Source organism: Stegodyphus dumicola, chromosome 6 (assembly GCF_044657685.1).
Source record: "Stegodyphus dumicola isolate Sdum_Otavi_A_Nest chromosome 6, ASM4465768v1".
NCBI lineage: Eukaryota > Metazoa > Arthropoda > Arachnida > Araneae > Eresidae > Stegodyphus > Stegodyphus dumicola.
Window position 1 is genome coordinate 8,494,342 of NC_140773.1, and position 72,089 is coordinate 8,566,430.

The window sequence follows — 72,089 nt, forward strand, 5'->3', positions numbered from 1 at the left end:
TAGTATGCTCACGATCATCTCAGTTTGGACAGGCTTTAAAAATCGATTTCAACCGTCCTGTGACCTTTAAAATGTAAAAGGCTCTAGAAAAACCGCCCTTATTGCTCCAATTTATCTGTATTGGATTAAAAGAGTTTGCCAGATAGAATTAAGTTATACAATAATAAAACAGAGCTAATCGAGTCGAGTAAGGTTTCGTAATATGTATATACATATATATTGTTGAGTGCGTACGGGTTCGTTATGAAATGAATGCACAAGTCCGATGAAAAATGAACAAAAATTTATTATTATCACAACAAAAATGCTTAAATTTTCTCAAATTATCATGCAGTATTACAATATCTCACAGTAGTTATCTTTTAACTACTCAAATGTCCAATAGAACTTGATTCCAAAACAGCTAAAGAAAGCTCATCCGCGAATTCGCTACAATCAACAAGAGCAGTTTTCTAAACAACAACAAACTAAGTAATTACCACGAACTGAGAGGTTTTCCTCCTTTTATAAGATTTTAAAATCACGCGCGAGAATTTTCTAGTACTTTCTCGAAATCAAAAAGAGATATTTATTAAATGTTAAATGCATGCACTCTTGTATTTTCAATTTTACGGCTTAGCTTTCTTTTAATATTCGTCACGCGCTGCACTGCGCGGGAAATAAAACCATTTAATTTATAGTTGAACTAACATTAGCTTTTTAAATACCAAATTCGTAACACTATATATATATATATATGTGTGTGTGTGTAATAATAAAATTCCATAGTCAAGAATACACTTAAAATTCTAACTGAATGTTCTTTTCATTTTTTAATGGCGACGGTCTCTTATTTGAAAGTACGTGGAATTAAATCCACAGCCCTTAGTCAAGTTGTTTTTCCCGCCTTTTCTACAAGTACAGTTATAGAATGTTCTGGAAATATTTAAAGCGAACTGGATTGGCTGACGAGGCTGACGTCATTCTTGGAAGCTCCGCCTTTCCAGAGGCTATAAAAGGACACGCAAAGGAATATCGAGGTCTTTTCTTTAATGTAACGATGCAGTAAACTTCATACAAGAAGTTATTAGTCATTCTTTTTTATTTATTCCGGATATCTGATTCTGTAACTAATATTTCTCCTGACCAATAATAAATGGATCCTGTTTTTTAAACTTATCGTCTGATAATTTAAGCTACGACAAAAGCTGATGCATCATATATATATAAAAGTTAAAAGAAAATTCCTAGTTTGTACGCCAAAAAGTTGCTTAGATATTGTGGTTCCGTTGACAATATTAACATTAAAATAAAGTGCAATGAAATGTGCAAATATAAAAGATTAAATAAACAATATAAACACTTGAATATTTACAAATAAAATTCAATATTAATTGTAAGCAATATATGCTGATCAAAGTAAGACATATTTTAAAAATTAGAATTAAAGTGTGATAAAAGACGTAAGCAAAAATACAAAAACAGAGAAGCGGTAAATGGTAGATTAGCCCAAGTCGAATCTCATTCAAATCGCGAGGATCTTTTAATCTTTGAATCACCACCTTTTAATCTGGGCGCCACTCTAGCGTCATTACAGTTACACGATGAAGGCATGGTGGAAGGAGGGGAAAAATATCTTGTAATTTAATTTAAATATTTTAGTTACATAACTCATCAAATGAGACCCTTCTGCTTTTAACAAGCTTCAGATTCTCACCTTAACCTCAATTTAAGTATTAATAGGCATCATCGATTTTTTACTTTATTCCCATCAAGCAAGTGGGATATTTGACAGGTATTCCACATTTACCGTAATAAATAATGTTAAGCCTTAATGTAAAATTTTATTCAGAATGTGACACTATTTTACATTAGGTAGGCTATTCATGGTGATTGATTTATATAAGAGGTTCCTCAAATTAATCATAAGTTTTTCTTTTACTTTCTTTGATGCTAGACATAAAAGAAAGCTAGCGCAATTATAAGTAGGGAAGTACAGAAGGTTTTTACACATTTCTGTAACGATTTTGATTTTCTCCATGAGTTTGTGACTGGCATAAAATTGGAATAAGACTTAATTATCGTCTCCAGCATTAAAAATATTCTTTTCTTTAAAATGTTGTCGAAATATAAACAATGAAACGAAGGGTATATTTTTGCGCTGTCTGAAGAAAAATACTCTTATTCAATTATTAAGAAAAGCTGTGAAGAGCATGGTTTTAATATTTCGACACGTAAAATAACTGACATAATTAATATGAAAGGAAAGAAACGTCCATCTGACTAGGAAAAAGGCAAAAAATGCATATCCAACAAAGCTACAACGTACAGCACTTATTAAATCTAAAGTAGCATCTCATAAAGAAAAATGCATTCCCCCCCCCGAAAAAAAAACCTATTGCAAAATCTTTAAATATGTCTGTAGGAACTGTGAACAAAATTATAAAATCTGATTTAAAGCTAATTAAAAAAAAACATGATGTTTATCGCCTAACGCCGAAACATGTTTCTCAGGGTAAGACTACTGCTGTAACGATTTCATACTACTGTATTAAAATTATTTAGCAGGTGAAAAATGGAAATATACAGGTAAATTGGATAAGGCTTGGATATATTTATCTGATTGCAAAAGAGAAAGACCGATTTACTACCGAAAAAAAGGAGAGAAAGACTTAATATGTTGGTTCAGAGAAAACAAGGAAAGGTTTTTTTAAAGGTTTTATGGTTATTATTGGATTCTCTTATAACAGAAAACTCAAAATAAGAAAAGTAGGAAAAATGTCAAAATTAATTCATATTACTATCAGAAATATGATTTAACACCTAATTTAAAGAAGAAATTCCATCTCATTATCCAAACAATCTTCAAACTCCGGACCTCTCGTATACGAGAGTGCTTCCATCTCCGAAGGCATGCCGAAAGCAAGTAAAATATACTTTAAAAGTTATTTATCGTTCATGTCTGAAATTAAATACAGTAAAAATTCACTAAGAAGTTAATCCTCATTTCTGTAAAATTCTGGTTTTCTGAGTCCTCTTCGTTTTATGGACGATAGCAGCCATGCAAAATTTCACTCTGAATAAAATTTTTACGAGTGACTTCTTTATTTGAGATTGTTGACATACATTTTGAAAGTAAAACGCCGTGTGATTGCTGAAATATCAAAAGGCACATAATATAAAATCAAAATAATATAAAATAATATATAATCAAAAGGCAAACACGCGTTACTAAGGATTCCTAGCACATTCTATCGAAGTAAGTTGAACATTCCTTAAAAACGTCTTTTAACTCATTTGTATTCAACACGATTCTTAAAACTCATTCTTGTAGGGAGTTGGAGTTGTATGTAGAAACAAGAAATGATAGGAAAGGGATTCAAAATTAAAATAGCTGTTATAAAATTAAAATATACCTTACAAGATATTTAAACTTCAGGAAAGGAAATGGCATATATAATTACTAGTTTGGAAACTTTTACTTTGATATACTATATAATTTAATATTTTGTACACCACGTTTTGATTGCATTTAATCTCAAAAGAAAATTTAATGCGCTCCTATTAAAACACCTGGAAATGCCAGCAAACTGGATTTATAAACAAAATTGGTTCACCAAAAATTTGTCAATTTTATTCAGAGTAACTCTTGTTCAAAAACAGATGTTTTGAAACGTAAAATATTAATCAGTTTTATTAATGGCTGTAAATCAGAAATTAGTATTTATGTGCTTTGAAATTAGTATTATGTGCTTTATTATGAAATATTATTGACAATGGTATCAGGGCCGGATAAAAGGCGATTGGGCTCAATCAGACCCCGCATTTCGAAAGAGCCCTGCGTTACCATCAAAATGAACACAAAAAAAAAAAAAAAAAAAAAAAAATTCGAAATTTAAAGCAAATTGCTTTTGACGATAATGGATAAATTATAAATTTTTCAAATAATTAAAAATATATTTAAATTTAAGTTCGCATTGCTGGATGAGATTTATCAATATGTTTATTATTATATAATATATACTTCATAATATAATAATAATAAATAATAATAATAAAGTGAAGACGCAAAAAAATTAGATTTTCAAACAATTTTAGAATTTACAGAACAAAAACTTAGAAATATGTAAATTCATGTATTCATATTCGGTCATATAAACATATATTCAATAAATGTTTTTGTATTTTGAACATTTTTATTTTTTAATTTATGTAGAAGTTTACCTGTCTGATGATCCTTTACATTTGATATATTTATATATATATGTAATAATAAAATTCCATAGTCAAAAATACACTTAAAATTCTAACTGTATGTTCTTTTCATTTTTAATGGCGACGGTCTCTTATTTGAAAGTACGTGGAATTAAATGCACAGCCCCGTAGTCAAGTTGTTTTTCCCGCCTTTTCTACACGTACAGTTATAGAATGATCTGGAGATACTTAACGCGAACTGGAATAGCTGACGAGGCTGACGTCATTTCTTAGAAGCTCCGCCTTTCCAGAGACTATAAAAGGACTCACAAAGGAATATTGGGGTCTTTTTTTTAATGTAACGCAGTAAACTTCATACAAAAAGTTATTAGTAGTTCTTTTTTATTTACTCCGGAGATATGATTTTTTGTAACTGCTATTTCTCCTGAATAATAATAAATGGATCCTGTTTTTTAAACTTATCGTCTGATACGGTGAGCTTCGAATACATCTATGATTCTTCCCCAATCTTTTTTTTTTCGGTCAAAAGCTGGTACATGACATATATATATATATATATACTGAATTTGAATTTTATTTAAATATTAAATATATAGAGAGGGCCCCGCAAAAAAATTCCAATCGGGCCCCGCACCTATACGATCCGGGCCTGAATGGTATGGTATGTTACATGTTTCGTTACACTTGATATAGATCTGTAACGGAAATTATATGAAACGATGTAGTTCATTCAGAGTTAAATTTGAATAGGATGTACAAATTCTAATGAGAAACAGGACATGCATTTGTATATTAACGGAATAATATTATTTCATGCTGCAGTTATTGTAAAAAGTAAGACTGCTCCTTCAATATATTATGGAATACTATTGATGTACCTATTAACGTACAAATGTATTTGAATGCAGAGGTCCTGATTAAAGGAAATTAAGCTGATTTTGAAATTATGTTTAATAATCCCATAAATAGGGATTAAATTTTAAAACAGGTCCACGTGTCATTTCTAAGTGAAAACAAACGCTAATTATAATGGAGGATGCATGAGAAGCAAATACATACGCACATGAAATAAAATACTGTCTTTGTAAATGACACCGTTCTTTTGACCCTTTCTGTAAAAATTAAATGTAGCAAAAATTTTTTTCCTTACAACTTTTATTAGCCCAAAGGTGCTATTTGCCCAGAAGTACAATTAATTTCGTTTCGGCATTTTGCGTCGGTTCGCTATAATCAATTTTCAAATTGTTGTCATCAAATATTAGAGCCCTGCATTACGTTTAAAGAAATTAAGTAATGAAGAATCTGCATAAATGTATGTACTTTTCTCGCATATTGATAAAAGGACGGTACCTAGAGTTATCAAATTTTGAATAACGTGCGCTTCGCTCCGAATCTGGTCGTCTGGAAGCCCAAATTTGGAATTTGTTTTATTATCTATTTCATATCTTGTAAATAATTTAGAAGATTTTGATTAAAAAACTCAACAATTTCAAAACGAGCAATGGCAACACTGGGGAAAAAATGTGTGCAGCACGCGAGACTGTGTATCGGAGATGTTAAAGGTATGCCTTTTTAAGGGGTGTTGGAACCCCAAAAATCTTCAAAAAATTGTGATTTCGATTTTTGCATTTTCAAATTCTCTACCCTTTTATCTTTCTAAAAATACCATTCTTTAATCTCTATGAAAATTAGAACTGTAAAAAAAAATCTAGTTTTAATTTGTCATCTACTGCTTTGATCAATGAGGATTTTCACATAAAAACGCGTTTTCCTCTAAACGTGATTATTTATTACGTTCCCTAATATTTACTGAAATGAGCGTTTTGTAATAAACTTAGAAAAAAATTTTTTTAATTTTTTTTTGTGTGAGAAAGTGCTAAATTTTACTGTGCCTAAGAAAATGTTCTGTAATTTACTCTAAAATTCAAAATGCTTCAAAAGCTAATTTCAGTATAATCAAATAGGTATACTTTAACTATAGAAAAAAATTTCAAGCTTGTATCTACAGCAGATTTTGAGGAAAGGTACATCGAAAATGGCCAATTTAACATTGTCGGCATAGGGGTTTCTGATACCCCTTAAATATTTTGTGATATTTCTGTAGAATTTAATTTTACAGCAATTGTGGTTTAAGTGCGAAGTACATGATATTTAATAAGTAAAGGTAACAAACAAAACGTTAAAAGACGCCCCTTTGGTTGTAACATAAAATTTGAAAGCTTTCAGATTTATTTTCTCTAGTTTTGTTCTCGCCAAAACACTGAATAACTGTAAAAGAACATTTCAGCCGAGCATAACCAGATGGCAGATGGTAAGCGACGGCAACTCTTTTCAGCAAAGGATCAGGTAGCTAGCTCACAGTTATCTACTTAAAATTAGATTAGAGCAGCTTTTGATCGATTAGGTTGTAGTTCCGAAGGCAGTGTTAGGGACATCTAAAGAGCGTTTCTGTGTGAAGCTTCTTCGATGACATGATTTATGTAGTTTTTCTTTGGGACTTTTTTCATTAACATTTGTAAGGTTGATTGAACTATTACGGAAAAGAAGCGAACAAAAAATTTGGATATATTGTATCACTTCCCAGCTGCGCTTTGGTTTTAAGGATTTTCTCCCTTTTTACTTCCTTTTACGAAGTAAAAAGGAAGTATTGTAATCGCGAAAAGTCTCAGGCAGCATATTTCAACGAAAATATCCATTTTTTTGACCGCTATCGAATGCAGTACAGGACAGAATAAAAGACACCTTTCCTCCAAAAAATTATAAAACTGCTTTAAAATTAATTCTGAAGAGAATTTTTCGTGGCGTCTGTACGAACGTATGTACGTACATACGTACGTACGTATCTCGCATAACTCAAAAACGAGTAGCCTCAGAACGTTGAAATTTTGTATATAGGACTGCTACAACATGTAGATGTGCACCTCGTATTTTGGTTGCAATCGGCCGCACCAAACGTATATAAATATATTTATATATATATCCACTCTGTTACCCGGCTCAATGATCTCAGTTTCTTTACTCTTATATGTTTGTAAATTGTAAATGTTTTGCTTTAAAAATGATTGAATTATGTTGTTTTTATCTTCCGGTTAAGGTTTTTATGCCTTTAGTAAATCTGTATGCAATATTTTTAGAATTATCAACAATTTTAATATTTGTTTAAGTGCCGCTAAGACTTTTTTTTATGGCGGCCATTGATTATTTACATTTGAAACAGCAGACTAGTGGATTTGTTGCCAATCTAGAGAAACTTAGCTTCCCAACAACAAAGATAACCCCTTCAATTATTATTGCCAATTAAATCGTGCTTAATCCTTTCTGGAATTTTTTCGAGGAAATAAGTGTTTAAGATTTACTTCGTAATTTTTAATATAGATATTTTGAGTTTTTATATATTTTTCCTTCTCGCGAAGTGAGAACTGAATAAATTGAATGAGAAATACTCAATCGTCTGTGAAAAACTGTTTATTTTTTTGTTTTATTTGCTTAATTTCTTTTATACATCATTCTAGCTTTATTATTTATTATAGTATTTGAATAGAACATGTAGCAACGATTACGTAATTCTTTTCTTTAAATGATATACATTTTGTGCATTATGAGTTATAATATGAGCGAAATATAATACTGTTAAGTGAATCTAGCGCCAGAGTGTTTTTATGGTAAACAAAGTGAATTTTAAAGAATGCATTTATTCTATTGGGGTTTATGCGCTGTCGGCGAAGTTGGTTTAATTCAATCCAATAAGTTTAAATAAAATGCAAGAAAAAATGCGTATAATTTAATACTCCGTACAAGGAAGTCATGTGGTGTACACATCAGATTTTTTATTTTGAAATAAAGCTATTTCAAGTTCATAAAAATTTAGCTTCCGGTTTTCTTTGTTATTATTTATAACTAAATTTTACTTTAATTATCACTCAGTTGCTGTCGCTACATTTATGTTTTAAATACTGTTTATTAATTTCTATCTCCTCATTAAAATGGACTTAAGGACACGATTTTTATACATGTGGGAGGAAGGTAATCTTGAGTAAAGAAATGTATTCTTCATAAGTTTAATTTTTGATAATCCTTTGTTTATTAACTAATTTACATTTTTAAATAAAGGAAATGTTATTCTTGTTATCCCAGTGTCTTTCTTAATTTTTAAATACAGTAGAACTCGAGTTTCTTTTTTGTTTTGTTTGCTTAAGTGAATCTAGCGCCGGAGTGTTGCTATGGTAAACAAATACTAGAGTGAATTTTAAAGAATGCATTTATTCCATTGTGGTTTATGCTGTGTCGGCGAAGTAGGTTTAATTCAATCCAATAAACTTAAATGAAATGCAAGAAAAAATGCGTATAATTTAATATTCCGTACAAGGAAGTCATGTGGTGTACACATCAGATTTTTATCGTATGCCATGGTGGAATAATTGGCTATAATCGGAAGTTCAGGTGTTTGAAGCCCGGTAATCACTCATTTCTTTGGCTACCTGGTTACAAAAAAGTTAAATCGTTCTACAGTGGTGCCGGAACTAAAATGTAGTGAACAATAATTCGTCAACTACCAGGATCTGGTGATTGTGTCCCAGTCTCTTCAGTCACCTAAGGCAGGTGAATGTAAAGTATGTACTTTCTCCAAGCTAACCGCATGCTTTCGTAATGTAATTGGAAGCACTGCAGTTAGCAGTCGAGAAATGTGAAATTTGAGTCTTGTACTGCATACTTTAAGTTTCCTGCTACGACAATTCTAACCACTCTACAATGTTCAAGAACAAAAATTTTATAAAGGATGCCTCATATGTAAGAGGAATTTTTATACAGAAATGATGCTCTTTCATTCTCTTTTCCTATTATGCAGTAATTAACAAAAATAAAGGATTCAATAATTGTTATGAAGCTTTGGATAAAATTTAAAGTTTTATATTAATATAAGAATATAAAAAACCTGAAGTGGACATCACATGACTTGCTTGTATGGTTATTAAATTTTTCAGGTGTTTATCTTCATAACTCTTAAATTTATTACCTCGAATTTCATAAGACATATATTTTCCATTTAATTAACTCAGCTCTCAGCTCTGATTTTGCGAGAAGGCAAAAAAAAAAAAAAAAAAAAAAAAAAAAAAAAAAATAAACCCTCAGATTATCTTCATTAAAAATTGTAAAATACAGAAAAACATAAAATACAAAATACAGTTCGAAACAGTTAAAGAAAAGCAATTTTTACAATCAAAATTAGAGTTTTTACGCAAGAACAAGCAATTCGGCCAGCGGGCAGGAATACAACATTTTCGGTGCACAAAACTGAAAGTTAACCTTTTGTCACACTGGGCAAAAAGACAGTGAAGTTGGTGAACCCACTGATAAAACGATAAGCCTAACGAGACTGTAATTTATGTACGTTGGTCATTATTCTACCAATGTAAATAAATCAAAGTCTCGTTAGACTTAGCGCCACTTAAATTTTAAATTGTTGATAATTCTATAGCTATTCGAACGATTACATAAAGGCATAAAAAAGTTAATCGTAACATAAGAGTAACTTATTTTATAACTTATTTTGACTATATTTGTGGAAAAATAGATATAAATATGTAAATGATATTTGTGATATATGAAAGATATTTGTATAAAAATATTAAATAAAATTTGCAAAAGGGAAAATTTTCTGTGCTTAAGCAAGTGACTATCAATTTGAAAGCTGAAAATGTCTAACGACAGAGAACAAAAGCTCCTATTAAATTAACACTTAAGTGATTGCGACTGACCAGAATGAATATCTGCAGTGTATATCAAGTATTCCTCGGGACACTGAAGTTACATAAAATATTATATTCAGTAAAGAAGTTTCAAGTTAAAGAAAACATTTATGAGATTTAAATTAAATGCTATTGAATGTTTGAGCATTTATTTCTTCAGAATATTGTTTGCACACAGATTGTTCATATTAATTTCAATGTTAGAATAGGCTAATAGAAAGATTTAAACGTTTTGAAAGTTATCCATTTTAATATTTTACATATCACAGAGTAGAACTTTTCTTCCTACACCTTTAGAACAAAATATCCTCGCAATATCCTGAGACATATCGGAGATATCCTGAGTATACTGACTCTCAGTTGTCTTGAGGACATCGTAATTTAACATCCTGACGATTTCTTCTTAAGTCCCTATGAACTTCGCCAATTTCACGTTCTGAGGATATTCATACTGCATTTTTTGGAAGGCTTCCACTGCATTTTTTGAAGGACTTCCACTGCATTTTCTGGAGGATATTTCTCAGTTCTAGCAATTTTGATTTGTAGAATTTGCACATTTGGAAACACGCACACTCTTTAAGTTTCATATACATTTTGCTGATCAGTTTCTAAATATTGTACAATAAAAATATAGATATCCGGGTTAGACTTGTTTTTCGTTATTAATTTTAACGGCTATTTTTTTCTGGCATTCTTAATTTTTTTTTAGGCGCAGGAAAGATATTTTCAATGAATTTACTGTTTCTGGAACATTTACTAAATTCTAAATAAGATGTAATTTATGTAAAAAAATTCTTTAAATTATTTGTATAATTACTTGCAGATTACAAATATTGTTTTAAGTATAAGCAAAATTATAAAAGTTAAATATTCTTTTTTAAATTACATAACGGAAATTGCTTTCTAATCTTGCACACTGTATTGATTTACAGTCATGCGATAATTTCGCTGAACGAATTTTCTTTGATGACTATCCACGCATCCAGATATTTTTGGCTTCTGTAAACGTTATAAGGTATTTCTCTCAACTTCTTAGCATGCCTTTGTGGTGTAGTGGTCAGCACACTCGGCGCCTATTCGAGAGGTCCGCGGTTCGCGTCCCGGCGAGAGCATTGCTCATTTTTCAAGTCTCCTTCTCAAAAATATCCTAGTGTCTTTACAATCCTAATGTCGCTACAAGTCTTCTTATAGGTATATTGCTTAATAACAATCTTTATTTATATTCTCAGGAACACATTTCAGGCCTGTTTGGAAGTTGAAGGTCTATGCATTTATTTATTTATATTCTCGGAGATAAAAATTTATTTAGTATATCTTCAGAAATATTGGACAGAATGTCGTCGTCACAAATGTGTTCATTATGCCATATCGACAAAGCTTTATACTTTAATGTAAATTAATTCATCATTATCTAACTATTCACAATATCTTTAAAGCAAAAATTTGTTTGTAACGTTTCTGAAACATTTCTGGAATGTTTCTGGAAATAATGAATTCGTTCATAACGTTTCTGGAATCCATTTGATGACTGTGCAGTTCTTATCTTGACATAGTACCATTCCTTTCTCCTCAGGAAAAAAAAATCATTACTCTGGTGCAGTTATAATACATTGGGCAGGTATTACGTTGAGCAGCCACCAGCATGTGTTTGATAAAAGGCTCCCGACTGCTATGAGGTATAGAGAGGAGATCTTAAAGACATACGTTTGACTTTTCAGAGACGCAAACGATCCTAGGTTCCTGTTAACTGAAGATAACGCTTGTCCATATAAGACTCAGCTGATCGTCGATTATCTGGAAAGTGAGGATATTCGTTGCATGTATTGGCCAAGAAGATCTCCTGACCTTATAAAACATATCTGGAACGTTTCTGGGAGGGCAGTGCTATCTCGCCATCTCCCTCAAAGAGCGTTCCGGAATCGAAAACTGCCTTGATAAAGGAGCAGGATCGACTGCCACAAGGACTCGTAAATTTCCTCCTGTCCAGTACGTCGTCACGCTGCCTGAACCTGTGTGACTGTTAGAGGGAACCATACCTCATATTAGGCTCATTTGCAATTCGATATTTCAACATGGATTTCGGACATCCCTGCATAATGACCTCTGCTGAGAATCATAAGTAATTGACATAAAAGCCATAAAATGACTTTTGAATGTTACAGCTCTCTTTCTGTGTTATAAATGTATCTCATTTCAAATTTTATTTAATTATACCCATTAAGGTTTCAGAAGTTCGACATAATACCCAAATTTTCTTAATTTCGCACACAGTTGGATATATTCACTGAAACTGTTGTACCCAATAAATTGGTATATTCCAACTGAGTTTTCTCCGAAACTATTGAGCAATAGGGAGTCATATGAACCTAAAAATTTTATATGCTTACTGGAAGTCATCGTATGACAATCTGGTTATTATCTAATTAAAAACATGAATTTTTGCATAAAGTTAGTTCAGGCGCTTAACTATTTTCGAATTCTATTGAACAATTAGGAAAATTATGGGAAAATCTTTTTATTATTTTTCTTTATGCAATATCATGTTTTAACTTTGAAAATTAGTGAATTATTTCGAAAATGAAATATTCAAGTGAGTTCCCTTTCTTTACGTTTAGCAGTATCGATAAAATACTAATTTCGTATTATATTTTGAGAAAACAAGTAAAATATAATAATCATAAGAATGCTTCAGTCCTTAATTTATATTTTCTCCTCCAAATAAATTTATTCGATATTTTGATATGGTTGCTACCGAAATAGTAGGAAACCGATAAAAGGAAAGCAACATAAAGTATCGGAACGAAAGAATTTGTAGTATCACATCTCATTAATTATTTTGGGAAAACCTGAATTTTATTTCGTATAGAGTATTATTATTCAGATTATCAAGTAAACAATATAGCGCTTCTTTTCTTACAGTTTATTTCTTGTTGAAGATATTAAAGAGAATACTTCGAAAAAAGAATGTCTTCGGATTTTGTTTATTACTGAGAACCACGTAACAAAACTGGTATTTAAAAGAAATGATTGTACAATGAAACGATAACATTGTGCTATTTTAATTATTAACAATATGTGAGTGGGTGCGAAGGCTACTTGTAACTCATGTGCACAATTCCGGCTGTCTATACTTTCAGGAATTAAAATGAGCAAAACAAAAGTACGGTAGTTCAGCAGGTAGTTGCATATTAAGTTAACAGCTTCAACGCACTGTTTGTAGTTTGGAGTAATAAAATTAACATCATCAAATCATCAAAGAAAAATTAATGTTAATCTGGCTTATAGAGTCATTAGGTTATTTTAAAGCAGAATACATTTAAAATGTGCAATGCCGGATATCGAGCCTGGAATTGTCGAATATGCGCCGATTTTGCTGTCGTTATACCACGAAGCCATACAGAAAAGAAAGAAAAAATACCTTATAAAGCTTGAGTAAAAACTGTAAGGCCAGTAGAAATTTTTGAGAAAATGGAAACATTTAAACTGAGGAATTAAAATAGCATTTCATTGATAATTATTGAGCTTAAATAAAAGTAAAAAAAAAGTAGAAAAATTAATTTATAAATATTTTATTATTAGAAACTATTACAGAACACACAGATGAATATTTGAGCCTGAGTAAAACATTTAAGGCCAACATGAACATTTGTAATGTTTATATTATATGAAAATAACATATAATATAAACATTACAAATTCTTAGAAGGTTGCGTAGGAGCCATTTCTTCGAATTACTTCAAATATTCTTGTTTTCATGGATGAAACGAGTTTTTGACAAAGGGTGGGGTGGGTTTTATACCATTCATCTTCGATAGTAGATTTCAGCTCTGTTGTTGATGTAAAATGTCTCCCATTTGCATAAACTTTTCTTGCTAAGTCACCCCAAAGGTTCTCGATAGGGTTGAGGTCAGGTGATCTAGCTGGCCATTTCACAGTTTCAACATTGTTGACTTGGAACCAATTGTTTGTGCTGTTACTCGAATGGATCGATGCATTGTCTTGCTGATATTTCCAATTTTCTCCAGCAAGACATTCAGCATTTGGCAAAAGATGATTTGTTAGGACATTTTGGTATCCTTGTGAATTGCAAAACAGCCCCAAGTCCTGACAGGCCCTCCACCTAATTGCAGCTTGGAAAATATTTCTTTTCATTTCTTATATCATGCCAGTAGAAATTCCAGCCATGTGGTCCATCAAAATTATATTTTGTTTAGTCAGAAAAAATAATTTCTATCCAAAGATAATGACTTTCTGGCAAAAGTTCAAACGCTCTATTTTGTGTTTCTGCAGTAACTGAGGCTTAGTCAATTTTGCTGTATAAGTGAACATTCCAGACCTTCTAATTATGTTATAAATCGTTTTTTGACAAACTTTTAAACCATGAAACGGAATCAGTTTCCTGGTTGAGTACTTTAAAGTAGATACAAGGTGGCAAACTCTTCTTTCATCACACGAGGACAAAGCTTTAGGTTTTCTCCCAGTATTCTTTTTACCATAATTGTCTTTCAGTTTTAAAAAATTGTTGACTACAGTCTTTGATCTTCTTATCTTTATCGCAATAGCACGACTACTCATTCCTGTTGAAGACAAAGCTTCGATCTCTCCTCTTTCACGATCAGTTAATTTCTTACCCTTCGCCATCTTCACAAAGATCACCAATACTTCGAAGAAACGTACGACAAATATGAAAATTGCAGCGTTGTCACAAGCTAGTAGTTGCAAGGGCAAGTAACATGTTTCTCATAACTATGTATTTACAAATTATGTTTATAGCATTTATTTCTTATCAATGAACTTTAATAATTAATATTATTTGAATCCCTTTTATTTAATTTTAGATTTTCTCAAAAATTTTTACTGGCCTTAAAGTTTTTACTCTGGTTGTATACTCCCGCTTGGATTAGAGGACTCAATCTCCAAATCCTGGTGGTGAAGAATCATCCACAACCTTTGTTTTTAGTTAGGCAACATAGTAAGTTCATTAGGAATTTTTTATGCTGGAAACGAGAAAAATCATCAATGCCCTCGCCGCGACCCGAACCTGGTCTTCTCAATTACGCTTCGAGTGTGCTACCATTACACCATTAAGGCATGCAGAAAGGAGGGGCAAAATACATTACAAGCTTTTTTTCGAAACGTTTAATGAATCTTTTAATCCTCAGAAAAAGAATATATTTCTTTTTAACGTTGATTTAAATAAAAGTACTCTTTAAATAGTTCGTTGACTTCTTACTTCTTAAACTGAACTAAAAACGTTCCCTTTGTAGTTATTTCTCAGCAAGAGTACTCAACTTAAAGTAAGTTAGTTTCGAGAAATTCATTTTCAGAAAGAAATTAACGTTCCTTTTGTTACTCATTTAAGAATCATCCGCACTTCTTCTAATACAAAATATATTTAATTGATACTGACAGCATTCTTTTTTGATATTCAGTAATATATTTTTTAATCTAAAAATAATAGGTAATTGAAAGTACTTTTCTAATGTTTTTCTGTACTGCAAATTATGGACTTACAAATGAACCTCAGAATTTAGCCTTAGGTTCAGATTTGAACGGATAATTTCAACTGAGAAAATTATGATGCTGACGTTCTACTTAATTTCATCTTGGCTTTGAGGTATACTCTAAGTTAGAGTATACCTCAAAGAAGTTTTATATTTTATATTTTACTTAAAAAATCAAGTGGAATGTTTCAAGGAAAACAGGAATTACATTCATAAAAATATTTTATTAATTCAAATTTCAGTCTCTGAATTTCCATTTATATCAAATTATGACACTGAGCATTGTGAAATGCATAAATATTTCACGGTAATTTTCTCTCTTGGTATTACAAAACACCTTTGATTTCCACACCTATGTCCATATAACACACTTTAATTTTTCCTGTAACAAAACATAATAAAAGAATTAAAATATACTATATTGAAGAAATACATATAATATTAAGATCAGTTTTAAGAAATTATTAATTTCTCTTGAGTTTAAGATGCGAATTGTAGAACTGATAATGTTTAAGAAGAGTAACCTAGAATTTTATATTCGAAGAGTACTTTTGTAACTTTGAAATTCTTCTCATACTTTAATATAACAAAATGTAGGCAGTGGAAAATATATTAAAATTGTATATGCAAATGTAGAATTAAATTTGGATTATGTAAACTAAATACGATTAGTATTCGTGATACCCAATAAAAAGCAAAATTACAATGCAATGAAACAAGGACATTTTTGATATAATACCGTTTGCAATGCTTTATCCATAATTTACGCCTCAGTAACGTACGAAATTAGCTAAAATAAAGTTATAAAATGGTGAATTCTGTAATATTGTTGAATAATAATAACTCGTCCATAATTTATTTTATTTTTTTTATTTTCAAGATTTGTATCTGGTGTACCTATGTGTTTCTTGTACCTTGTCCTTATGTGTTATTAATTTAATTAATTGAAAATTAATAACACGCTATAAATTCATATGTTTCAACCATTAATTTTCCAACAGTTTGCTGTAAATGTATTCAGTATTCAGAAAGTGTAATTAATTCTTCGTGTATTGTATACATGAAACATTTTAGTTTATTTGAGTATGCCAAAGCCACTAGTACTATCTCCCTAATGATGGGTTGCCTTCGTGGAGAAACTTCGAATGGAAACTGTCTCATATTCACGTTGCACATGGAGAAACTACGAAAGCCACGCATACATCTAGTCCGTTCACATGGGCTTGAACCTGAAGCCTGGTCGAACTATCAGCATTCAGCAGTCTTAACAACTCAACCACTGGTAGGCCTTTTATAGGTAATTAAATATATTAGCTGTCCAAAGGTCGTTTTAGTTACATTGGGACAGAAGATCTGCAGGAAAACCTAAGTAAACTGTAAAAATGATGCAGCTAATAAAATGCAGACGCTGAATCACAGAAATTTATTTTTTGTATTAAAGACACATTTTATAGTCTTCAGTTATAGTACGTGTCCGACTAGGATATATGACAGAAAGAAGAAATACGAATATGTGAATTAAATATTGAAGTTTTCCATTTCCATTTAATAAATCTCCACCCGTTTTCAGGTATACAAATATGAAATGCGGATTTTGGACAACAGATGGCGCACCAATGCAGTTTGTACTAGAAAGATTTGACACGGGCCGTCTTGTTGTGTCGTCGACTAGTGTCAGAGGCGCACGAGCGATAAATTGGAAAAGTATGTGCATAGTGTTGTGTTGCGTTCAATATATAAAATTTATACCGAACAAAGAGCATTCGCGAACAGAATTAATTTTTATTTTCATTTGAAGAAAACGTCCTGCTGAATCATTCCAATTACTTCGAGAAGATTATGGTGAACATGGTCCATCGCAAGACAGGTGTGTGTGAACTATGGAGTTTCAAAAGTTGTGACTTCAATGTTGCAGACAAGGAACGTAGAAAACCGCCAAAAAAATATTTAGATGTGGAATTGCACCATTGTTGAGCGAAGATGAGTCGCAAATACAAAAACAGCTCGCTGAGCAATTGGGCGTTAGTTTGCAAGCTGTTTCCAATCTGCGACGAGAGATGGAAATGATTCAGAAGACTGGTAGATGGGTACCCCACCAGTTAAACGACAGGGAATTGAAAAGCTCAAAAACAAATGTCATACTTTGCTCACTCGGTACGAAAGGAAGTCGTTTTGCACCGTTATAAGGGATGAAAAGTGGTTTTTATTTTGATAATTCCAAGCTAAAGAAATCATGGTTATACCCAGGTGCACCATCCACAAGACCGAATCGCTTTGGCAGAAAGATGATGCTTTGTATCTGGTGGGACCAGAAAGCGTGGTCTACTATGAGCTGTTAAAACATGAGGAAACGGTTCATGCTAAACGTTACCAACAACAATTCGCCGATCTGAATCGTTCGCTGCTTGAAAATAGGCAGAGTTCCGAAATAGGTAACATAAAGTCATTTTTCTTCATGACAATGCTCCATCACATATGGCAACACTTGTTCGCGACACTTTGGTAGCACTCAGCTGGGACGTTCTACCCACGCGGCTTACTCACCAGACCTGGCTCCTTCCGATTGTCACTTATTTGCATTGATGGGTCACTCACTTCCTGCGCAGCGCTTTGGTTCGTACGAAAATGTGAAAGAATGGCTCGATGAATGGTTCGCAGCAGAAGGGGAAGCATTTTATCGACGTGGTATTCATGCATTGCCCGAAAGAGAGAAAAATCTATAAAAAGCAATAGAATTTTTTTTTTTTTTTTGAATAAAGCACTTTTTATCACCCTTCCGAATTTAACATGTTCTTCGAAAAAAAAAATCCGTATTTCATACTTGCACACGGTATATTTTATATACTATGATCTCAAATGCACATTTTGTATTAAAACTGTTAGATAAAAATACAACATTTGAATGAATGAAATCGTATTAGTATTTGTTTACTGTATATCAGTATCACTTCGTAGTTTCGGAAATGTTACTTCAGCTGTTAAATTTACAATATGAAACTCCGGTAATTATGTACAGAAATGCTAAAAAAAATAATCGAAGACATTCCAGCGTTTCACAGATTAAATTGAACGCGTTCTACCAACCAACGAATTTTCTCAAGAAAGTTATCTTTCTACTATATTTCCAGAACACTTTCTGTGGCAGAGAGGAACGGAGAAAGTGTTTTTACACTTAGAATTTAAAACGTTATGTATTCTCAATGATACGTAAAAACACTTCATTAATAATTTTCAACCATATTACCCATAAAATTGCATTAAATCATGTTTAATTATTTCAAAATTTCATTAATTAATTTTGTAACTATTTTTTCTACAAACATCAGCGTAATTTTAGGTCGTTTGTTAGATATGTAGATTTAGGTAATATGTTTTTCAATGTAAAATTCCATCATTTAGGTAGCGAAAGCTTTAGTGGCATAAGTAAAGTTCCTGGAATCAGAGTCCTGTTGCAGAACCACTTAAACGTATCCAGGTAACAGCTATTATTTACGGTTTTTCTAAGAGAAGAATAAACAGTATAATCTCTGAACCTCATGAAAAACATTTATTTCCTATGCATTCCTTAGAAAAAACATAATTGTGGAAGTTTTTTCTATGGTTCATAAGTTTACGCTTTGACGATCAATCTTTTCCAATAAATAGAACGGTACTTTGTTACTGAACAAAACTTTGGTGGCAAAATTTTCCTTCTTTGATAAATCCGAAATTTTAATCACCAATTATTTTCTTCCTATTTATTTCCTACAAGTGGTTCAAATACAAACGTTTTCGCTGCCATTCTAGTATTTTTCCCACGGTTTGTTGGAGAGTTCCATAACTGGACTCGTAATGAATGTCTGGTTTCAATCGAAGGTAGGTGTATACGAGCCAGTTTCCCTTAGAAAGTCCTCCCCGAAGGCATCCCTCCCCTTAGGCAGATAGCCCTAGTGTGCTTTGCCATAATTAAATATACCAACTTAATCAATAGTACGCACGTTTGCCTCTTGATCGCTTCATTAAATATATTTCGTTAACTTGTGCTTTTACTTTGCACAGAAAATTAGTTTACTTATACTGCCTAAACCAGTGTTAAATGCTCTGGTCAGCTAGAGATTCCTTTAAGGTATGTGCCTACTCTAAATTCGTCGTTTTGGTGAAAAGTTTCGAATTTTTTTTATTTATTCATTTTATAGGCCATATATTTAGGTTTCTAAAAATGCTTTATTTTTATGTTTACGATAAATAGAAGCAAAGTTATAGTATAAAAAGTAAACCGGAAGTGAATTTTTGGATGCCGGAAGTTGGCATTTAAATGGTTGTAAAAATGTAAACAATAAGTTTAAACAACTATTTTCTAATTATTAAACAATATAAAAGCTGTAAAAACAACACATCTTTCACTGTGTGACACTTTGCTGATAAAATGCCTACATGGGAAGACTCAAAACAATAATGAGTACTTTAATAACCTTTTGAGGTATATTTTACCTAAAAAAACTTTTGTCCAACTGAAAACATTGCTTTTAGGTGCATACATTGCTGTATTATTATTTAATTAAAGATATTTAGGACTTATTACCTATTTTCAGGTACATAGAAATAGAAATTAATCCCATTATGCTTCAAAGCTACATGGGAATAGACAAACAGCGAATTCAGAAATAGAAACGCCAATCTCTACAAGCAGGAAACTTAACCAGTAAAACGCTAAAAGAAAGTCAAAATTAGTTAGGAATGAACTAAAAGAGGGCCTAACATACAAATACGGCTAGTTTTAAAGGTCTAAAGTGAATACAAAATTTTTTGTGCTGTATTAAAATCTTTAAATGCATTTTCTGAGAAATTGTGTTTTTCGTTACTTTTGATTGCGATTACATTAATTTCTCAAAATGTATTTAGTATATTGAAATGAAATTTTTCCAAAATGTTTTATTCATCTTTATCTGTGTTCTGTAGCAAAATCTGACCTCTTTGTATTTATTGATTTTATTGACAGTATTTGAAAGAAAAGAGGATTTTTTTGTTTAAATTTTGAGCTTTTGCACCAAATTTTGAATATTTCAAAAGATTTTATAAGTACTGCAAATCTTTTGCTACAGAACATAGGTAAGTATGTTATTTATATACTGTGTAAAGATTAATGAAATATATTCATTAGAATTTATTATAGGAAATCTAGCGTAAATGAAAATTGTCACTATAATTTTACTAAATATTGCCTATATTTGAAAAATTAATGAAACGTTCTAAAAAATTCCACTTAAATTCATAGTTTTATATCCCATCTTATTAAAAAACATGTGTGTTTAATTAAAACTTTATGTATTTAAAAAAAAGGGCTCCGTATGTAGGCACATACCTTAAACTGGCTCAATAGACTCTGCGTTGAAAGAATAAATTAATAATTTGATGCATAAAAAGTATTTTCTTGTTTTCTCGCTATTTTGCATTTGCACTGCGAACTCATTGTGTCTAACATGTAAACTTGGTAATTTTGGCGTTTTTCTTTACATTATTATAATTTTATATGTAACACTTTGAAAAACACAGTATTTAAACTCAATTGAATTATTCATAAGATCTCCGTATATTCAACAAAGCATTCCTATGACGTCAAAGTTTTTTTGAAAATTCAGTACAACTAAGTGATTTTTAATTTAAATCTCACATGATACTAAGATTAAGGTTTCGAAATTTTGAATGTGGGACCGTCGAAAGTAGTCCTGAGAATTGATGAAAATTACTGCTAAAAACTTTTGCTTTATCATCTCCAATAATTGTTATTCGGAGTCTTGTCTTTACTTTGATTAATATTTGAATGATAATTCCAAAATTTATTCTAAAGTAGAGTAAAAGATAAAAAAAATATCATCTCCAATAATTGTTATTCGGCGTCATGTCTATACTTTGATTAATATTTGAATGATAATTCCAAAAATTATTCTAAAGTAGAGTAAAAGATAAAAAAAATTATCATCTCCAATAATTGTTATTCGGCGTCATGTCTATACTTTGATTAACATTTGAATGATAATTCCAAAAATTATTCTAAAGTAGAGTAAAAGAGAAAAAAATTATCATCTTCAATAATTGTTATTCGGCGTCATGTCTATACTTTGATTAACATTTGAATGATAATTCCAAAAATTATTCTAAAGTAGAGTAAAAGATGAAAAAATTATCATCTCCAATAATTGTTATTCGGCGTCATGTCTATACTTTGATTAATATTTGAATGATAATTTCAAAAATTATTTTAAAGTAGAGTAAAAGATCAAAAAATTGTACCTGAATGGCGAACAGAAAAAGAAAAAAAAAATGCTGTTCTTAATTTTAAAATTTTTATTAATTACGCTATATCAGGCTTGCGGCTGATATTACTTTTGTTTGCATTTCGAAACAATCTGATTAATTTTTTTAACCAAATGAATTCAATTCATGTTGAAAAGGATGTTATAAACCATTCTTTATGAATAAAGAATTCAAAATATATGGATTAAAAAGTACAGAAACTTATTTTACTTACTTTTCTACTTTAAATGACCTAGTATAGTTCCTGCAAAAATAATAATAATAATAAAAAAAACATACATTGAGCAAATCAAAAAAAAAAGATAATAATAATTTATAAACTTAAAAATTATTTTGAATTTCACTGAGATGTTTTAATGATGTGATATTTAGCTAAATCGCTAGAATAGGGTAAAATATTTATATATATTAATATAAAATTCGTAAAGTAAAATATCGTTAGAGTCTTTGTATATATATATATATAAATGATTTTTGTGAAATTATATGTTAAAATTGTAGCAATTTTTGTTAAATGTAACATGAAATGCTTGAAAGAAACGAATCTCTGCCGAAAAAAATTAGATTGAAGGGACGAGTTCATTTAATACTGAGGTAAACGGTGACATTTTGGCGGGATATCCGTTTACCATACCATTGCCAATAAATTAAAATAATAATGGTATTCACAACTAATCGTTGTAAACAAATTTAGCTACAACTTGCAAATTGTAGCCAAATGAACACCAAGCTAGGCGATCCTGGGTAGACAGGTATCTCGATAATTTGATGAGATATCGTCAAGTTGGCGCTGGTATTGCCGATTAATTTTTGTAGCCAACTTTGGCTAGAAATTGTCAATTCGGCGCCAAATGAACGAGAACTTGAACATATGGCGAAATTTGGGAACGGTCCCTCTATACCTCCAATTGGTATTTCAAATGAATAACTGTGAAAGATCCCTATATGTAACTGTAACCGTATTTGACCCTAATATGTAACTTTAACCGCATATGTCTTCAAGCAATTTTGAAAGTGGAAAGTACTACAGATTTATCCGTGGTCGAGGAAGTCTGTGTAAGATCGAGAAGATCATCAGTTCTCAGTTGCTAAATCAGAGTATTGAGATATACGTGAGAACTTCGCTCTTTTAGATCCACTTTGCTTTACGCTGTTTTTAATGTTCTTAGTAAATTGAAGTATTGAGATCTGTGATACTGAGGAAAACTGCACGAGTATTTCTGTGGAAAACATCCAGAACTGCAGAGTGTTTCCTTTTTGTAAAATAAAATGTATGAAACTATCATCGGTTCTGTGTGCGTTCAATCCATTACGAAACGCAGCAGTGTTCTTTTGCGTAAAATAAAAATTTCCCTTTATTACGAATAAAAAGTAGTGCTTAAAAACATTATTCATATTTTTTTACTGCTTTTTAATGAGCAAAATTACAGCAAATAAATAAAGAAATTATTATTTAAACGCCACAGCACAAGGATATAAAGACATGACGAGCTCCCTTTTTCGAGATAATAACATGTATTATTTATAATGGAAATGATAAAAATTTTAAAATATATATTGCATTGAACAGTAATTTCATATGAATCTCTATAATACATGGTTAGAAAAATAATATTTAAATGAACAAGCACAATAAAAGGAAGAATGTCTACCTTAAATCCTATAATAAGTAAAGGTTACTGTAAGTATAGTTTTAAAATTTACGCTGAACTGGAAAAACATTTATTTAGCTCAGTCAATACCTATTTAGAGTAGAAACGGGAGGAATGCAAATTTAATTTGACAAATTTAATTAAACTGGAATAAATTTAGAGAAACCTACAATAAGAATGTGACACTTTTAAAGTATGCACTACTTACATAATATCCGGAACCGTGAAATCCCTGCAAAAAAAAAAAAAAAAAAAAAAATCCTATATGAAGTCATGCATACGACATATTCAAAAACAGAAAATAAAATTTATTAATATAAAAACTTACAAAAAATTAAATTTATAAACATATATATTTATTCGTACTGTAATTTAATAACTATTTGCTTTCACATTCTATACATAAAGTGTAAATTTATTCCGTTTGTTAGTCTTTTGAAATAATGTGGATTTAATTAAATCCATCAATTTCATTAAAATTTAATTAAAATTTATTTAATTAAATTTAATTAAGTTTTAATAAGAATTTAATTAAATTTAAGAATAAATTAAACAGTTTATTTAAAATATATAAATTATCTGATTGTTACATATCAAACCAATAAGTAATTCCTTCAATTATCGTTAAAATGCTCATGGTATCTAAACTTAAAGGAATTGTTTATCACACATGCATGTAATTAAAGAAAAACAAATTTTAGATTATGTTTAGAAACTTCAATTTTTCTAATCAAAAATATGGAATCACAAACGGTTGCAAAAATAGGCTCAGAGCTATTATTTTCTGATAATATGATTTTTATAATCAAATTTATTTATGAATGATATTACTCCGGGAAGGATTCCCTTTCAATAAATCAGCGTATTTCATACCTAAAAACACTTATTTTATCAAGCGAACTATATCATAAATAGATATTATATTAATTGATTATGAGTAATATGAGTTCTTTGAAATGCATTACGTACTTTTCTTCCGGAAATCGGAAAGTGTGGTACCTAGAATTAGATTTGAAAGTAAAAGTAGAATTTTGTATAAAGAAGAAAAAGTACTGGAATTTAATTTTTTACATTTAATAAAACATTCATAAATATTACAACGACATTCATAAGCAATACATGTTATGAATATAGTTTTCATACTAACAATAATATGAGTATATTTGAAGGAATATTTTTTAACGTGTACGAGATTAAATTCAAATGAATCCTAATAATGCAACCAATACAGAGAGACGGAAAACAAAATGAAATATTGGTTTAAAAAAATTCCTAGAAATGGACAAAAAAAAATTTCTCCAAGAAAGGAAACTTCCTGAGAATGAAAAGAAAACATTTCTACAAAATATAACCGGTAAATCGTAAAATTAAAAAAATAATAATAATTAATTTGCTATATACCTCACTATCTCAGGCGGAAACGTTCCAGGAAATAAAATTCGAATGTCGATTAACAACATATTCATACAGAAGAAAGGAAAATTAAACTACAAAAATTTCTTTCTGTTTATTAAAAATAGAACGAGCGTACACTTTTACTCGTACTGCTGTCTGAGAGTTACGTTTCATTTAAATGTTTCCAACGAGAAAATAAACTGCTCATCAGAGATGTCATCATTAGACATACCTGGGTATTTAACAGGACACCTCCGATAGAAATGCTGCTAATATCATGAACATTTGGTTTGGTTTAGTATATTTCATTACGGCAAAGTATTCGAGGGCTATCTGCTTAAGGGGAGGAAAGCCTTCGTGTAGGATGTCTTAAGGAAGACTGGCAAATATACACGTTACACTTAGGGAAAACAACGAAATGGCCCATGCAACCAGCTAGCTCAGACCAGGCTACCAGTGTTCAGCGACTTTCCCGCTAGACCTCTGGTGAGCGTATACTACGTACAATTCATCGCATTTCATAATACTGTACTTTCAGCAATATTACAAAAGGAAAGAAACACTGAAAAGGAAATACAACCTGTTTACAAATATCAGATACATGTGCAATTGGTTCATGATATACGTTGAAGTGCTAGTTGATTTCGGTTCGTAGCTTGTAAAGCATTCCACTGTCAGTGATTGCTACAAAATACTGACACACAGTTTCTAAATTGTGCTAGCATTGCTCACAACTGAGATATGTAAAAACATTTCATAACATAGCTGCAGTGAAAATTTGACAGCATCAGATAAGGTGAACTAGGGAGGCATAGTAACAGAACTAATAATATACACAGACCATAATGTAGGATCCGATGATGCTACATTTCATTCTATAAGTGACGAAAATATTGATGCAAACGTAATTATTTTAAATCGTTGTATCCCTAAAATATGCCCTGAGTTACTGAATCATCTAGAAATACAGTATCGAAATAAACGGCACCCATACCAGCCATCTCATTAAAGGTAAACAGCTCACTCAGCTTCAACAATGACATCTCATAGAAAATCTTTAAAAGATTCCCATCCGAAATATGCAGTTTTCGAAGATGATTTATAGCCTCAAAACTTTACACTAAGATAGTAAATCTTTTGAAAATAAATCGCATGCTGCTTTGGCGCTTAATATGATATTTGATGTAAACGATTATCTTTACTCCTTGCATTCTGATGGAAATTTGCAATCCCGAAATATAAGCTTCCATCCCACCCATGAATTCAAGTTGAAAATGATGTAATAAGCCATTTTATGAGTAAAGAATTCAAAATTTATGGATTGAAAAGTACAGAATGTTATTTTACTTACTTTTCTGCTTTGAATGAACCAGTGTAGTTCCTGCAATAATAAAAAAACATCCATTGAGCGAAACCAGGAAACTGAATAATAGTAACTTATATAGTACTTAAAACGTATTTTGAATTCCACTGAGACGCTTTAATGTATGTGATATTTATCGGAATGGTTAGAATAAGAGAAATTGTTTTTAATTAAAAAAATTAATATAAAAATCGTAAAATATAGTATTTTTAGAATGTTTGTATATATGTAAATGAGTTTGGTAAAATTATATGTCAAAATTGTAGCATTTTTTGTGTACTGTAACATGTAATGTTTCAAGGAGCGAAGTTCTGTCGAAAAAATAGGATCTGGAAAGTTTTTTGAGAAATCGCCCAATTGTTATTTTTGGCGAGATATTGCCAAAGAGATTTTGCGAGATTGATTGATTGCAAATTGAATTTGCGAGATGATTGCCAGGCGAGATATCGCCAAATTGTTATTCTTGCCGAGATATCGCCAAATTGTTATTGTTTGCGGTTTTGGCAACTAACGTTTTTAACCACATTTGGCTAGAAAAAGCCTTCCAAATAAACACTAAGGTTGGCGATCAAGTGGCGAAATTTGGATGTGATCGTTCTATACCTGCAATTCGTATTGCAACTAAATAACTGTAATAGTTCCCTATTTTGCGAGACTGATTGATTGCTGGCGAGATATCACCAAATTGAATTTGCGAGATGATTGCCATCGGCAAATGTTGGCGAGATATCGCCAAATTGTTACTGTTAGTTGTTTTGGCGACTACTTTTTGCAGCCAAATCTGGCTAGAAACAACCAGATCGTCGCCAAATGAATACCCAGTTTGGCGACCAAGTGAAGATATTTACGTGCGGTCCCTCTATACCTGCAATTCGTATTGCAACCGAATAACTGCAATAGGTATCTAACTAACTTCATCCGAAACTAGTACGTAACTTTAACCGTATATGACTTCAAGCAATACCGATATATGGAAAGTACTACAGATTTCTTCGCGTATCAGGTCTTAGTTGTTAAATCAGAGCTGAATTCAGAGTATTGAGATATCCGTAAGAGCTTGTCCGTTTAGATACGTTTTGCATTGCGTTGTGTTTAATGTTCTTAGCAGTTTGAAGTGCTGTGCTGTGCTGTGTGATACTGAGAAAAACTGTAATAGTATTTCTTTGGAACGTTCTAAAACTGCAGAGTGTTTCTTTTTTGTAAAACAAATTTCATAAAGCTCTCATTGGCGCTGTGTACGTTCAATCCATTACGAACTGCAACAGTATTTTTTTGCGTGAAATAAATATTTAACTTTTTTTATGAATAAAACGTATTGCTTAGAAACATGTTCCATATTTCATACTGATTTTGAATCGGTAAAATTACTAAAATTAAATAAAGAAAATTTATTACTTAACACCCCAGTACGAGGAAAGAGAGTCTTTCCGATCTTCTTTTACGTTAATAGTCTTCATTATGAACAATGGAAACGGTAAACATGTTCAAAGTGACATGGATTAAAATACATATTACATCGCACAGTAGTTTTTTTTTATGAATCTGTATAAAACCAGCCAAGAAAAATAATATTTAAATGAACAAGCTCAAAAAAACGAATTATGTCTACCTTAAATACTTTTAATAATCATAGATTACTTTAAAAATAATTTTAATATTCAGGCTGAACAGGAAAAAATTCCTTCAGCTCAGGTAATATGTATTTGAATAGAAATGAGAGTAAAGTAAAGAATATCTGGAAACATAAATTTAATAAAACTACAAAAAGAAATCTTTGAAGTATGCACAACTTACATCACATCTGGAACCGTAAAATCCCTGAAAAAAAAAAAAGGCCATGAACACAGCATATTAAAAAAATACAATTTAATTATAAACAAACCTACAAAAAATTAAATTTATAAACATATATTTATTCGAATTGTACTTTAATAACTATATCTGCTTTCTCGTTCTATAGGTAACATGTAAATTTATTTCGATTATTATTCTTTAAAAATAATGTGAATTCAATAAATCGGCAAAATAGAAATTCTGTTCAATAAATTCTAATTTATAGTGTTTAAGAATAATATAAAGAGTTTATTTAAAATACGTAGCTTATCTCATTATTATGTATGAAACCATTAAATAATTCCTTAAATTGTTGCTAAAACGTATAATATATCTAAAGGAAAAGAAAAGGATTTTTTATCACACAGGGATCTAATTAAAGAAAAATAAATTTCATTCTAAATTCAGCTTAATTAGTTGTTTTATTTCAAAGTTTGCTATGTGAAAATAAAATGCTCATCCGATTTGTCATCTGTAGACATACCTGGTTTAAAAGAAACCTTGAAATGCTCCTACTATCAAGAACATTTAGTTTTTTATTAATTTTTTTAATTGAAAATTTTAAATGCTTGTGCACCACATAGTATTACACAAGGCTTACAGAGGTAAGTAAAAAAAAAAAAAAAAAAACAAATGCATCAACACAACACAAAATAAAATAAACTTACAAATTCACAGATGATACGTAAGAGATAAATTTACGGAAGAAAGAGATAGCCATTTTATGTTGGACAAATACGTGAAGAGGGGGAAGAAATGTAATATTCCCAGAGTTTAATCTACAAATGAGTTCCTTTCGTCCTTCCTTGAGCTTTGAACAATAGAACAACAAATGTTCGACATTTTGCACTCCCCCGAAACTGCATGAACACAAGTATGTACTAGATAATCTAAATCTCTTCAGATATGAATTGAATTTACCATGTCCAGTTAGAAATTGAGTAACTTCAAAATTGCAGAATAAAGGTGTTGATACGAGTATTATCTTTTCTCATGTACGTGGCCACCCTGGCAATCTAGGAAATGAAAGGGCTGATTGGTTGGCAAAACAAGCTACACATCTTCAAGTAATTATTCCAATGATACTTCCCAAGTCATTTTACAAGAACAAAAGTAGGGATGATACAATATTCGAGTGGAATGAACTATACAGGAATTTTACTACTGCCTCTTTGACTAAACTTTATTTTCCTTCCATACCTCACAGACTGAATAATAAACACTTTTTCTGCAATTTTGAAGTTACTCAATCTTTAACTGGACATGGTAAATTCAATTCATATCTGAAGAGAATGTTCGGCTTAGTATATTTGATTATGGCAAAGCATTCGGAGCCTATCTGCCTAACGGGAGGCATGCCTTCGTGGAGGAAGTTTTAAGATTACGCTCACAAATTAAACTGAAATGAAAATGCACCATGTTTACAAATAACATATACGTTTGCAATCGGCCTCATGATATACCTTGAAGTGACAGTTAAATATAGATCCGTAATTTGTCTAGGATTCATTTTCAGTAATTGTTACAAAATACTGACATGCGGTTTCTCTAATGTGATAGTGCGAGATATGTAAACAGCTTTCATTATCTAACTCCAGTGAAAGATCCACAGCATTAGAAAAAGAGAACAAGGGAGGCACTGTAACAGATTCAACAATATACACACACCATCATGAAGGATCTAATGATGGTAAAGTTCATTGTGTAAGTATCGATAATACTGATAGATATGTAATCATTTTCAATCGTAGTATCCCTAAAATAGGGCCTGAGTTACAGAATCATATAGAGATACGGAATCAAAATAACAGGTACCCCTACCTTTCATTTCACTACAGGAAAACAACATCTATGAGATCTCGTAGAAAATAATTTAAAGATTCCCATCGAAACGTGTAATCGTCAAAACGTATTTATTACCTAAAACTCTTATACCATGGCAATAAATATTTGCAAAAACATTGCATGAGTCTTTGGCGCTGAATATCATATTTGATGCAAATACTTGGCTTTCCAATCCGTCTTGCATTCTAACCGAAAATTATAACCCATAAATATAATCTTCCATCGCAATCATAAATTCAATTTGAAAATGATGTCAAAAGCCTTTTGTTAGGAATAATGAATTCAAAATGCATGGATTAAAAAGTGTAGAATCCTATTTACTCACTTTTCTACTTTAAATAAACCAGTATAATTCCTGAAATAATAAAAAAAACATAGTGAGCAAATTCAAAAGCAGGATAATAATAACTTAAGAAATGAACTAATGAACAGTACTTACATTATATCTGGAACCGTGACATCCCTGAATAAAAAAGAAATCCATGTACAAGTCATATTAAGAAACAGAAAACAAAATTAATTTATATAAAAAAACCTGCAGAAAAATTAAATTTATAAGCCTATATTTATTTGTACTGTAACTGAATAACTATACCTGTTTCTAATACGTCTTGCATTCTAACCGAAAATTGCAATCTTTAAATATAATCTTCCATCCCAACCATAAATTCAATTTGAAAATGATGTCATAAGACATTTGTTAGGAACAAAGAATTTAAAATGTATGGATTAAAAAAGTACAGAATCTGATTGTACTTACTTTCCTAATTTAAAGGTACCAGTATAATTCCTGAAATAATTTTAAAAAAATACATAATAAGCAGATTCAAAAGCAGGATAATAATAACTTAAGAACTTAACTAATGAACACTACTTACATTAAATCTGGAACCGTGACATCCCTGAATAAAAAAGAAATCCGTGTACAAGGCATATTCAGAAACAGAAAATAAAATTAATTTATATAAAAAAACCTGCAGAAAAATTAAATTTATAAGCCTATATTTATTTGTACTGTAACTGAATAACTATACCTGGTTCTAATACGTCTTGCATTCTAAATGAAAATTGCAATCTTTAAATATAATCTTCCATCCCAACCATAAATTCAATTTGAAAATGATGTCATAAGACTTTTGTTAGGAACAAAGAATTTAAAATGTATATATTAAAAAAGTACAGAATCTTATTGTACTTACTTTCCTACATTAAATGAACCAGTATAATTCCTGCAATAATAAAAAAAAACATAGTGAGCAAATTCAAAAGCAGGATAATAATAACTTAAGAAATGAACTAATGAACAGTACTTACATTATATCTGGAACCGTGACATCCCTGAATAAAAAAGAAATCCGTGTACAAGTCATATTAAGAAACAGAAAACAAAATTAATTTATATAAAAAAACCTGCAGAAAAATTAAATTTATAAGCCTATATTTATTTGTACTGTAACTGAATAACTATACCTGTTTCTAATACGTCTTGCATTCTAACCAAAAATTGCAATCTTTAAATATAATCTTCCATCCCAACCATAAATTCAATTTGAAAATGATGTCATAAGACATTTGTTAGGAACAAAGAATTTAAAATGTATGGATTAAAAAAGTACAGAATCTTATTGTACTTTCTTTCCTAATTTAAAGGTACCAGTATAATTCCTGAAATAATTTTAAAAAAATACATAATGAGCAGATTCAAAAGCAGGATAATAATAACTTAAGAACTTAACTAATGAACACTACTTACATTAAATCTGGAACCGTGACATCCCTGAATAAAAAAGAAATCCGTGTAAAAGGCATATTCAGAAACAGAAAATAAAATTAATTTATACAAAAACATACAGCAAAATTAAATTTATAAGCCTATATTTATTTGTACTGTAACTGAATAACTACACCTGTTTCTAATACGTCTTGCATTCTAACCGAAAATTGCAATCTTTAAATATAATCTTCCATCCCAACCATAAATTCAATTTGAAAATGATGTCATAAGACTTTTGTTAGGAACAAAGAATTTAAAATATATATATTAAAAAAGTACAGAATCTTATTGTACTTACTTTCCTACATTAAATGAACCAGTATAATTCCTGCAATAATAAAAAAAAACATAGTGAGCAAATTCAAAAGCAGGATAATAATAACTTAAGAACTTAACTAATGAACACTACTTACATTATATCTGGAACCGTAACATCCCTGAATAAAAAAGAAATCCGTGTACAAGGCATATTCAGAAACAAAAAAATAAAATTAATTTATACAAAAACCTACAGCAAAATTAAATTTATAAGCCTATATTTATTTGTACTGTAACTGAATAACTATACCTGTTTCTAATACGTCTTGCATTCTAACCGAAAATTGCAATCTTTAAATATAATCTTCCATACCAACCATGAATTCAATTTGAAAATGATGTCATAAGCCTTTTGTTAGGAACAAAGAATTTAAAATGTATGGATTAAAAAAGTACAGAATCTTATTGTACTTTCTTTCCTAATTTAAAGGTACCAGTATAATTCCTGAAATAATTTTAAAAAAATACATAATGAGCAGATTCAAAAGCAGGATAATAACAACTTAAGAACTTAACTAATGAACAGTACTTACATTATATCTGGAACCGTGACATCCCTGAATAAAAAACAAATCCATGTAAAAGGCATATTCAGAAAGAGAAAATAAAATTAATTTATATAAAAACCTACAGAAAAATTAAATTTATAAGCATATATTTATTTGTACTGTAACTGAATAACTATATCAGCTTTTACCATCTTTACAAACAATGTTAATTTAATCCCATTGTTATTCCTTTAAAATAATGTGGATTAATTTAAATCGACAAAAGAGAAATTATTTTCGATAAATTTTAATTTAAAGTAATTACTTGAATAAAAATAATATAAACAGTATACTTAAAATAAATAATTTCTCTCTTTGTTATATATAAAACCACTAAGTAATTCCTTCAACTAGTGTTAAATAATCACTATATCTAAAGAAAAAAACGGAATTTTTTTATCACACATGCATGTAATTAAAGAAAAATTAATTTTATTCTAACTTGAGCTGATATTTACAATCTTCAGTCATGATATCAATTTATTTATATGAAAAATGTGAAGTCACAAAAGGTTGCAAAAATAGGCTCATAACTATTATTTTCTAGTAATATTATTTTTATAGTCAAATTAGTCTTAATGAATGATATTAAGCTGGGGAGGTTTCCGTAAAAATAAATCAGCGTGTTTCATACATGAAATGCTTATTTTACGAAGCGAAATATACCATATACGGATATTATATTGATATTATATTAACTAATTATGATTAACATGAGTTCCTTAGAAATGCATTACGTAATTTGCTTCTGGAAATGGGAAAGTATCATATCTGGAATAAAGAACTGAAAATAAATGTTGGATTTTGTATAAAGAAGAAATATAACGGAATTAATTTTTTTTACATAAAATGTAATATTTATAAATAATACAACGACATGCATAAGTAATACATGTTATGAATATGTTTTTTATTTAAACCATAATGTGAGTATATATAAAGGAATATTTTTGTAACGATCACGGCATTAAATGTTAATGAATTCTAAATGAATATTTATCATAAATGACATGTACATGAATTTAGCAGTAGCTTTATTAGGTTGCATAACTTAATCTTTTATGATGAAATACATTACAGAGAGATGGAAAATAAAATGAAATTGTTGCTTCGAGAATTTTAGTTTTATTCATGTTTTGTTTTAAGTTATCAATAATTAAATATTTTTATTTATCTTTATTTTATGTTTGAAATTGTAAAAAGAGTGTTCGTAAATTGGTAAATATTAGCATATTTGTGTTTGAACGGTAGGTTTTTGTAAGAAAGTTGAACTTTCTTTGAACGGAAATGATATCTGGTTTATGCTTTTACTAACAGTAGAACTGAGGGAAGTATAGTGCGTTTTCGAATTTCTTCTTTGGCTGGTTCTTTCACTAGTGGGCAGTAAAGGATGTTGCAAATTTTGGCTTTTTCTCGTCCACTTGTTTTCTCGCTTTGTGTATGTTGGAACTGTTAATTAGATCAGTTTCTTTCGGGCAGTTGATTTTCTGTGAAGTTTCGGCAATTTGATTCTTATCGTTAGGTTTTTCTGCTCTTAGCTGGTGGGTCGAGTTGTTTTTCTCACGTCAGCTACAGCTGGTACGGAGTTTCTCTGTAAATTATCTTGTTTTTGATTCGCTTGAAAGGGTTGAAATTTGTGAACTAAGAATATGTGAAAGTTTAGGGTTGGTGAAGTTCAATTTTGTGCGACGTTTTTGTGTCTATGACCATATGGGGGCGGAGAGACCGAGTTTACTTCGGAGTTTGAGTCTGATTTTAGAGACAGATTTGAGCAGCAAAGATGTAAAGAGTGAAAGAAAGGAATTGTGGCAGGGCTTGATCCCCTTGCGGGGCATGGGGCCGCGGTTTGGAGCAGAGTTTCTCTCGACTTTTAGCTGATACGATTTTGCGTTGGCATAAGAAGTAGAGCTCCGCACAAAATATAGCTTCGGCGTTTCTGAGTGTTAATTTTCGGAGAATTGTAAATGGAAATTCTCAAGACGATCATGAAGTGATCTTGCTAGAAGCTGGTTTGCGCTCCTTTACCTGCTGATTGAATTGGACCCTAAAGTTCCTTCCAAATTGGACAATTTTCTGCCACCTAATGGACATATTTAAAGCGATTCCTGGTGGTTTTAAGAATTATTTGACTTAAATATCCACCTATGATTCCTAATAATAATAGACACTACAGACATTGTTCTTGCTAGAAAACTGGTGTACGCTCTGTTGCCTGTTTATTGAATTGGACTAAAGATACTACTAAATTAGACAATTGTCTTCCACCTAATGGACATATTTAAAACGGTTATCAGGTTCAATGTTCCGTCTTACTTTCTTCGGGAACATGAAAGGACCTGACTCGGAACAGAGAGCTTACTAAAGCTATGTTCAATAACTGTGGGAAGTAGACAGGATACACAAGAAGAGTATACAAAACCCTTTATTTTTCTCTATTTACAATAACTTCCGTACTTCGGAATACAAAGACCCACTACTTGTGGTCTAAACGTAAAAATATAAAAATAAAACTAAACTCTAATTTGACTTTGAAATAATAAACGTGGAAGATTGGCCTTATATTAACATGAAGCCGTATGTAGTACAGAGAACTGTGAACACTACAATACGTTTAAAGTTATCAAGAGGATTAAACCTCTGGCCTGGAAGGCAACCAGCAACTGAGTAAAACTTCTAAGGTAAGCGGCCTGCTTCGACTAACTGCTTCCTCTCTTTCGCTTGGCAAAAAGCCACAGCGACTTTTTGTTGTTTGACTTCTGAATTAGTAAAAAGCCACAACTTAAGTACTTGGCGTTCGCCAGACAAACTTTGCATAAATACGTTAACGTTTATAATTCTGGCCGGAAGTAGAAAATAAGAAGTGATAGTAAAGATTTAAAATAAAATAAACGTTAGTAAAACTTAAGATCCTTACACGGTTCCTGGTGGTTTGAAACAATTTTTGGCTTAGTATCCACCTGTGATTCCTAATAACAATGGACGCTTCCGAAGGAGTTTTGACAGGAAAAAAAAACTGTCTTAGTTCATTTGTCAGTGGATTGGACATTAAGATTCCTGCAATCCGGAAAAAATGTCTCCCATCTGTCAGTGATGTTTTTAAAGACCATTTTCTCTCTTTTCTCAGTTTTCAAAATACCATGGTACTCTAGTGAATAATAATTTATCCACATATATGAATTGTTATTACTTACATAAATTACATGTTGCTGATTAATAATATTAAGAAGTGATTTAAAATGTTAAGTGAATGACCAGTTATTAGGAGGATTAAAATATACTTTTTTACACTTATTTAATTTGTGAGTTAGAAAAATGTGAACTTTTAATTTATGAGAGTTGTAATTTTGTATGACATATATGTTATTTTACCCTGTAATAATAATGTGGTAGGATACTGATCAATTTATCCAATATCTATTATTATTATTATATTCAAGAATTAACAACCGTGTTTTATAATTTTAATTGCATTTGTTTATTTTGTGTGCAATTTACTTTGGTGTGCCAGGTCGCTCCATTTGTTTAAGGCTGTAGGCTTTTTAAGAAACATAGGGAATTTAGTTAACATGGGATATTATTAACTTCTTTGATTAGGGTTTCACAACGCGCCCTTAAATTTAGTTGTAATTGAATGTGATAGCTTCGGTTTAATGGCAAATGATATTTAGGCGCCAGGTTTGTAATTAAACTTATGACCGAGATACCTTTTTTTTAATTGGTGGATGTTTATGAGTATTTCCTCTCTGGTGTTTCTGAGGTTTTGATTTAATGAAAATGAACTTATTGCTCCTGAGTTAATTATTGAAATGATATTAATATGTAGTTTAAGTGAATTTAAGAGATTTTTGTATTTGAGAGATAATATTATGCTTTATCCAAGCACCAGTGTATATTTATTCCTCTTATGTTTCCCAGGTTAAGATTTATAGTGTGTGAATTTGCTTTGATTATCTTAATTGACACTAAGAACTGTATGATTACATGTATCTGAGTTAGAGCAACTGAACATTTTCTCCAATTGCACGGCTAAGGATAAAGTTTTCAGTTCAGTTTTAGAGTATTATTATTCTTAATTTTTGATTTAGTGTTTGTCCGGCACCAGACGCAGTAAAAGTTAGTTTTGAAAGTTTAAAACCCCCAAATTTTTCAGATGCGCAACAATGGTGCCGTGACCAGGAACTAGAAACCTCCACTAGAAATGCTCCTAATACCATGAACATTTGGTTTGGTTTAGTGTATTTGATTATGGCAAAGCATTCGAGGCCTATCTGCCTAAGGGGAGGGATGCCTTCGTGTAAGACGTTTTAAGTAAAACTGGCTCCTCTACACGTTACACATGGGGAAAACCACGAGCTACCAGACTTTAGAGATTTTACCACTCTGCCGTTTTGAACTGTATTTTCGCATTTCATAACACTGTATTTTCAGCAACATTACAGAGCCCACCAGCGGCCGAGCGGTAAAGTCGCCGAACACTGGTAGTTCGGTCCGAGGTTCGAATCCCGCGAACGGGCTGGCTGCATGGGCGTTTTCGTGGTTTTCCCCATGTGTAGCGTGTATACGAGCCAGTTTCCCTTGGAAAGTCCTCCACGAAAGGCATCCCTCCCCTTAGGCAGATAGCCCTAGTGCGCTTTGCCGTAATTAAATACACACACACACACACACACACACACACACACTCAGCAACATTACACTCACGAAAGAAAAACTGAAAAGGAAATTCACTCTGATTAATAATATCATATACATTTGCAATCGCTCTCATGATATACACTCAAGAGCCAAAACATTATGACCACCTGTCCATAACGAGTTGGGCCACCTTTGGCGCGCAACACAGCTTCAACCCGCCTTGGCATGGATGCCACAAGTCCTTGATAGATGGCCGGAGACAGATTGTACCAGATGCTGTCTCCGGCCATCTATCAAGGACTTGTGGCATCCATGTAGCAACGGTCACGCAAGTCCGAGATATTGCGAATTGGTGGTCTTTGACCTCTAAGCTGCCGTCCCATGACATCTCAAATGTGTTCTATCGGATTGAGATTCGGTGAGTTAGGCGGCCAGGACATTAACTCGAAATCAGCATCATGTTCCTGGAACCACTCCAACACAATTGTAGCCTGGTGAAACGGGGCGTTGTCCTGTTGGAACATTCCATTTCCATCTGGAAAAACAGAAGCCATGTAAGGATGCAACTGGTCAGCAGTGATGTTCAGATACCCTGTAGCATTCATGGTCTGCTCTACCACAACCACGGGTCCCAAAGACGCCCAAGAGAATGTCCCCCAGAGAATACCGCCCAAGAGAATACCGCCACCACCGGCCTGTGTACGACCTACTGTGCGTTGAGGGAGCAACTGTTCGCCTGGAAGAAGGCGTATCCTGACACGACCATTGGCGTGATGAATGACAAACCGTGATTCATCTGACCAGGCAACTTTCTCCTACTCATCCATGGACCAGTCGCGATGTTCCCGAGCCCAGCGCAGTCACAGTTGGCGATGACGCTTGGTCAGCAAAGGCACACGAGTGGGAAGTTTGCTGCTTAGCCCCATATTCAACAGTTTCAGCTGAACAGTGTGCTCCGATACTTTCTACTTGGCCCTGCATTGTATTCGGCTGTCAGCTGAGTCACCGTCTGGCTCTGGTTTTGCTTCACCATGCGAAAAAGTCTCTGACGACCTTTTTCTTTGATAGCGTGTGGACGTCCAAAACCATGTCGTCTACTGCTTGTTTCACCGTCATTCATCCACTTTTCATACTTACTAACAACTATAGATCGCGAACAACCCACGAGTCGTGCAGTTTCGGAAATACTTGTTCCGAGCCTTCGAGCCATTACAATCTGCCCTCTATAAAAGTCGGTTAGATCCGCAGTCTTTCCCATCACACACAGAAGTGAAACAATGATTCTTCAGACTCTCCAGCAGCAATTAAATACCACTTCCACCTGATCACGTGCCTTCTAAGTCATCCATGCGCGTTCATCGCAAAATGTAGGGCTGGTCATAATGTTTTGGGTCTTGAGTGTACGTTGAAGCGATAGTTAATTTTCATCCGTAAATTTTCCAGGATTCCTTTTCAGTGATTGTTACAAAATACTGATATGTGGATTTTCAAATGTGATAGTACGAAATATGTAAACAGCGTTCAATATCTCACTCCAGTGAAAGTTCCACAGCATTAGAAAAAGAGAACAAGGGAGGTATTGTAACAGAACTAACAATATACACACATCATCATGAAGGATCTAATGATGCTAAAGTTCATTATATAAGTATCGATAATACTGATGGATATGTCATCATTTTCAATCGTAAATTCGCTAAAATAGGGCTTGAGTTACAGAATCATATAGAAATAGGGAATCAAAATAACAGGTACCCCTACCTTTCATCTCACTGCAAGAAAACAACATCTATCAGATCTCGTAGAAAATAATTTAAAGATTCCCGTCGAAACGTGTAGTCGTCGAAACGTATTTATTACCTAAAAATGTTACAATAATGCAATAAATCTTTGCAAAAAATTTGCATGCTGCTTTAGCGCTGAATATCATATTTCATGAAAGCACTTGGCTTTCGAATACTTCTTGCAATCTGACCGAATTTGTAATTTCTAAGTATAATCTTCCATTCAATCCATGAATTCAACTTGAAAATGATGGCATAAGCCTTTTGGTAGGAATAAAGAATTCAAAATGCATGGATTAAAAAGTGTAGAATCCTATTGTACTCACTTTTCTACTTTAAATGAACCAGTATAATTCCTGCAATAATAATAAAAAAAACATAGTGAGCAAATTCAAAAGCTGAATAATAATAACTTAAGAATTTAACTAATGAACAGTACTTACATTATATCTGGAACCGTGACATCCCTAAATGAAAAAGAAATCCATGTACAAGCCATATTCAGAAACAGAAAATAAAATCTATTAATATAAAAACTTACAAAAAATTAAATTTAAATGCATACATTTATTCGTACTATATCTGCTTTCACGTTCTGTACAAAAAATGTAAATTTAATCCGATTGTTATTTCTTCAAAATAATGTGAATTAATTTAAATCGACAAAAGAGGAATTATTTTCGATAAATTCTAATTTAAAGTAATTACTTTAATAAAAATAATATAAACAATTTATTTAAAATACATAGCTTCTCTCATTGTTATATATGAAACCACTAAGTAATTCCTTCAACTAGTGTTAAATAATCACTGTATCTAAAGAAAAAAATGGAATTTTTAATCACACATGCATGTAATTAAAGAAAAATAAATCGTATTCTAACTTGAGCTTATATTTAGAATCTTCTGTCATAATGTCAATTTTTTATATGAAAATTGTGAAGTCTCAAAAGGTTGCAAAAATAGGCTCAGAACTATTATTTTCTAGTAATATGATTTTTATAGTGAAATTAGTTTTAATGAAGGATATGAAACTGGGAAGGTTTCCGTAAAAATAAATCAGTGTGTTTCATACATAAAATGCTTATTTTACCCAGCGAAATATACCATATACGGATATTATATTGACTGATTATGACTAACAACTGTTCCTTAGAAATGCATTACGTACTTATCTGGAATAAAGAACTGAAAGTAAATATTGAATTTTGTATAAAGTAGAAGTGTAATGTAATTAAATTTGTTTTTTACATAAAATAAAACCATCAAAATAATGCGTCATTCATAAGCAATACGTGTTATGAATATAGTTTTCATTTAGGCCATCATGAAAGTTAGTGTATTTGGAGGAATATTTTTTGTAACGATCACGGCTTATAAACGAATATTTTTGTAACGATTAAATTTAAATCAATCTTAAATATTTATTTATCATAAATGACATATACATAAGTTTCGCAACAGCTTTATTAGGTTGCCCAACTCAATATTCCATGATGAAAACAATACTGAGAGATTGTAAAAATAAAACAATTTTCTAAAACTTATTTACGACATATCTCACTGACTCATGGGGAAAACTATGAACGTTCCTCCAAATAAAACTAAAATATAGATTAACAACACATTTAGACGGAAGAAAGAAAATTTAAAGTACATCAATTTGTTTCTATTTTTTTAAATAAAGCGAACGCCTCCCAGACAGCACCATGAACCTTTAACTCATGGGGCTGTCTGGGAGTTATGTTTTATTTGAATGTTTTTCTAAAGCGGATTTAAAATTCTCATCAGGGTTGTCATCTGTAAACATACCTGGGTGTTTAACTGGAAACCTCAGCTAGAAATGGAACTGGAAACCTAGCTACTGCCATAAAATTTGGTAAATGACATGTACATGAATTTCGCAGCAGTTTTATTATGTTGAACAATTCAATATTCCATGATTATATACAATAGAGAGAGATGGAAAACAATATGAAATACTGGTTTAAAAGAAAATTCGTAGGAATGAAATGAAAACATTTCTACAAGAAATAAAATCTCATAGTAATAGGAACAAAACGATTCTACAATATATAATTTGTAAATCAAAATAAAATGCTCATCAGATTTGTCATCTGTAGACATGGTTTGGTGCGTAACAGGAAACCTTCATTAGAAATGCTCGCACAAATATGAACGTTTGGTTTGGTTTGGTTTAGTACATTTGATTATGGCAAAGCATTCGAGGGCTAATTTAAAAGTCAAACAATAAAAATCAATGTTATGTTTTTCTCTGTGAAAATTTGAAAACAAAACGCTGGTTTTTGTTGTTTGACATTTAACTTAAGTTATGACTCAGTTAAGTTACGACTTCAGTTAGAAGTGACTTACTTATGCTCTTATGTTAGAAGTGACTTACTTTTTACTTATGACTTGTTCGGCATGTTATTGTATCTTAGTTGGAGGGCTATCTGCCTAAGGCGAATGATACCTTCGTGGAGGACGTTTCAATAAACCTGGCTCGTATACACGTTAATCATGGGGGGAAAAACACGGAAACGCACAAGCAATCATCTAGCTTGGACAGGCTACCTGTGTTCAGCATCTTTACCGCTCGGCAGCTGTTGAGCTTACACTTTGAACAATCCATCGGATTTCATAGCATAGTCCTTTCGGCAGTATTGCACGTACAAATAAAAACTGAAATGGAAATACACTATTAACATATGTTTTATACGTGTGCAGTTGGTCTCCTGATATACGTTGAAGTGATAGTTAATACCGGTTCGTAATTTGTCGAGCATTCCACTATCAGTGTATACGAGCCACTACAAAATACTGACACACAGTTTCTTAAATGTATTAGCATTGCTAACAAGTGAGATATATAAACACATTTCCTAACCTAGATGCAGGGCAAATTTCACAGCATTAGATAAGGTGAACAAGGAAGACATTTCAACAGAACTAACAATACACCTACACCATCATGTAGGACCCAAAGATGCGAAAGTTTATCATAAAAATATCGATAATATTGATGGAAATGCAATCGTTTCAAATCCTTTTATCCCTAAAATCAGCCCTGAGTTACGGAATCATCTAGAGATGGGGTATCAAAATAAGATCCAAACTGGCCCATACCAGTATCTCACTAAATGAAAACAGCTCACTCACCTTCAACTATGACATCTCATAGAAAACTTTTAAAAGATCCCCACGTGTAGTCGTCAAAAATGATTTATTCCCTCTAAATCTTACACCATGACAGTAAAACTTTGAAAATAAATTGCATACTGCTTTGGCGATGAATATCGTGTTTGATGCAAAAACTTAAATTTCCAAAACTTCTTGTATTTTGAAGGACAATTGTAATCCCTTAATATAATCTTCCATTTCATCCATGTATTCAAGTTGAAAGTGATGTAACCCTTTTCTATGAATAAAGAATTCGAAATATATGGATTAAAAAGTACAGAATCTTATTTTACTTACTTTTCTACTTTAAACGAGCCAGTATAGTTCCTGCAATATTTAAAAAATACAATGAGCAAATTAAAAAACGGGATAATAATAGCTTATGAAATTTATTTTTGAATACTACTTACATCATATCTGGAACCGTGAAATCCCTGAAAAAAAAAAAAAAAAAAAAAAAAAAAAAAAAAAAAAAAGAAAGCCATGGCATATTCGAAAACGGAAAATAAAAATTATTAATATAAAAACTTACAAAACGTTAAATTTATAATCATATGTTTATTCGTACTGTAATTTAACAACTATATCTGCTTTCACGTTCTCTACATAAAACGTAATTTTTTCCTATTTTTATTCTTTAAAAATAATATGCATTTAATAAATTGACAAAATAGAATTTATGTTTAGTAAATTCTAATTTGCAGTGTGTAAGAAAAATATAAATATTTTTATTTAAAATACATATGTTATCTGAGTGTTATAAAAGAAACCATTAAATAATTCCTTCAATTGTTGTTAAAATGTTAATTATATCTAGAGGAAAAAACGAAATGTTTTATCTTACATGCATATAATTAACAAAAAATACATTTTATTCTAATTTCAGCTTATATTTCAGCTATAATATCAAATTTTCTATATCACTATTTTTTCTGTTATCCGGTTCATAATTTGCCCAGCATTCCTCTGCTAGTGATTGTTACAAAATATTGACACGCAGTTTCTCAAATGTGACAGTATTGTTCACAACTGAGCTATGTAAACACATTTCCTAACCTAACTTCAGTGAAAGATCCACAGCATTAGATAAGGTGAACAATATACACACAGCACGACATGATGTAGGATACAGTGATGTGAAAGTTCGTGATATAAATTTCGATAATACTGATTGAAATGTAATTATTTTAAGTCTTTGTAGCCCTACATTCAGCCCTGAATTACAGAATTACCTAGATATACGGTATCAAAATATCACGTACCCATAACCAGTCATCTCACTAAAGGAAAACAGCTCACTTAGCTTCAAATATGGCATCTCATACAAAATCTTTAAAAGATTCCCATCTAAATGCTGTATTTGTCGAAAATGATTTAATGCCTAAACATCTTACGCCATGACAATAAATCCTTTGAAAATAAATTTCATGCTGCTTTGGCGCTAAATATCATATTTGATGCAAACCTTGGCTTTCCAATACTTCTTACATTCCCTAAATATAATGTTGCAATCCCTAAATATAATGTTCCATCCCATCTATGAATTCAAATTGAAAATGATGTTGTAAGAAGTTTTTCTAAATAAAGAACTCATAATGAATTCAAAATTTACGTATTAAGAAGTAGACAATCTTGATTTATCTTACTTTTCTACTTTAAATGGGCCAGTATAATTCCTGCAATAATAAAAAAAAATACAGTGAACAAATTCAAAAACAGGATAATAATAACTTATGAACTTATGAATACTACTTACATCACATCTGGAACCGTGAAATCCCTGCAAAAAAAAAAAAAAAAAAAAAAAAAAGCCATGAACACGGCATATTCTAAAAAGCATATTTAATTTCATGAAAGTATTTAATTTTGATTCAAATTTAAATGTTAAATATATTTTAAACAAAATTTAAGTAATTTCATTTAAGATTTAGAATGCTCTTTGATAATGTTGTATCCCCCTATCTCAAAAGTATGGTATCTAAAATATGTTGGGAAATAATTTCTGTGGCAGGTGGTTCATAGAAATAAATTAATTAGTCCAATAATTAAGACACAATAACACGCCGAATAAGTACTAATTCAGAAGCCAAACAACAAAATTCCTTTCCGCCCTATTGTATCAAATTTAGGTACTGCCTGGTATCCCTTAGCTAAATATTTAGTTTCTAGATTTTCAACTCTATTAGACAGTAACATTTACACCATAAAAAATTCAATAGAGTTTGTAAAAAAGGTTAAAAACATTTCTCCTAGAAATTTACTCATGGTTTCTTTTGATGTAAAATCATTATTCATCAATGTTCCAGTGGAGGGGGCATTAAGATGTCTAGAAACCAGACTTCATTTCTCTTGCATCGAAATTGATGAGCTAATTTCTCTCACTCAACTCTGTTTGAAACAAACACATTTTGTTTTCCAAAATAAACATTACAAGCAAACTGAGGGATTAGCCATGGGAAGCCCCCTCAGTCCCATCGTGGCTGATATCTACATGCATTATTATGAATCAAAATTGTTTGAAACTTTAAACTTCCCGGCATGGTTCCGCTACGTAGACGATACTTTTACCCTGTTTGAAGGTAATAAAGATGATTTAAATAAAGTTCTTTCAACAATGAATTCTATTGATCCTGCTATTCAGTTCACTTTTACATAGCACTTATTATTTTTATAGCACTTAAGACTCAAAAATGAAATGTTAACTAAAATCTAATATGTTGTTTCCATTGACGTAAAAGGCTTAGATTCTAAAACTGAAAAAATTTTGTGGTAGTTTTATTACTAACTTAATTCTTGATCTTTAAGTAAAATATCACTTTTGATTGTTCAATTTCACCCAAAATCTAATTTAATATATACATATACATACATCCAAAATATATAACGAATATATTTTCCATTTTTCCTTTGTTGCAATGCAGAAGGTTTGATTCGGAAAATAAACATTTTTGGGCGTTTTATATACCTCGAGATACGGGCACCTCTATATACGAGAAATTCTAGATACGAAGAAAGTGTGAGTGAAACATTCTTCTCTAAATACGAGCTTGACTCGAGTAACGAGCAACGAGCAACGATCCAGGCCGTTGGTATGCGTTGTACGTTTTCCTATCTAACTGGTCTCGGGGAATCCCCTCTTCAGTGTTCTTTGATCTGCGTGTTTGTGTGCTTGTGAGTTAATCGTTTTTTGCATTTAATGTGAAAATATTTATTTCACGATACCTCTCAAGAAGTTTATTGCCTTAGATAGTGCTGAGGTGAAAAAGAAGGAAGCATGGCCTTTGAAATTTAGAAAGAATTTATTCATAAACATAAGCGTGGTGTAATAGTGACGGAATTGGAGAAGATACGGCCGTTCAACATCGGCGATTTGCACTATTCTGAAAAAGAGGGAAGAAATTAAGAAACTTGACGTCGCCAAAGGAGTTACCGTTACTTCCAAACACCGTCCCAAACTCGTAGAAGATGTTAAGAAGCTGTTGTTGGTGTGGATTAAAGAGAAGCAGTTAAAACTCGATTCGGTGTCGGAAGCTGCCCATTTGCGTTAATGCTATTCTGTACTTGGACCTTCTCCGAAAAACTACTGCTTATAAATTTCGGCCAGTGTTCCTACAGTTTACTACTAGTGAGGAGTTTCTTCCCCAGCAAGTGCTTGAAGACGGGATGGCCATTATAGTGGCCATAGAGTCCTCTCTTTGAAAAGACGGGGTTGTCAACTTTAGTGGCCATGTCTTTTTCAACTATTTTCAAGGCTTAAAAGTGGGGTGAAATGTTAAATTTGACGTCCATAGGGTTTTAACCACTTATCTCTTTCAAAGATCTTCCTTTAGCGACATAGATGCACCCCTCTGAGAATCCATTAAACTGCACACAAGAATCTTTGTTGCAAATAGGTGGTGATTTCTTTAAGGGGGGAAAGCATTCGGTTCAAGATTCCCCGTCCTTTGGTAACTTTTACTGCTACCAAAGCCCCGACCTCAAAAGGTTAATTGTGATAAACCGTCTTGGTTTTGAAAGAAAATGCCTAAGAGGACCTGCATCACGCAGAAGGAGAAATCTTTGACCACAAGGAGACTATATAAAATGTAATCTGCTGGTTATTGTTGTTGTTACTAATCTCCATGTCTGGGAATATACTAGACTAGGTCCATGAGTCCATTCACCTTTAGAAAATCGAAAACAAGCTTAGGAGACCCGTAAAGGTCCACAAGAGACAACTCCAGGCACTCAAGGATATGTGCCGGTGATGCGGGTGAATTGTGACACTTAGAACAAATTCGGTGCATCTTGACGCCATTCTCAAAAGTAAGTCCCCTCAAGTGCCCACTGAAGAATCGGGAAAGTGTTGTCTGAACACATCTTTCGCAATCCATAGCAAATGATCTTCCAGGACAATCAGCTTGATACCAGGGATGACTTGGGGGAACGAGCCAAATTTGCCTGTCAGCATGTCTTCTAATGGAATGCAGTTCAAGATATGTCAGTGAATTGATAACCGGCAAAGGTTCTTCAGAAGCCTCCCTCGTCAGAATGTCTGCTGGTTATATTATCTACCAGTGTTATTTATTATGAAGATTGATTTTATGTTGATAATTTTGAGGGTACGGAAAGGATTAACTGGATTTTTATTAATTTCAATGGAGAAGTTTACTTCTAGATACAAAAAACTTACTATACGAGCTCAAGGCTGGAACGAATTAAACTCGTATCTTGAGGTTTCACTGTAAGAGTTATTCTGGACGAAAAACTCGCCGCACATATACAAAACACACAGACAGACATGATTGTAAATATAGAAAAACATATTGTGGACTTCTTAATTCTTGTTTATTCTCTAAAACCTCCATAAGGAATTTTTTAACAAACAATTTTACGTACCTCACCTATGTATAGAGGTTGGCGAAAAATCAAAAATCTTGCATAAATAGTATAGGCATCAAGAATTACTTTTTTGCGTCAATACAATGAATGCATTTTTGAATTCTATAACTGTAAATTTGGCATAGAAATGCTTATAATGAGTGACATATTTTCTCTAAAGATTAAGATTCTAATATAATTGCTTGAAATAGCATATCAAATGTCTTTAATCCAGGGAGGTAACTTTATGAATAATGGAGCTGAAGTTATAACATAAAATTGTTAAATTTGAATTCCTCTTTTCCTACCCCCTACGTTAAAATAAATAAAGTTTGGTGTTTATTACAAAACTGCAACGTAATGCTAAAGTTTGCTTACTTAATTTACTTATTATTTATCGTATTAGATTAGGAATATTAGAGAATTTAGGTTTGAATAAAAAATTGCTTAAAATAACGATTGTTATATGGTGGTGACAATTTTAATTAAATATTAGTTTAATCTGAAGGTTTACTTTTGGTAACTAAAGCGAATTTAAATTTCGAAATAACTCTTAAATAACTATATTTTAAAGATACGTTTATGAGTTTATGCATGCCTTATCACATTGGAAACTAAACAAAAATTAATAAAGCATGTTTATATGAGAATTCTAAGAACATCAAATACTAAATACATTTTAAAGTTCTAACATTTTTTTGTACATCTCATGCAAATATTAAATGATTCTAAATTCGTATTAAATTAGAAGAAGGCAGTATATAAAGGATAAATTCATAAATCTTAGGCCAAATATGAATTATTTAAAGTAAATAAAACTTTATCTAAATCACTCACTCTTATTTAACAGTATAATAATTTTTGTTACTAATTTTAAAGTTTAAATCAATAACAAGGCCATGCAAGACATGCAGGAAAAACATGGAACATAATTTTTTTTTTTTTTTTTTTTTTTTAATAAATAGGATGCTAACTAGTTTAACAAGTTTTTAGTATACCGTAAAAATATTCATGTTATACCTGTCCTACTGCATACATCTGTAAAACTGATGCGAATAATTCTAAAATTTCTGTAGTGAAACTTTTAGGTTTATGATCTACTGTTTCGTTGTAGCACTGAAAGGAAATGGAATGTAAAACTGATGCAAATAATTCTAAAATTTCTGTAGTGCAACTTTTAGGTTTATGATCTACTGTTTCGTTGTAGCAAAGCAGGTTTTTTCTCAATATACTTGTTTCAAGGGCCTTGTATGCTAACGTAATTAATTCAACACTGTAAGATTATAATAACGTAGCCTACCCAGATCCCGGCCCTTGGCTGTGGTGCTCCGATATTGCCCATTACTTTAAAACTAGTACTGGAAGGCCGTTGCCACCTCCTCATTTGTGATAGTGACTCATGTCGTCGTCACTGCACATCATATATTTCCTCTACGCCATTTGATCTGTACTAGTTCAAGTCAGTTTTCTTTTAGGTGCTTTTCAAGAAGCTAAATGCGCTGAATGGAAATGGAATGCGAATAAATTCGCAGTCTCTAATAAGAAAATTCAGTTAAAATGAAAGCATTTCAGAAAATTTAAAATGTTAGGTGAGGGATTTAAAAAGTGTTTAGTGTTAGAAATTTCTAACAAGGCATCCAGAAATTTCTTGAACAAACTAACAGCTGTATAGCATAAAAGAGAAACATAATAAACTTGAACAATAAATGTTTCCACCAAATCAATTTTTTTTCACAAATTCAGTTTAAAAATTTTATAAATACTGTATTACATACTGTTGGATTTTTCCTTTTTATCCCTAGTCCCAAGCTTAATAATGTGGGCAATCTTCGTGAATATTTTTAAATCGGTATATTTGCGCCTGCCACAGGCTCTTGAATAGAGATATACGACGCGATGGTGAACTGTTTAACTTTATTGAGTGAATGAGAAGTTATCTCAGATTTTTCGCAAAGCCTTAGCGAAACTTGTTTCAGACCTGTTGATAGAAGCAGTGCTCGATTCTCACTTTGTATGTCTCTCCTGTAAGCTGGAAATGTGATTAATTTTTATAATATCCCAACATTTTGAACATATTTTATTCATAATCGTACCATTAGAATTTTGAATTTAGAATTTCTATGTAGGGAGGAGGGCTTAGGACCCTCCAAATGAAATCAATCCAAGGAAGAAGCGGCTTGATAAAGTTGATTCTTCCTAACGTACTCCTCGTTAGATTCTTTTTGCTGGTCTGTCCATTCTCGTTTACCGCTTTTGGTTTACTCCTGTTTCCGGATCCGACTTATGAAGCATAGTCAGTGAGTGGTAAGGCGTAAAAAAGAAATGATTCAGTTAAGGGGGCTCATACACCTTAGACCTCTTAACACCCTTCGAATATGCGACTGTTGCAAGAATTGGGATATTTTATTTATTTAAAAATCAATTACTTCCAACTTTTTACAGCTGACTATATAATATAGCTGCTTTCTGAAATAGTGATCAGAAAGTTTGTGTTGCCACAAATATTTTTGTAATTTAATCCGCTTTGTGACAAAATTTTTCGTCATTTTTCCACCTTGCGCGCACGATATTTTAAAAATGGCTAATGGGACATACTTGAAATTTGACGAGATTCTTTATATGAGCCCTATCTTTTAACTGAATCTAAATTCTGATGAATATTTTAATATTAAAAAATTTTATGGACGAAAACATTACAGATTTTTTTAATAAAATACATTTTATAAACTCGACTCCAAACAAAATAAAAATTTAACATGAAATTCTTAGAATTTTTTGGTTCACAGTAGTTTCCAAATGTTATAAAAGCTATATATTAAATATGGAATTACATTATGCAACAGAATGTTTTAAACTGTGCGCGGAAGGTGGAAACATGACGAAAACGTTTGTCAAAAAACGGATTAAATTATAAAAATATTTGTGGCAACACAAACTTTCTCATCACTACTTCAGAAAACAGCTATATTATGTAGTCACCGGTAATCGGTAAAAAGTTGAAAGTAATTGCTTTTAAAATAAATAAGTCATCCCAATTCTTGCAACAGTCACATATTCGAAAATCTTATGGGTTTTAAGGTGTACGAGGCCCCTTAACTGCGTAAGGTATTTCTCCCGCCTTCTTAGCATGCCTTCGTGGTCTAGTAGTCAGCACGCTTGACGCGTATTCGAGAGGTACGTGGTTCGATTCCCGACGACGGCATTGCCTGCCCATTTTTCACGCCTCCTGCTTCGAATAACCTAATATTTCTATAGTGGCGCGCGAACTAAAAGGTGGTGAATGACAATTCTTCACCACCCGGGTCCCCTAAAACCCCAGTCGCACTTTAAAAGGGGGAGTATATAAGGTATTTCTTCCGCTTTCTTAGTATGCCTCCGTGGTGTAGTGGTCAGCACTCTCGACGCGTATTCGAGAGGTCCGTGGTTCGATTCTCTGTGAGAGCACTTCTCATTTTTCACGTCTCCTGCTTCGAAATAACCTAATGTCTGTACAACTGAGCGAACTGCTTTGGTATGATCCCGTAAAAGAGCAGATTTGTTCACCTCTAGACCTGAGAAGGGGTTGTGAATCTGAGATTTTGATTGGCAAGTCACAATTTTGATTGAGAATAATTCCGCTAATGTTTTCCGTAGTCTCTTGCTCTGCCTTTTCTGTGTTAAAGTCCCTCAACAGTAATTTCGTATTGAAAAGTTTTTCAGTTCCTGCAGTCCTGAGGCAGTACAATTCATAAGAGTTTATGTCTTGTCCTCAGTTGTTATACTAGTCCATTAGCAATACCAGCGTGGTACCTGATCACTTAATCACTTAATCACCATGCATACCATGCAATAGGGATTTTACATTATAAGCTCCAAAATGAACCTCGACCATCAGTAGGCAAAACTTGATAATATACATCATAATCCTCAGAATTATCTGAATGATATAAAGCTTTTGAATCTATTTTTATGATGCAGAAGTTGAACATTAAAATAGGTATATATTTATATTAAATATTTCATTTTAAGTTGCATTGTAACAGTTCCTTTCAAAATTATTTTAAAACCTACATATTTATTTATGAATAGACATAAGGACCTATTCATTTGTGACGTACCAAATAGGCATTCATAAATGCCTATTCATAAATGAATAATATAAATGAATTCATAAATGAATATTTGGTAAATTCCTTTATGAATAGGCATTTACGAATGCCTATTTGGTAAATTCCTTTATGAATAGGCATTTACGAATGCCTATTTGGTAAATTCCTTTATGAATAGGCATTTATGAATGCCTATTTGGTAAATTCATTTATGAATAGGTACGCATTATTAATTTATGTAAATTCATTTATGAATAGGCACGCCAACCACTATATGCTAGACCAAAATTATTATTTGAATGTAAGTTTGTGACATAGCATAGTTGTTTGTCTATTTTAAATGGCAGTAAGAGCTTCCATTCCATGATATGTTTATTTTTACTTACTTGAATTTAGAATCGGCATTTTGACAAAATGGCAAACTTAAAGTTTTGCACATACGTCTGCACGATTCTGTGTGACACTTTGTCCCATGTTCGCAGATGTTTTCACAAATATCAGCTTCAGAAGCCGCAATGAAGAAACCCAGAACTAAAAGAAGGAAAACTAAGCTCTTCATCTTTTTAATTGGCCTGTGCAACTGAAATGAGAAAAGACTTAGGTAAATACAGAATATTGAAATAATTCTTTACAAGTTAAAATTATTTTACATCACTAAATAAGATAGGTCTGTCTAAAAGGAGCTTAAAACCATCGATGAGATTAGATTCGTAAAATTTAATTGCGTTTAGTATTCAATGTTTATAAAAGTTCTTACTTGAAATATTTTTTTGGTTTATATACTATATATATATAATATAATTTTGTGTCTGTTTGCGTCTTTACTTGTTTTGTCCCTACATTTCTAGGCTTGCAGTTTTAACTTTAAATCTGTGCTTAGGTAAGCGGAACTAACTAGGTTTATACCGCGGGTCTTGAACTCAATCACATTCCGGGAACTGGTATTCCAGTATATAAATATCAGAAAGAGTCACCCAAAGATGACTTGAACACTCCTGCTGGGCCCGGGGTCCCACATTCCCGAGACACCAACAAATTTAGAACTCCCTCCGCTGATCGCTCAACAATCAGCTAGCCCACCGCTAAACACGGACCAGTCAAGACCACCGTCCCGGCTGGACCGAGACCATGGTGGGGTGGGCGATGACAACTTAGGGTCAATGGCTGGCTGTTGATTTGGGCTACTTCCAGCACTACACGGAATGCCCCTCTCCTTAGGCTTTGCATGGAAAACCAAGGACAGCAGTTACCAGACTCTCAATGGTCCAGTTTGCTATATGGCTACGTCAGACACGTTAACATAAGCAACTACAACATAATTGTAATAATAATATGTAAGCATAAAAGCGTGGTAAACAGATGCGCTTCTTTGGAAATATTTTAAGCAGTTTAATACAGTTTAAGAAACGTTGCATTAATATATATTAGATTCGTTGGCATTAGTATAACCAGTGGTAGTGTGCTTTCGTATACTTATAGACCTTTTTACCGTTTTTTCCCTGATATCAGGCTTAACATATCTACAAGGGCGAGTCAAATGAAAGTGAGCCAACCCCTCCTCAGCAAGAATAGTTCGGTCCATCATCTGCGGCGCATGCGCGTAGCACAGAGACAGCCTTCATTTACGAAAGTGGCGCGAAAGTGTGAGGTTAAAGTTCTTTAAGGCGCTCTTACACTGGGTTGAAGATGGTAGCGTGACATAATGGACACTCCAAAAGAGGAACAGCGTGGTGTGGTCAGGTTTTTGACAGATGAAGTTGTTTCCCAACATGAAATTAGTCGCCGTATGACTGCTGTGTACGGTGAACATTGCATCGCATTGGCCACTGTGAAGCGTTGGAGCAAACGGTTCAGAGAAGGACGTGAAAGTTGCAAAGACGATCCAAGACCGGGCCAAAGCCACCTTGCAATCACCCCCGACACAATTGCACAGGTTGATGAGCTGATTAGAGAAGAACGGAGGATAAGCATCGATGAACTGGCAGAGCGTGTGATCATCAGTCACGCTTCGGTTCACACCATAATTCATGACCATCTCGGTTATCGGCTTTTGTGTGCTCAATGGATGTCCAAGATTTTGAACGACCGCCAGAAGACGGAGAGGTTCGGCGCTGCTTTGACTCATCTCATCCGGTATCACAATGAGGGTGACGACTTCTTGTCCGCAATTGTGATCGGAGACGAATCATGGTGCCACCACTACGAACCTGAAACACGCTGGCAAAGCTTACAGTGGAAACATTTGAATTCACCACCCCCGAAGAAAGAAAAGGCTGTCATTTCCTCGGGAAAGGTGCTATTGACTTTTTTTTTCGATCGTCAGGGGCCATTACTGATTGAATTTGCTAAACGTGGAGAGACTATCAATAGTTCGCGATATTGTGCAATGCTTGATCGGCTGCGTGTCGCAATCAAGAACAAACGACCTGGAAGATTGACGAATGGTGTGATCTTGCTACACGACAATGCTCGTCCCCACGTCGCTGATGTGGTTAAGACACAACTCAAGTGGGAAACGCTGCAACATCCTCCATACAGCCCAGATTTGTCGCTATGCGACTTTCACATTTTCGGAAAACTGAAAAAACATCTCAAGTGTACCAGATTCGTGTCGGAAGATGCCGTGAAAGAGACGGTTACAGACTTTTTGAATCGACAGCCCAAGGAGTTTTATGAGACGGGGATCACGCGGCTCATTTGTCAAACGGATAAATGTCTCAATGTTCATGAAGACTACCTTTAAATAAAGTACTCTGTTTGTCATATATTCGCATTGGCTCACTTTCATTTGACTCGCCCTTATACTTTCCATATTTTTGGCGGTTTGGGTTTTTTTTTTCCGGAATAAACAGTTTGTTGGCTACGGATATCATAAAATTTCCTCTTATTTTCTGCAGCTTTCCATTTAAAGATATCCTGAAGCTTGGAAAGTTTCTTTTTTTGAAAATGAGAGCAGCCGTAGTAGTTAATGGAGCGTTTTGTTTTACCTTTAATTCAAGTAAAACTACCCGAGGAAAATTAAATTATATAAGGCTTTTGTTGTTGCAAGAAGTGTGGTTCAGATCTATATTATCAAATATATTTTTTCTTTAATCAGTTTTCAAAAATCTGATATATAACTATTATTTGTTTACAGGCGATTCTTTATTTTCTTTCCCTTGCACAAATATCTCCTCTTTGATAACATTTAATAATTGTCTTTTCGAATACAGCACTTCAATATCCTTCTTTCCCAGGCCTTGAGGAGCTTCCTTTGCCAGCATGTCCGCCCTCTCATTACCAATATACCGAACATGGGCCTTGATCCAGTGTAAATTTATATTCCCTCCTTTCAGCATGTCTTTGTGGTCTAAGGTAGTAGGGCATATTCGAGATGTTAAGTTTCGAGTTCCGGAAAGGACACTGCTCATTTTTCACATAACCTAATGACTTTACTGTGACGCCTGAACAGTGGTGAATGATGATTCCTCACCACCAGGATTTCGAGATTGGATCCCTTAATCCCCAGTCCCCCTTTGAATGGAGAAGTATATAAGATATTTTCTCCCTCCTTCCAGCATGCCTTTGTGGTTTAACGGTAGCACAATCAGCGCGTATTCGAGAGGTCCAGGTTTGAGTTCCGGAGAGGGAAGGCACTGTACATTTTTCATGTCTCCTGCTCAGTGCTTAAATTGCGCCGGAGCCCGGCTCCTGTACTTCTCAATTTTTAAGATAAATTACAATTTTAGCCGGAGCCCACCGGTGCCCTAAATAAGATGAGCTCCGGTACTTTTTTTATAAAATGAAACACAATTTAAAGGGAAAAAATTAGAATTCCTAACGTTTTAGTTTAACATTAAGCAGATCTTGCAATACTCTCTCTCCCTAGAAATACGAACTCATGAGAACATGAGAGAGACGTTAAGTAAAGCCGCTCACTCACATTCGGAAACCTTTCCCTTTAAGAAGGGCAATAAATTTGGGGGAGTTTGTTTAGGAACGCGTAAATTTCTCGCCATTTCATCGTAGCTACTGTATTGTTATCGATGCTTACAGTTAGTTATCCTCGCAGGAAGGAAAATTTGTGTTTTTAAATATGCGTTAAATGACAGCGAGTACAATAAGTGTGAAATACTGAGATAAACTGCTCAAGCACGTCCTATACTTCGTCTTCTCACAGTATCCACTAATGGGGGACAAGCGTAAACAGCAACTTTACATTCATCCTTAGGAGACAGATTCAGGACTGATTTTACCCCTGACACACATCTGCTTGATGGCTATAATTATATCAGCAGAGAGCCGCGGTCAAAGAGAACTTTCTCACCAAATTCACCAAAATTCCCCTCATTTTTTTGTTTCCACCCACTCATACCCTCATTCTGTTTTGCCCTGGAATTTTCATCAGCTATACTTTTAGGTATATTTAATTTTTGTGAAGATAAAAGAACTCCCTACGATCAGAGCTTAAATTGGGCCGGAACCCACCGGATCTCGGCTCCGGTGCTTCTTAGTTTTTGTAATAAATCATAATTCTAGCCGGAACGGACCGGAGCCCTGAATAAGAAGGTTGCGGCACTTCTTTTATGTAATTGAATAACGATTTCAGTAGAAATTTTATCTCTAAAATTTTAACAATAGAATTATATTACAAATCGCTTATTAAATTTCAATTTATCTCTTTACATTTTATTTAATTGTAATTATTTAATTACTTCAATCTTTAATTATTTTAAAAAATAATAATTAATTACCTAATAATTATCAATTAAATTATAATTAATTAATTATACAATAATTATTGATTAAATAACAATTCGCAAAACATTAATGAAATCACTATTAATTAATTTGATAGTAACTAACTATTTAATTAAAATTATTAATGAGTTTAATAGTCATTTTATTTATTTATTTACTCTTGTTCCTCATTGCGGACGGTCTTCCGTAGGGCTTCAGCACTTCTTAGAAATTTAACCCTGTCGCTACTTCAAAATAACCTGGTGTCTCTACATCTGTATGTCGAATATATTACAAATATTACATTCCAATTGTCTTAAATTTCCCTTAATTACAAAATTAATGGAATTATTACTGCATTATTATTACTATAATTATGATATTGTCTATTTTATTATTCTTGAATATTACTATTATTATTGAGATTTCATTAATTAATATAATTATTACATTGAGTTTCTACTAATCGATGATATTATTATTATTCCGCAAGTTTTACCGTTAATCAAATATTTTTGACAGCTAGATTTATCTTAGACAAAATATGAATTCCTTACGAACTTTTTTTACTTATTTTACAAAACGTTAAACTGCAGAATATAATCGGGAGGGATAAATTAATCCAAACAATTCCTAACTTGGATACGTTTCTCTGAAGTATGAACGATAACAGAGCTCTGCTTACCTTTCGAAGCCAAGAATTCCGAAATGTAGCCTCACTGAAATCAGTCTAGTTTATAAATCCTTTCTTTATCAGTTATATTTTTATTAACAGCTATTTGTTAGGAAGATTAACAGATGGTGAAATGACTAAAGCAGTGGTTTTGTTAATCTGAACAGTATAAAGGTCTTGAAGGGAATTAAAAATTGGACTGTATATCTTTACCTTTTAACATGGAAAAACTAAATAGTTAAATAATATCAAGCAAATCCTGACACACGTGGTGAGCTTTTATCACGTTCCATTTATATATATATATATATATATGAAGGGTACTAGTGAGATTTCTTAAGAATAGAAATTTCTTGGTAGAGGTATCTGGTGCATTTTTTCAATGCTTTAAGACGCTGAAATTGCATTTGCGACTCAGGAAAGGACCACTCTTCTTCATCGATTGATAATTTACTACAATACTCTGGTTCTCATACTAAGAAAGGAATTAGAGTTTCTTACATTCGCGCTAATTTGTTTGCAATAAATATCATAAAATAAATTTCATTTGATAATTGCTGCCATTTCTGCTCTTTTAAGGTAAAAAGTAAAATAATCCTTTCAGAAGTCTTAATGACTGGAAAAGAAAGTACCTTTTTCTAGGAGAAAATAATATATGACAGGAAATTATCTTTTGCTTATTACAAGAATGTTCAGTTTTATTCTTTCATTCTACTATTATTTATTCGTTCTACTCTTCATATATATTATTTGTTGAGAAAAACGTCCAGTCATGTGAGGTTCTTAGATTAAGGAAAATGAAGCTAGTTTATGAATCTGGATTTTTATAATATTTTCGTTTCTTAATCCCAGCGAAAAATATTGCATTTGCTTAAAAAAGAAATTCTTATACAACAGACCACTTGTATCGCTTATAAAACTTTAAAAGTATTAGTAGTATAGTAGCTTCTATGCTTTTTTTATTCTTCGTCCGTTCATTTCATATAAAGCGTGATGTCTGTTGCATGCTTTATATTAAATTAAAATCTTAATTTTTAGGAAAGTAAATACGACTGCCCACTCATTATTTCAAATGCAATAAAAAAAGGCCTAAAACACTTTACTCTTCATTTGGGAAAATCATTGGCGAGCACCACATTTTTTTGTACTCTTATTAAATTGTACATATTTTTGTGTATAATTTAATAGCGTAATTATTATTAATACATATTGATTGATTAACTTGATAATCAATATGAATTACATTGATATATATTACAAATTATTTAAATTATGCACATAGTAATTAAATTATACACATTTTTGTGTATAATTTGCCTATTAAACTATGCAAACTGAATTTTAGCTTATTTCTTCGAATTATTCAAACTTAATTAACCATTTCATTCAATCAAGGTAAAATTGACATCAAAAATTGCAAATTTTATACCTAAAAATCTAGCTCAATTTTTTGTCTGTTGAGGAGTTAAATTTCTTGTATATTTATTTTTTCATAAAGAGGATAAAACTTTCCGAATAAGTATAAGAACCGGGAAAGCGAATTAAAAGGTAGATTTTGTTGTTTCGTAAAAATTATTTTTTTTTTTAATTCGGCATTCTCCAAACATGAATATTTTCGTCATTTAAAACACTTCTGTGTTTAGAAGTATAGGTCTATGACTAACGATTGCGAAAAAAAAAAAAAAAAAAAAAAACCGGGTAAGAAATTTCGAGTCATATAAAGGGGGCAGACATATTGGGTGCTGCCAACTGCAATAAAAAAGAGATGTACAACTAGAAGGTAAAGCAGTCCCATACGCAAAAGTTTAACGTTCTACGGTTAACCAGTTTTACAATCCGATTTGGAATAAAGATTCCTTTATTTTGTGTGTACGTATAGAAGTTGCGTAAAACATAGTTAAAATAGATTCGGAATCGGTCAGAAGGGATATTTTCTTTGAAATTCAAAACCCAAAAATTTAGAAGTGCAATACATCCGTTGCTTCATACAAGCAGGTGAAAAACAAAAATTTATTTTTATTTAAAAAAGAATTTTTTTCCTCTTTTCGATATTAATATATCAGAACTAGCATTCTTTTTATTTCATATGCGATAAAAATAGTGCTTATTTAGCATCATGGTAGATAAATAAAGTAAGAAATGTAACGACAACTGTTTATTAAAATTTAGAATAAATAATCTTTTTCCTTATTTAAATTTTGATGTAGTACTAATATTCAATATTTGAGAATGTTTTATTGCTCCTTGTAGTACTATTTTGGCTTGCTTTTGTTTTATTCGGGCTATGTGTCATGGATATTTACGGAAAATATTATCAAAAATAGGCGATGTTTTCTACAGTATCGGACATATGTTGCTTATCACAAATTCAGGATTGTAGCATTGAGTTTTCTAACATCTCATTTTGAAAACTTTTAATTTGTGTAAAAATGATAATAAAATATTCCAGTTTAACTTACTTTTAGGTAAATTACCTTCTAAAACAATTTGGTTTCATTTCGTGTAATTTTAACAAAAGCAAATTAGAATAGCTTAATTAAATAGCCCGAATAAATTAAATTAATTAGTAATTAATAAATTAATTAAATTAAATAGCCCGAATAAAACAAAAGAAAGCAAAATTAGTACTAGAAGGAGCAATAAAACATTCTCAAATAGTGAATATAAATACTACATCAAAATTTAAAGAAGGAAAAAGATTATATTTCTTACTTTATTTATCTACCATGATGCTAAATAAGCACTATTTTTATCGCATATGAAATAAACAGATTGCTAGTTCTTATATATTAATATCGAAGAGAGGAAAAAAATTATTTTTGAAATAAAAAGAAATGTTTGTTTTTCACTTGCTTGTACGAAGTGACAATGTCTTAACATTTTGATTACTTTTGGTTTATTTAGTGAGTATGCCTTGTTTTTAATTCAGCTTTTCTTGGAAACTTATTAACTTACAAAACTGCTGTTTTAGTTTAGGGATTTCTTCGCTGGTTGTTACCAAAAATTTTGTTTTTAAGTTTTTGAATTTGGTATAGTTACAGTACGATTTGCTTAGGGTCTTGAAGCATATTATGTCTTGATGAATGTAGAAAAAATTTTAACCTTAATTTTTTTTAACTTCACTTTTTGTAACATTTTTATTGACATTACAATTTTATATTTAATCTACTACAATATTATTTTAAAGCACCTTAATTTAAATTTTTTTTATTTTTTAAACTCGCTGTTTGATTTGTTTCATGAATTTATTCTGATAATCATCCAGCTATAATTCAGCTGTGTTCAAATGTTTTCTGTTGATCCATGGCAAAGACAAAAGAATTTTCAAATATTTATTTGGTGTTGTTATGTTAATTTATGATGTTGTTTTGATTTTGTTTAAATGTATAGTCTCCCTGTTAGTGAGTTCGCAAAGAGTACTGATATTATTATCTTCTGCTTATTTAACTTATTTCGCAGCATATCGCGCAAATTTTAAATTGATAAAATCAATTTTGATATTTCTAAATTCAAAACTAGGGCGATAAATAATAATTAAATTAAATAATAAATAAAATTATAAATAATAATTTTAAAATTATTATTAAAATAAATATGATTAAATAAAATAATAAATATGGCGATAAATATGATTAAATGAATATCAATTTTCATCAATTAGCTCTGTTAAACACCCCTTAATACCTGAAATTTTGCAGCGTCAAGAATTCCTGAGAGCTCTAAATTTCAAAAGGGAAACAAATCGTTCTCCAGTGGGTACCTGGCCATTGTGGCAATGAACAAGCGGACTTCCTTGCAAAAGAAGTGCGAGCTTACAGCGTTTTAATGCAGCCATTTAAATTTTGGAGGATTAAACCGTTAAAAAAATATTTACATCGATTATCTTCTTATATCTTCAGGCTCGTTCAGTCTTAGAAAGTTGGGTATTGTTAAGTCTTCTCTTGTTCCCGATAGTTCAAGACGCAATGCAGCTGCGACTTTCCATTTGTCTGCAGGACATGATTGCCTTGCTGCCCACCTCATAGGCATTTCAAGCGATCTTATTTACCACTTTGTGATTCTGGAGAACAAATAGAAAGGGACTACCTGTTCAGAAGTGGGGCTCTTTGTGATCTTACAGAAGAGTCGAGGCACTGGGAGGCAACAACGCTCTTTAAGAAATGATTTCGGTCTTTTTGATCTTAATTCTATTTTTTGTAACTTTTATTTGTAAGATTTCAGTTGTTTGTAATTTTCTGCTAAGCCACTGCGGGAAGAAAAAGCAAAAAATTGTTTTAATCTTGTTCTACACTCATGTCCATAAATTAAGGATAATTAAGAGTCACGCGGAAATCGAACTCTAAAATAAATATATCACCTGTAAAATCACTGCACACATCTTCAAGACTCGTAGGCAAATTTCAGGAAGTAACCAGATGACACCGATTTTACGTCACAATGACGAGAGTGTAAGAGAGTGATATATAAGGAATACAGGCAAAGAAGTAAAATTGTTCGCAAGCGCTTTATAAGCATTTCAGTGCAATAACCGAATCGTTATGACACAAAGGGCACATTTGGATGATTTTTTACGTGGTAGGATTATCGGCCGTCTGGAATGTGGGTGTACCCAACTGAAAGTATCAGACTAACTTGGAATTGCCCAGAGTGTTATCTCCAGGCTTTGGCAACGATTCCAAGATGATAGTAATGTGAGTAGACGTTACATCACAGGTTGCCCCAGAGTTACAACGCCGAATGAGGACCAGTATTTGGCAGTTACTGCCAAAAAAACAGTCGGAGCACAGCCTCAAACCTGTCTCGTCAGCTCTCTTCAGCCACTGGTACGACAATTTCAAGGCAGACCGTGTACAGACTCTTAGGGCAGATTGGCCTATATGCTCGTAGACCTATCAGTTGCGTTCCACTTACTGCAACTCACTGTGGCCTGCGGTTAGCCTGGAGTAGAGATCATGCATTGTGGACACCGCAACAGTGGGCTTGTGTGATGTTTCCCGACGAGTCCAGGTTTAGCATTCAGTCTGATTCTCGCCGGAATTCATATGGAGAGCTCCAGGTACCCGTTACCACCAAGAAAACATCATTGAACGACACCGTTAAAGTGGAGCAGGAGAGCTCGTTTGGGGTGGAATTATTCTGGGTTCCAGGACTGACCTGCATGTTCATATTGGAACCATGACAAGCCAAATCTATCGGGACGTCATTCTGGAACAACGTGTACGTTTATTTTGGGGCACCATGGGCGCACAATTTGTGTTTATGGATAACAAAGCCCGTCCTCACCGTGCAAACATCGTAAGCGAATGCCTTCAATCGGAGGATATCACCCGTTTGGACTGGCCAGCATTCTCACCGGACTTGAATCCAGCAGAGCACGTGTGGGATATGCTTGGCCGACGAGTTGCAGCCCGTCAACTTCCTCCTACATGTCTACCGGAACGTCGGAGAGCATTGCTTTTTGAGTGTGCAATATCCCCCAAAATTAGATCGATAATTTGATACTCAGCATACCTAGGCGTTGTACGGACTGTATTGCATCGTTTGGGAGACATACAATGTATTAACCATCATACCAACCATGTAATATTGGTTTTTTGTAAATAGTTTATTTTTGTATTTTCCTCCAGGGAGAAAAAATTGCTAATTTTTTTAATAATATCAAACATATAGCATCTTTTTTTTGCTCTGTACCTTTTGTTTAATAATTAAGCTTTACAAATAACTCAAATTTCTTTTGCTTCTAACTCTTCCTTTGCCTGATTTTGCATTATCCTTAATTTATGGACTTGAGTGTATTTCCTTTTCCCATTAATTTCGATTATGTAGAATTAATTTCAATTATAGTTAAAAATTTAAGAAGTTCTGATTATTCTTATTTTCCAAGCGATTGGAAACATTTGCTTGCTTAATTGATTTTTTTTTTTTTTTCAAAATGACATATTTCACCTTTTATATGCGGATTAAGAATCTTGGACGTTTTCCAAACACATAATGAGCTACAAAACACATAATTAACCATGCTACAGCGCACGAGAACTGTAAAAATAGAAGCAAAGAAAAAAAAACCTCATAAAAATAATAATGAGAAGCGAAGCTATCTTTTGCAGATGAAACAAGAATGCTTTTTTCTCACGTTATTTTCTTTCTGTATGCATTTAACGTTTTTATGTAGAAACCGGAGATAACATGTTTAGAATAATGAGTTATCTGCAGTGGATGAGAGAAGTGTGTTGCTAGAAGCTATTGTACAAAGCAGATTACTGAAGAGTTTGAAGCCTCAAAATGAATACGATGCGAATGAGAATTAGAATTTTTGATAGTTACGTACTCTCTAGACTGCCCACAAAATCGCTTTTGCGTACATAACTCCAAAGAAATTCAAAAGTGTTTTTCATACGGCATTGCTTCATAATAAAAGAAGATTTAGAGTTATTTATTAAGGTGATTGATTTGCACATACAGATGATTAAAGTAGTTATCATGAAATTAAGAATATAGTTTTACTCCCTTCTTTCTGTTTGCCTTCGTGGTGAAACGGTAGCACACTCGTCGCGTATTCGAGAGGTCCAATTTCGAATCGCAACGAGTGCATTGCTCATTTTTCACGACTCGTTTTTCAAAAACAAAACAAAAAAAAAAAAAAAAAAAAAAGCTTATGACTCTGTAGCGACGCCTGAGCTAAAAGATGGTGTACGATAATTCGTCACCAAGATTTGGTGATTGTGTTTCGTCATCTCCAGTCACCCTTTAAAAGGAGGAGTATATAAGGTATCTTCTGTGTCCTTTCCACATGACTTTGTTGTGTAACTCGAAGCTACTTTATGTGCATTCGGATTCAGGTTCAAGGACACTGCACATTTTTCATGTTAAAATAAACTAATGTATCTACAGTGGCGCTGGAATTAAAAGGTGGTGGATGATGATTCTTCACCTCCACTGGCGACTGGATCCCCTAATCCCCAGTTTCCTTTTAAAAATGATTTTCTCTCTCTTTTCTGTATGAATCATGGGTTAACGGTAGTACACTCGGAGCGTATTCGAGAGGTCCAGGTTTGAGTCCCGGCGTCGATATTGCTCATTTTTCATTTCTTCTACTTCAATAATTTGAAGTGAAAAATGAAAACATGCAAGACATGAAAAATGTGTAATCTGTAGAGTGTTTATCTGTAGAGTAGTTAGGTTAATACTCTGCAGTAATCGATAATGATCTGTAAAAATCTGTAAAAAATTAAATTTAAATTTGTAATAATTCTGTAAAAATCTGTAGAGTGATTCTACTCTACAGACTTATAATAGTACCAATGACTTTGTAAGGATCTTAAGTTTTACTAACGTTTATTTTATTTTAAATCTTTACTATCACTTCTTATTTTCTACTTCCGGCCAGAATTAAAAGCGTTAACTTATTTATGCAAAATTTGTCTGGCGAACGCCAAGTACTTAAGTTGTGGCTTTTTGCCAAGCGAGAGAGAGGAAGGAGTTAGTCGAAGCAGGCTGCTTGCCTTAGAAGTTTTACTCGGTTGCTGGTTGCCTTCCAGGCCAGAGGTTTAATCCTCGTGATAATTTTAAACGTATTGTAGTGTTAACAGTTCTCTGTACTACATACGGCTTCCTGTTAATATAAGGCCAATCTTCCACGTTTATTATTCCAAATATAAGTTAGAGTTTAGTTATATTTTTATATTCTTACGTTCAGACCACAAGTAGTTGGTCTCTGTATTCCGAAGTACAGAAATTATTGTAAAGAGTGAAAAATAAAGGGTTTTTGTATACCCTTCTTGTGTATCTTGTCTACTTCTCACAGTTATTGAACATAGCTTTAGTAAGCTCCCTGTTCCGAGTCAGGTCCCTGTATGTTCCCAAAGAAAGTAAGACGGAACATTGAACCTGATAACTTAAGATGATATGCATATTAATATTGGAGGAATGATACTGGGTCTCAAGTTCTTTCCAATTGATGGTGTATCTAGAATTAGAGTCTAAGATGAATCTAGACTCCTCACTGAAGAGAGCATGGATGCATTGAAGTTGTGTTTAAGGTTGATATTCTCTGAATCACACCAGGCGTGCTTCCTTCTACCAGGTCATGAGTGGGACTAAAACGGCGAGTATTCTGTCCGAAAGCCTTTTTTCAAGGAACGTTCTGGAGCTATTAATCTTTGAAACCGATGTACCGTTTGACAGTTAGAAGACGCGATTTCTGTATGATAGTAGCAGCCTCTGATAACTTTGCTAAATGTTCTAAATGCCGATTTTATTATCCTTATCGAGGCCTCTAGATACAGATTCGATCTCCAGACATAGCTGGCCATAAACTGTAGAACACACTAGATGATACACAGAACTCCCTTATAACTTGGACGTGGAATTGCCATAACTACTATGTACAGAGGATTCTTTATCTCCCCCCATGAAAATATGCACAGTTATTTTTTTAGAATTATTATTTAAGTTTACATTAATCGTAATTATTCGTTATATCATTTATTTTCTTAAAATCTTTATTATCAAGATAGAGACATAGTAAGAAAAAATAAATGTATTGAGATGCCTTTTTAATGTCATGATTCAATGTTTTAAAATCGTTGAGGCAGTATTAAAATATTTAAGGTACTCCAAAAAAATGAAAAATGAAACAAAAGTCAAATTCTTGAAGATTCAGCATGGAAATAAGAGGCAAGCTAAATGTGAAATAATTTTCCTAAAATTTGTCATAAAGCCAAAACGAAAAAACAGTAATACTAGAAAACATATTTAAGGGTTTATTATTCTTGCTTCTCATGATAGTTGAAAGAAGAAACTAAAAAAAGCTAATTAAAAAGGTAAAAAAAATGCAGGTTTCCAATATTTAAACTAATACATAACAGTTAAAAATTTGCTAATGAAACAAAGAGATTAAAAAAATGGCGGTCTTATTGTTGGTATTTTCCTTTCTCAATAAATGTTTAATCTAGATGTTTACTTTTGGGTTAGATTTTGAAAATTCTTTTATTTTTTATTTATCTTTTATCGTAAAAATATCAGATATTAATAACGTAAGAAATTATTTGCTTTTCTTTTAACTATTTATACACCTGTATATGATCTGCTGATAGTTATCTATGTATAAATATGTAACTATATATAGCACACCCCTTTCTCCTTAATATATGGATAAATTATAAATAAATTATGTATTATTATCCTAAGGTAAACTATGCATCAAATCAAGGTAGTGATATCGCAGCATTCGTATTGCCATACATATCTGGTCATAAGTTTTTAGATATTCAAAACTTTTCTCGTGCCAACGGTAATGGATATTTTGCCCCAAATCGCTTCGAGCGTAAAATAAATTGTAGTGCTTGGTAAGATTCGATTATCGATACGCTTTAAAGCGGGTTTCATCGAAACAGCGATAGTCGTTTCCGGCATCTGTAAAGAAAACGACATGTTGAAGTTTCGTCGTCTCAATCTTCCAAAATGTCGAGAGAAAAAAAGAAAAAAAATTACTTTAAAAAGTCCTCAAATATACGTCCAAAGAAAAGTTGTTGTAAAAATGAATTTTTAAAATTTTCAGCGGCAAAAATATTTTTTCCTTCGAATCATTACTTGAATCGGAAATCATTTTAGAAGCAACTGTGATGGAGTAAGATTTATTCTTGGAAAGTCGTTTATCGAATCAAAAATTTTATGCTTCTTGCTTAATGTTTCTGAATATTTTAAAAAATTAGAATATTATGTCATGAAACTTTGTTTTGGTTGCAAAACTAGGAGCCTTTAAAGTACGGAAGTAATGACATTTCTTATTATGAACCACAGGAAAAATGTAACGCAATTTTCTCTTACACAAAATATTTTAGTAACTTATATTTGATCTTAGAAGAACATCGTAGAAGTTAGAGAAACAGTTTTAACTAGCATTTTGTGTTTAAAATATAAATTTAGTTTTAAAATTTTAATTTTTTTTTACCCAATGCATGCATGAAATCAATTGTATAGGTGAAAACCTAAGATTTAATTACTATAGTCTTTGGACAAACTGAATGTAACGAAAAGCGTTCTTTAGCATTTTTGCTCAGAACAAAGAAGGCGAAAAGGTCGTAAACATAACCGCGTTCTTGAGTTCAGGTGTTCTTTTCCTGCACTTTGAAAATCAGAATATAAGGTAACCTTCCTTGCTGTCATACAATGTGACTAGACTTCAATGTCATACCTGGCGACTTCTCGTTCAGGCTTGAAGATGATCACAACAGGCAAAGAGTGTAAAAGACCTTTTATTAATCACAACGATTTAACAGGTCATAAACATAAACGCGTTCTTGAGTTTATAAGATATTTCTCCCACTTCCCTAGCGTGCCTTCGTGGTATAACGGTAGCACACTGGGCCGGTACTCCAGAGGTCCGTGGTTCGATTCCCGGCGAAGGCGGTTGCTAAATTTTCATCTCTCTGGCTTCCAAAAAATCCTAATGTCTCTACAGTGGCGCCTGAACTAAAAGGATTGTGGATAATGGTTCTCTACACCCAGGATTTGGCGACTAATTTCCCTAAATCCCTAGTTGCCCTTTAAAAAGGGGAGTATATAAGGTATTTCTTCCACTTTCCTAGCGTCCTTCGTGGTGTAGTGGTTCTGCACGCTGGGCCGGTATTCCAGAGGTCCGTGATTCGATTCCCGGGAAGGTGTTTGCTGTTTTTCATCTTGTCTGCTTTAAAAAAAAATACCTAATGTCTCTACAAGTTCAGGTGCTCTTTTCCTGCACTTTGAAAAGCAGAATATAAGGTAACCTTATTTGCTCTCGTACAAAGTGACTAGACCTCAATGTCTTACCTGGCGACTTCTCGTTCTGGCGTGAAGATGATCACAACAGGCAAAGAGTGTAAAAGACCTTTTATTAATCACAACGATTTAACAGAAAGCCACGGACTTACGTGCGTACAACAGTATTGACTACTTGCAGTGAGAACTTAAAGGTTATTTAACAATAAATTTAAAGATAAAAGACTTGTTTACCGCCAGCTGAGTTGCTGTGCCACCTATTATATGACTCTCCGTATTTGTTTTCAATTGGTGGAGCATTCAATTGTCGCTAGGCCTATCCAAAAATCTTGTGTTCCTGAGTTTACAAAGAATGTTTACTCTAGAAGTCAATCATAACTTGGATATACGAAGTTATTCAGATGAATTTATACTGAACAATATCAACTAGGTATATTAATGCAGATCATATGTGCTGTTCACATATTTGCAGAGTTCCTGTGTAATATTTGCTTGTCACATGTGTTATTTACAGTTCGCTGACAATTCAATTATGTGTAGTTTGCCTGATAAATGAAGGTGGTGCTGAGAAATACTAATCAGTGTGTAGAGTTGAAAATGTATATGTTCATTGAAAAACACGTGAGGTTCACTTATACACAGGGCACTATTTTATATCTGCTTGGCATTTTGTACCAGTTACTGGTACAGAACGATTGAAGCGGAGAATAGAAAATATTAAGTTCACAATACCCCCCCCCCCACTCAATTGCTAGATCAAGATAAGAAACTACACAGTCCAAGTTTAAACCTAACAGGCTGACTCAGAAACATACACTAGTGATATACTTGTAATGTTGCGCGCTTCCAATCTGCACGCAACAATAGTGGTGACTGCTAATAACTGGAAAGTAGACAAAAGTCTTGAGAAGGGTTTAAATCCCTTTTTATTCAACTTTAGAAATTACAAATGCGTGCTCTTGACGCTCACAAACTACGCCGACCCGGCGGTAAAATAAAAATAAGAAACTAGGAAAAGAATAGTAACAAGTGACTAACTACGAGGCTCTCTAAACGTAACTAACCTCACCGCGTTCTAAGATACCGCTGATAATTCAGCAAACTTCTGAATATTACGTTGAAAGATTAACAAACTGCCGAAGCAAGCACACAGGCCGAAACGCGTGGTTCTTCAATTTCTAACTAGCCATCTCCACGCTCGTGAAGCAAAAAAGCACACTTTCGAACTCGTTTCCCTTCTATTTAACTCAGATTACTTCCGCTGACAATTTGAATCCTTGCGCGTTCTACTAAAATTTACATACTCAGGCATTGGCAATTCCAGGGGAAAGTAAAGCTTGACAGGAAAGATAGTTTAAACTTAAAATAAATGTTAGTTAAAATAAATATAAACCCTACATACTAACTAGACGGCGAGAATGCGTAACCGCTACTAAAATTAACATCTGGAGGGCAAAATAGCAAATGTACGCTTCACTAGCGAAATAAGGTTCTGTCTAACGTCCAGGTCCAAGTGCCGCTGATATGCCTCGAATATCATACTATTTGTATGACTTCAATCGCTTAAATACTCTGATTCACCCACTTAATTTGCCTTCTGGCGAGGCAATGCGAGGGAAAGTAAGAGAATTAAAAAAACACCATAATTAAAATAACTGGTTAGTAAACCTAAGAGGAAACCTACAGGTTTGTTTTGTCGACGCAACTGTGTTTTGGGAACCTAGAGAACAGCCAAGAAGACTTAATATCATTACGGCCTAGTTGCACTAATCAACAGCCACCAGAACACCATCTAAAGCTTCAAAATCAGATGCATTGATACATCGTGGAAACGTTGAAAAAACACAGATGAGCCGGTGACATATTGAAGCAACGAAAACCGCTTTGATGCTGCTGGATCCATTCCTAATGAGTAAGGTTCGACTGACGTCTGCTGCCTGAATTGTTACCGTTTTCCACTGAAGTTTTGAATTCAATCTTAAAGACGCTATTTTTTTAACTCTCCGAAAATATAAATGAAACGCAAACTTCCGAAGAATTCTGCACATAAATATGAATTTTCTATTCAAAATTGTTAAAACATTTCGAAATACATTCAATGAGAATATATAGAAATATTTGTTGTTATTAAATAAAAAATCTCTTGCTTCTAATTCACAAAACTAATTTTTCATCGTTCATTAAAATTAAAGTGATGAAATAACACTTTAATTTGACGATTAATGGGGAAAGATCTTTACCGAAAGTTAGCAAGTATTGTATTCCATTCATCACTAACTATATTTGTTTTAACTTTAAAAAATAATAATAATTATAATCAAATAAAATTAATATTCCATATTACAATACACAATTTAAAAGTATAAATTTTACATACTTACCTTAAAGAGGAATGTAAACTAAACATGAAATGTATTTTAAAAATAAAGTACATAAACTTGCATTCCTTGCTCTTTTATGTAGCCTGTCACTCGTGGTGAATTTGGGCAGTCGTGAGTCGCATGTAATCTTTTTGACGTTATATGACTTTTTCAGCAACAGTTGCCAATTAACGGTCCGGAGAGTGTATTATACCCTCTTTTCAACCTTGATCTGGTTGTCTGCATCCACCATCACCACTCCAGTGTTTAAATGACCCTTTCAGCAACAGTTGCCAATTAACGGTCCGGAGAGTGTATTATACCCTCTTTTACCTTGATCTGGTTGTCTGCATCCACTATCACCACTCCAGTGTTTATATGACCCTTTCAGCAACAGTTGCCAATTAACGGTCCGGAGAGTGTATTATACCCTCTTTTCAACCTTGATCTGGTTGTCTGCATCCACTATCACCACTCCAGTGTTTATATGACCCTTTCAGCAACAGTTGCCAATTAACGGTCCGGAGAGTGTATTATACCCTCCTTTCAACCTTGATCTGGTTGTCTGCATCCACCATCAACACTCCAGTGTAAATTCGTTTCCATATTCCTGACATGAAGCCTTTTGCTATATTTTAATAAAAACCGAAGTCATTACTTACACATGTCACATATTGTCCTGCTTCGATCTATTCATTCGCAAGATATTTCTCGCAATCTGTCATTTACCTTCTCAATAACATGTTTGACTTTCCACACGCGAAACTTTTACCAAAAACTCCTAAAATTCTTGAAACTAGAATTTCAAATAACACCTTGTACTCCTTTCCATTCGTGCCGGAAAACTGTTAGCCTAAATTAGCATATTTCTAGGCAACGACGGGAAATCCCTTTGGACTACGTTGACGTTCAACAAACTAAATTTCATTAGACTTCATTCGATAGAATTAAAGTAAAGCAAAATTTTACAGTCATTCCTGTAATTTTGATTTCCATTTTATAAGTATTCTTTTTGATTTTTCTGTATATGTATTTAACTGTTACAGTTTCAATAGCTTTAAAGTATATATTTTAATGACTTTTGCCATTCAGTATTTGATTCATTTTCTCATTCAAGCTGCATGAAGACCCGATGTTCACGTAAATGTTGCTTTCCATTTACATAATGAAAACAGGGCAATTTTACCGTTTTTGGTTTGCTAGAGAATGTGCTGTTAGTTAGTGAAGGATAGTGAGCGTAATCAGATTAGACCACATATCGAATATGTGGCATAAAAAGTATCATCGCACTGATTATAAAAGGAGTAAGTTCCAAAAGACTCCCACCCCACAGCTAGCTGCACTTGAGTGGGTCGAAGAGGTAAAACGGAGCTGATAGCAGCTTTGACCATGTCAAAAACAACCTACTTATCTCAGCGGAGGAATGCCAACCAAGTTCAGGAAACTACGTCCATCAAATGAAAAGCTTCAGACATCTTACACATCGAGAAGCTATCAAATATGCAATGAAATTCATAGATTTAAGTGCAAAAACTACAGTGACTCAATCAAGCGTAGCAGCCATTTCTTGCCAAGTCCACTACTGACGTCAGTTCTCCTTAGTGCTTCAACAACAGCCTTCCTATCTTACGCTAGGTGCCTATACACATAAGTAATTTTAATAATGAGTTAGCTGATACGTCAAACTGGCAGTCAATGGCACTACCTCTCTCGAACAGTCTACAGATCTTCCATTCTCTCACATTAAGAATGATACTAACAGGATTCGTTTAGAAAAACGTCAAAATCGTTATGTTTTCCTCATGATGATCGGAGGACAAATCACTTAAAGCTACCTGCGTATAATTCCGCCACGACGCAGGTTCTCACCAAACATGGACTTTACAATACTTTTACAATACCTAATATCTGATATAAAATAGCGTGAATCTGGTACGGATGGCATGTTTTTTGACACTAAAGAACTTCATCTTAAGCCATCTGCTGAAATCGTGTGTTCTTTTAGGAGCGTCTTTGTAGTAAATATACTTTGTGCAATGGTTTAACACCGGACGTAATTAACAAATTGTCTAAGCACAATGTGAACCAAAATAAAAGAATTCTAAATTAGTACTGAGTAAAGCATTTGTGTACAATCTTATTTTGTATTAATCATAATGTTCTCATTATATTTGAATTAATTAACCTGTAAAAGTCTCCTTATTTTCGTAATATAAATGCTGCTACGAAACAGGTGCTTCGCATCGTAACTTGAGTTTTTTATTTTTATTGCATCAACATGTACTGCATCGCACTAGAATATCCTTTTTTGCTGCAACTTACAATAGTATTTGTGTGTAATTTCATATGCAGCCATGTGTTTCATGAAGAAATGCATTTGTTTGCCCGCCATTCTCAGAAGTAATCCTAGCGGCACATAGTACGTTTAATGGAGGAAAGTAGTCAAAAAAATTTTAATGAAATTTAAAGGTATGAATTTAAAGGTAATTATGGAGTCTGGAGAAGATTAGGACAAACAGATAATAGCTGAAATATAGGCGCTCTCAAATTCTGCATCATTTCTCTGAA

At 32.6% G+C, this 72,089-nt stretch overlaps 1 protein-coding gene across 50 annotated transcripts; it reads right to left on the reverse strand.

Annotated features, from left to right (window-relative positions):
* Positions 1 to 15,649: 15,649 nt before the first annotated feature.
* Positions 15,650 to 56,546, reverse strand: LOC146996667 (uncharacterized). Of its 50 annotated transcripts, XM_085818035.1 has the most exons (25): positions 56,416 to 56,546; positions 51,398 to 51,591; positions 43,820 to 43,843; positions 43,710 to 43,739; positions 42,474 to 42,497; positions 42,361 to 42,390; positions 39,327 to 39,350; positions 39,210 to 39,239; positions 32,453 to 32,476; positions 32,015 to 32,038; positions 31,900 to 31,929; positions 31,581 to 31,604; positions 31,462 to 31,492; positions 31,142 to 31,164; positions 31,027 to 31,056; positions 30,706 to 30,729; positions 30,588 to 30,617; positions 30,267 to 30,290; positions 30,153 to 30,182; positions 27,944 to 27,967; positions 26,138 to 26,167; positions 24,361 to 24,390; positions 23,600 to 23,623; positions 21,954 to 21,983; positions 15,650 to 15,827 (listed from the first exon to the last, which is right to left on the reverse strand). In XM_085818035.1, the coding sequence occupies exons 2-25, from the start codon at positions 51,568 to 51,570 to the stop codon at positions 15,818 to 15,820; spliced, it is 777 nt and encodes a 258-aa protein (XP_085674161.1). In that variant the 5' UTR covers positions 51,571 to 51,591; positions 56,416 to 56,546; the 3' UTR covers positions 15,650 to 15,817. The 50 variants fall into 50 exon arrangements, with proteins under 50 accessions (XP_085674161.1, XP_085674167.1, XP_085674162.1 ...); XM_085818041.1 differs by lacking the exon at positions 43,710 to 43,739; XM_085818036.1 differs by lacking the exon at positions 42,474 to 42,497.
* Between the last annotated feature and the right edge of the window lie 15,543 nt (positions 56,547 to 72,089).

Excerpts from the sequence above, each read along its gene's own strand:
- LOC146996667 (XM_085818035.1), bottom strand. The coding sequence starts at position 51,570 with ATGAAGAGCTTAGTTTTCCTTCTTTTAGTTCTGGGTTTCTTCATTGCG. Across the intron at positions 39,240-39,326 it reads GTCACGGTTCCAGATATAAT|GAATTATACTGGTTCATTTA; the intron begins GTAAGTACTGTT and ends TTATTATTGCAG. Across the intron at positions 31,605-31,899 it reads GGTTCATTTAATGTAGGAAA|GGATGTCACGGTTCCAGATT; the intron begins GTAAGTACAATA and ends TTTTTTATTCAG.